The 61,597-nt window shown below is 35.8% G+C and overlaps 1 protein-coding gene across 1 annotated transcript; it reads left to right on the top strand.

Annotated features, from left to right (window-relative positions):
* The first annotated feature begins 16,634 nt into the window (after positions 1-16,634).
* Positions 16,635-24,081, top strand: LOC138696499 (transcription factor Sp5-like). The gene is made up of 4 exons (XM_069821545.1): positions 16,635-16,853; positions 20,063-20,302; positions 20,395-21,310; positions 22,209-24,081. Exons 1-4 carry the CDS (start codon positions 16,791-16,793, stop codon positions 22,508-22,510), a joined length of 1,521 nt encoding a protein of 506 aa, XP_069677646.1. The 5' UTR covers positions 16,635-16,790; the 3' UTR covers positions 22,511-24,081.
* The last annotated feature ends 37,516 nt before the right edge of the window (positions 24,082-61,597 follow it).

Below are 61,597 nucleotides of genomic sequence, written 5' to 3'. Positions count from 1 at the left end.
GCATGGACGAGAGAAAACGTAAAATAACAACACACAACAATGAATAGGTTCATACATTTTTGCAACTATTAATGTAAACATATTTTAAATAATTTCGCTCTACTCGTAAATATGCTGTATCGTCGTTGTTCCTGCAATAACTCCTACGTGACATATTTATCGATTTTCATATTTTTGCTCTATTAAATAACTTACAGTAAATAGAGATACAGCAAATAATGAAATCTCTTGTATGTAATTATATTTCTTTGTTTCGAAAATGTAAGAATTCACAATCTCCTATGTACGGCTGCCATAGAATAAATAAATGTGTTTTTTCTTCCTACTTAAAAATTTTATATTTTGCACATAGGAGTTATTGCAGGAACAACGACTATATACATTTTATTTCTTCATTTATATACGGAATTATTTTTATTTTTCTTTTAATTAAATCCAAGAAATTAATTTCAAATACATAGGCTGAATAGTTTGGCAACAGCGCATCGCCGGTTCACGTACGTATACATACACTATCTCAGATCTGAATAGCAGCATTTCGTCTTAGTCATTGCAGCAAGATTGCCATACTTCCTAATGGCAGGAAATAACGATACGTGTTGATCTTTTTATTTAATTTACAAGGTAACCGTCCATTTCATTTAAAAACTGCAAAGAGATAAACCATTTCTTACCAGTCTATCTAAGTTAGTGATAGTAAAAATCAGGAACGTACGGATAATGCTTATCGAGTAAAATAGTGTTAACATTTAGGGTGACATTATTGTTTTCTTTATGAGAAAAGTATTTATTTGGGAATAACATGGTATTAGAATTTTTCGTTGTACTCTACCCAAGAAATAAGCTGTTAAAATCTGTTGTCAGCACTCGCTCAAATGGGTAAAGGGTAACGAGTGCAACGTAATATCACAGTCTAGTATATAGTCACGAAGCTCAATACGTAGTACACCGGGGACAGAACAACTAGAGGCTTCAGTGACATCACTACAGAAGAGCCCACACACAGCAGAATTGTTCGTTTCAATACAAACTGAAAACGTTGACCACTTACTTTCACTGATCCAGCTGCGCTCTCACAATACAATAACTTCCGTTCAGAAAATGTTTTGCAGCTGAATGGTGCCGTACCTGCTAGTGTGGGAGGAGGGGGTGGTCGGACCGCTTAAAAGTAACGGTCTACAAGCTTCTAGATGTTCTGTCCCCAGTGTAAATATTCATCCATAGATAGTTGCTAACCACTAGGATCGCTACTATCGCCTCATTACAGACAATGCGAAATAGTACCGGCACAGTTTATTGTTCCTAGCACCCTCACAACTCAAGTGTCGTGACTGTATATACTGGACTGTGGTAATATGCTCCGCCGTGCAGAAGGGAGAGGTAGAAAACATACCCGCCAGCAGCCACGGATGCACGCCAGTGCAATATCGGCGGGTAAGAGACGCTAGCTCGAGGGTGCACTACTGCACTGTGCTGATGACAGCTGGTATAGTTCATACCGGTCAAAAGCTAATTCTAATGTTTGGGATTTCGGAGCAGACGGAGACGACATCTTGAATCGTCTCACTTCAGCAGATACATATTGTTCTATAACCCCACTAAAGTTGACCTCAAGGCAGTTAAAACTCAATGGATAGCATTTAGATTGTTAAGTTTTTCTTGACCTAAACTTATTCGCAAGTGATTATTGATCAATTTCATTTTATTGAACGCTACAGCAACAGACAGTGTGATGAAAAGTCTTAAATTTGTTGAAGATATAATTTACTATTTCAATCGAATGTGATTTAACAGAACTTTTATGTCATGTACAAAAAGTATTGTGACTATTTTGTCTCTTCCTCTCCCTAAAAAATAAAAATCGAGTGCTGTCCGACTCCTCCTATGGACGACCTTGCTCTGATAGTCATAAACTAATTCACTCCTAGACTACACGCCGTTGACAGACAATATTATAAACGCTACATTGTTCCTATCATGGAGCACAAAATTGATAACGTAGGCAGTAACTACGTAATGATCGAGTTCCGACAGTCCCAGACACAGTTGCTTGTGTGGAGCGGAGGACACGTTCCAATTCCCCTCGCGGTACAAGCTGATTGTGGCGTACCATACTCGGACACACCCACGTGCTTCGCGTATTCCCATTGGTTAATGAGTCGCCTTGTTAACAATTGCTCGTGTCCTGTAAAGATCATTCACGTGTCTTTCTAGTGTTCCGCTTGAAACATCGCCCTCCTGCAGCAGCAGCTGATTTCAGAGAAATTTCGAGTGGTTTCTAGTGACGGCCTGACGGCGCAGGTCAGAGGTGCGGCTCCTTGTTTGGCGAGGCGCGTCTCTCGTAGGCAAAGAGTTATCGGAGATTTTTCACGAAACTACCGATACTTGTCGTCAAGTGTTCTGTAACACAAAATCTCTTGTACTGCCACCAAAAGGGCTGTAATATAACTGCACATCTCGACACATCTGCATTAGGATTATTAGTAGGACAGTGACATCGGTATATTTGTATTAGTCTGAGGCAGTGGCGGCTGGTGCTTCAAAATTTTGTTCGTTTACTTTTTTACTACAAAATATTAGGCCTATCATGCTACAGTCGTAAAAATTTGCAAAACTCACCTATTTATTTCCACAATGTTTTCCCAGAAGAATCACTTCGTAGTGTCGTTAGAGCGTATCCGTTCATAAATGAAAGGAATATTCGCACTGCACTTTCAGTTATTTATGGCACTGACGAGTTCAGAAAGATTTCAGGTTGTGTGTCTCTAATGGAATTTTTCAGAGACAACAATTTATGTTCAACCTTCGGCGAGTGTACAGAATTACTAGAAATTTTACTAACAATCCCTATGAGACTTCAGAGGCTGAAAGGTGTTTTCCTACTCTCCTCCGAACAAAACACAAAGAAAACAGGACAAAGACTTTCTTATTTCACAGTCACATAACCACTGAAACTTCTCGTATGCGTCAGAATTGAATTTTCTATTAAACGACCTGGTTTTGGTTTTCACTCACTGCGAAATTTCAAGGTTCGGAGTCGACCTACCAAGTAATCTCATACTATTGTTGTATAATAATGGTTAATATCGGAAAGATCTAAAATGCTGGTGAGGTTGAGAATAATAAAATTGTTGGAAATCATAGTTAAATTGTCACAAATGTAGTAAATCATAAGTAGACAGCGGAAAAAAGTCAAATAAAAGTCAAATTTATAGTTTCAAGTACTGTACGCATAGACTATGGCATGAGATGTGCACACATCCCAAGTAGGTACAACACGGTACCGTCCGCAGAGAGCACCACGCGAACACCGAAAACAAGTCCCACTCTGCGTTCTCAGTCAGTCCTCGTCCGTACGTGAACAGAGAACATTGAGATACGTAAACATATTATTTATTTGTGTTCGGTGATCATAATGCCGAAGACAGATGTTAAAAAACATAGGGTGTATTCTTTAATACAAGAATATGGTGTTGACATTTTTAGTAGTGATACTGGTGAAACAATTAAATGTCGGTTATGTACTGTATGTGTGCATTAACAAAGATAACAAAACAATCGATGTAATACACAAACACATGAAAAATGTTGCTCTATGTTAGAAGAAAATAAGGGTTCAAGTTCAAATTCCGCCTCAAATATGAAATATGACTTTTGCCAGGATTTGTGTCGAATGACGATAAGTTGCAATATTTCATTCAAAACGTTCGACAATCCTCAATTTAAAGGGTTTATAGAAAAGTACACAAAATATCAGGCACCTTCTGAATCAACGATTCGAAAACAGTTCTTACATGCACGCGCCTATAGTATGCATACTGTGCTTACTTAAACAACAACCCTCTGACGAGAGAAACTACTCGCATTGTCGTTACCTTCACATCCGAATTACTTTTTTTTCCTCTGTCTAGTCATGTCTGAAAAGATGTTTTTGTTTTTGGTTTTTTGTTAGAGTTCTGCATTACAGTTTTAGAATGCCGAAATCGTATATATGGCGTACAATTTTGCTTTTTCTATATGTAACTGTTACATTAATTTATTTATCGCATCAATTTCGTACCTTACTTTTCTTGCATGTTGTTCGCTTAGTTTCGGTTGCTGCTGCAATAAACAACAACATTCATTTTCAAAGTTTCAAAGGAAAATGACCGCCGAGTGTCGGATAGTATAACTTTGAATGTGGAAAAACTGCGTTCTACATCGGCTGAAACCAAGGGCGCATATGGAAAACATTTCATTTTATCAATTTCATTTCTACATCACACAGTAATGCAAAAAACGGTGGTTTCAATTCATTATGCAAAATTGCAAAAATTTTATCAGATGATAAGTGCAATTGTTATAAACTTGATGTAGAAATGAAATTGATGATATGAAATACTTTAATACTGTATGCGTTCTTGGTTTCAGCCAATGTTGAACGTAGTTTTTCCTCATACAAGGTTATACTATCCGACACTCGGTGGTCATTTTCATTTGAAACTTTGAAAATGAATGTTGTTGTTTATTGCAGCAGCAACCGAAACTAAGCGAACAACATGCAAGAAAAGTAAGATACGGAATAGATGTGATAAATACATTAATGTAACAGTTAAATATAGGGAAAGCAAAATTGTACGCCATATACGTTTTCGGCATTCTAAAACTGTAATGCAAAACTCTAAATATTAAGAAAAAAAAACACCTTTTCAGACTCATGTTTTACCACATTTGTGACAATTTAAGTATGATTTCCAACATTTATTCTCAACCTCACCAGCATTTTAGACCTTTTCGATATTAACCATTATATACAATGATTGTATATGTATTGTCTTGATTATATAACACGCAATATTCGTATAGAAAACACGGAACATGCTTGCTTGGGCGTGTGTCAAATTCGCTTCCGCTGCCTGGACTTGAAACACCGACTACATTCTGACCGGCGTCTTATGTTCACCTCAGACTAATACAAATATATAAAATATATACCGATGTCACGGCCCTAATTATTAGGTGCTCTTTTGCGTACTATTTCTAACGTTCAATCGTAAGATAAACAACTATAAAATATTTTTTTCGAAAGAGTTATGTACATATAGTACATATTGGCACTGTAAACGTTTTTGACGTATTACATAGGCTAATGAGGTAATTGTACGGTAATACTGTACTGCTGTCAAAGTCCATGAATGATGTAATTCAATAAGAAAATGATAATAGATACTGTAGACATTACAAGTCAACGTTAGAATACCTTAATACACAATTCCTGTATTATACGGGGTTTATATGCGTTTCTTTGTTAGAGAGTCTTGTCGAGGTTGACAGTAATAATAATAATAATAATAATAATAATAATAATAATAATAATAATAATAATAATAATAATAATTATTATTATTATTATTATTATTATTGTTATCATTATTATTATTATTAATATAAACTTTTAGAAAAGCGTCCTGGTCCTGTTTTATTTACGACCACATTCCTGAGAGCAGTTTATTTTAACGACGCTTTCAACTAGCTGTAACTATGTACTTTGGTACATCGTAATAATATATAACTGTAGAAGCAATAAATTCAGTGTCGAAATTCGACGTAGCCGACAAATTTTGTCTGGCGCCCTTTGTCAGGGATAAGATTCTTTTGCATGCCATAGATATACGATATGGAACCGAGAGCTTTACTTTTCTTCTGGAACCATGCCAAGGAATTAATCGCACTTTACAATCCAACGCCCTCTCCCAGGTTTGAACTAGCAAACTTCTGATTTTACGGCTAACGTAAATAGTTTTTTGAATTAATATGAAACATAAAATATGAAGTTGTGTAAAACATAGAAAGGGGCTGTTATATAACCAATTACGTTTAATTTCACCGTGTGGTTTCCGCTCCACATGAAAACCAACTCTTTAGGAACAGAAAAGCCTCATGTCCACGCGTTGAATGACGTAGGCTTATTTATTTATGGCAAAAGCAATTCATTAGCCTTGGAAATACACGTCAGCTATCGCTAATCGTAATCGATCGTGCCAACCTTTAACGCTGAACGCAGGGGCAGCACTAGAATTTCTAAGAGGAGGAGAACACATACACCTGTAAACAACAGCGTTGGGCATTCAATACGTTGTTATTAAAGAAGCAACGAGCCAACGACATTTTCCTATTCCACTACCTGTTGATCATTATGAAGTGTAAGGATAGGATTTGAATTCTTGGAATAATTAATAACAGAGATTGCCACGAAACTCTTTTGAACATTCTCTAAAATTCCAGACAGGATACCATTTTTGTTTAAACCTATGAAGTCGTGGCTTCGAATGATCTCAATGTAAGCTTCAAAAAATCGAATTAAATGTAAATTCTCATTTACTTACTTAGTTATGACTTTTAAGGAACCCGCAGGTTCATTGTCGCCCTCACATAAGCCCGTCATCGGTCTCTATCCTGAGCAAGACTAATCCAGTCTCTACCATCATATCCCACCTCCCTCAAATCCATTTTAATATTATTCTCCCATCTACGTCTCGGCCTCCTCAAAAGTCTTTTTCCCTCCGGCCTCTCAACTAACAATCTAATATGCATTTCTGAATTCGCCCATACGTGCTACATGCCCTGCCCATCTAAAACGTCTGGATTTGTTTCTAATTATGTCAGGTGAAGAATAAAATGCGTGCAGTTATTATTGATTTAAATAGGAATTTAAAAGGAATAAACATTTATTCGAATTATCCAATGTCGAATTAACCAATTGGTACTGGATGTTTAGTGTACATAATATAATAGCCTATAATATAATAGCCTATAATATAATATAATATAATATAATATAATATAATATAATATAATATAATATAATATAAATAAGTTAGTGGTTAAGATGATGACGACAATGATATTAAGACAGTTTTAGCATTACAACGATTTTCTTCCATAGCAATCACAAGGTCTAGTATATACGGTCACGAAGCTAAATACATAATAAATATGCATCCATAGATAGTTGCTAACCACTAGGATCGCTACTATCGCCTCATTACAGACAATGCGAAATAGTACCTGCACAGTCTATTGTTCCTAGTACCCTCATAAACTCAAGCTTCGTGACTATATACTAGACTCTAGTTCGACCGTAAATACACGAGTTCACTCAGAAAGCAAGGGCAATTCGAATGTTATCGACGACCAAGAGTTTCGAATAAGTTCCCACATGCCCATTCTGATGAAGTGAACCAATGTGATTATTTGTCATGAAGAGACAGTGGATGCGGGATGACTTAAGGAAAAGTGAAGTTGTTTCGTATCGAAGTATATTGCACGTGCCGCGTCGTTCGTCTTTTATGTGCCTGGCGAGTACAGCAGCGTACATAACGAAGGAACCCCGGTCCACATTGCAACGCAATGTGTGCAGCTGTGTTATCCTGCTGAAGTATTTAGTACGAGTTGAATAGTGTAGTGCTGATCCATTCATAATGTCGAAGTCAAAACGTTAAATTCGCTTAGAGATACGAAATGTAATTAAGAAGTATGAGAGTGACATTTTATGTATTAACGAAGACAATATCGTGTGTAATGTATGTAAAATTGAAATAAAAACCAGAACAACTCAGGCTATAGAGAAACATTGCAACAGTACATCGCACAGGAAATGCGTTGAAATGAAATCTGAGGAATCATCATCATTATCATCATCGTCATCATCATCATCATTATTTAGTTGTGCGGGTCTAAACGACACGTGCAACATGATTCTCAGTGCAAATATTCCTCTAAAGAAATTGAGTGATCCCAATTTTAGAGTTTTCTTCAGAAATTCTCTCAATACAAAAACTGTTTAAGCGATAAGCGAAGACAATTCAGCTTCGACAACTTACGAGAATATAATATCGTCGTTTACTGCAACGCTGGTAATTGCATCAATAATGACGAGGACTGAACTTGCAAGGTATGTGCTACACTACTACAGTACGTTATTTTTCTTTTCCTTCTGACTGTACGGAGATACAGTAGCATGTTGACGTCATCTGTTTACGTTTAAAACCTGTTGAGCCAATGGTCTGAATGAAAAAAAATGTAACATAAAGTCAATGTGCACCTACATTCAACGATAAGTCATCCCGCATCCACTGTCTAGTCATGAAATAATAGCTGAAAATAAGTAGGCCTAATACAACAAGGAATATCCTTCAGCTGTGATTAAAGAGGCAAACAAAAATAACAGAAGTTGTCTACCAACATTCTGTATCGTCCTCTTGCACAACAGCACACGCTCTTACAACACACAACGTACTTTTGAGCTGCTTCGACGTTTCAAGTGGGATTTCTTCGAGCACCCAACGTAAAGTCTTGATCCTCATATCTTTTTACACCTCAGTTTCTGCGATCAAGCTCATAGCGTTTCGTGAAAGACAAGGATCATTTTCTGAAGTTAGTTTTAGTGGTAGAACATTTTTGTATCCTGGCAATGACACAGACTCTCTAGGTTTAATGTTCAGGATTTGAAAGACGTGATCGTTGTTTCATTCTTCGGAAATTGAACTCAACGTATTTGCGTACAATCCAAAGTTCTGTGGATGGAAGCTATTTAAATAAGAAGCTTAAAATCATCATGCTGTTTTGCTTTAGGTAAACGCTTAAAGTTCACCACGCTTTAAAATGACATTATCATCTTATGTTCTTTATTTACATGTTGGGAACATTGGTATATAAATTCATATTTACGATGTTTTTTGTTGCACCTTTCTGTGTCCAATATTATATATTATGTTTCTATTTTCGTTCATTCCAATCCTCCCAATCCCCTTTTGTACTTCCCTTGTATGTTCCTAGGTCTCCCTCTAGTTTTATTTCCTTTTGGTAACCATTCAAGAAATCTTCTTGGCAGTTTATCTTCTGTCATATTTTTTTCATTGTCATTATCAGGGAACGGATTTATATGGACTAAAAATATATGAAATATGTAAATATATATGTAGTTATTTTTACCAAAATATGGAATTAAATATGGATTTTTACCAAAATATGGAATTAAATATGGACTTAAAATTATAAAAAAATGACTATGTACGTTAAATATTGGTACATTTTAATCAAACTAAACAAAAAATATAATGGACGTACCTTATCTTCCAATGTAGTTTCAACAAAACACAATTTTTATTGTCTGTTACCATAACAATAGGTTACAAACATTTCTTTCAAGTGCTGAAAAGTGAATCTTCTTCTATTGTCTCTGAGGATAGATTTATACTGACTAAAAGAGCGTTCGACGTCACAAGAAGTAACTGGTACATAATTCAATTTCACAATGTCTGCTGGGGATAAGTCCAAGTTAATCTTCACTGTTGATTCACCACTCATCACAGCAACAACCTTTTGTAGTTCTTCATATCCAGGGTTTTTTGAAAGTACAGTGTCCACCTTAGCTCTTACTGCATCTGCAACTTTACCTCTACCACGATTCAGTTGTTCCACAGTACTATTTATAATTTCAAAACTTTCAGATAGTGAAAGGTGCCTATTTTGGAGACTTTTGAGCGTTTTTATGATGCATGAAAATGTATGCTGAATGTGAGCTAAGTCATTCTTCACACTTATGTCACAGGTAACTGTTTTCGCAGTATCAATTGAGACTGCATCTTCAGAGTCCAATGCAAGGAGAACATTGTTAATAGAGTCTATATGTTCGGCATAATATTCAACTGCTTCTAGCCATGTACCCCATCTAGTTAAAATTGGCTTTGGTGGCAATGGAATTTCAGGGTACATTTCTTTCAACACGTTAACTCTACTGGGAGCTTTGAGAAATACTTTTTTCACTGATGAAATCAACAAATCTACTTTAGGGAAATTGTCTCTGACCACTTCTGCCACACGATGAAATGCATGCGCCACACAAGTAAAATGAGTCAATTTAGGATATACAACAGATAATGCTTGTCCAGCTTTGACCATATAAGGGGCAGCATCGCTAATAAAGAATAACACATTATCGTACATAATACCCTTTGGCCACAGGATACCCATAGCTTCGTTGAACAGTTTAACTATAGTTTTGTTATTGCACTTTTCTAGAACATCACAATGTAAAAGAATTCGTTCAGAATATTGTTCACTTAACAAACCGATAACTACATTACCAACAAGTCTACCTTCTTTGTCGGGAGTCTCATCAATGGAAACCCAAATTGAACTATCTTTAATTTCATCTCTTATCTTCTGTATTGTCTCATCGTAGATGGATGGAGCATACGTCTTCCTAAGTGTTGACTCATCCGGGATTGTATGTTGAGTATATTTTTCAAGGAATTCCCTGAAGACCTTATTCTTTAGTTTGTAGAGAGGAATATCAGCAGAGATGAGAGAACGGCACAGGTCGATGTTAAACTCAGATCTTACATTCGATGTTGTTGGTTGTGTTAAAAACAATTGTCTCTGCTTGGAATTTAGTTGTTTGTTGGCCTGATGTTTACTAGTTGTAATGTGTTGTTGCACCAGGAACTTTTGTGTAGATGATACTGCACACTGACACAAATTACAAAATAATATTTTATTGTCAGTTGATAAACCATCTTCTTTAAATTCTGAAATGTAACTTGTTAGTTTTGATTTTAAATTGACTGAATGACGTACTTTTGGCATATTTACCGTCTTTATAGTATGATTTACAAAACTGAACCTATGTGTACTCTGACTGGCATTTAACTGTTGAGCTGCACAACTGAAGTCTGTTAAAAATTTTAAATTAAATTAATACAGTTTTGTAACTTACTTTCCCATTGTTGATAGGACTGCTAATTTTCAAATAACTCTGATGTTAAAGGGATTACTGAACATGTGTTTAAATCTCTATTGTTGAAATGTATTTTTAAAAGTTAATGGAATTTTGTTTTGTTTTATTGTTAAACCTAATATAATATGGACTGTTTTATATGAAATATGGAAAATATATGGAAATTAACGAAAATATGTACTAAACTCTAAAATATGGAAAAATATGGAAAATAAAAGTAGGATTTTTCAACCCTACACATTGTGAAACATAAAGATAATGCAAAATATAAATTATATTAGCTTTATAAGTAAATATGTATTTACATATAAATCCTTTCCCTGGTCATTATCATAGACAGGTCTACAAAACGTAATGCTATGAAATAAATAAATTCAACCGAACCTCTGGTTTATCAACAGTGATTTATTAGAGGTTTTGATTTATCTAGAGAAAATTAAACTCGAGTGGGATTTAATTGACTATTACACGATTTCATTTGACTATCTATGCGGTAAACAAATAACATCGCAAAGCATTTTTTATAGTACCGTAAAGAATTTTCAGTTTGAAATGTTGGCAAACAAAGAAACAAATGCTAGGGAAGTGATAAAAACAAACAAATGCTATGGAAGTGATAAAATTGTGTGATAAGCAGCCATGATTGGTTGAAAGACGTTCTTTCGTACCGTTTTATTGGTCAAAAGTAGTATGACGTAGTAAAAGTGTAATAGTCATTCATTAGTATGCCCTTAGCTGTAGAATATTACCGATTCTCGAACTTCGGCCAAGACATGGATGGTAATAGAACGTATCATGCGCGTAGGCAGATGGGGGTTAGGAGGCCAGGGCATCCGCTATTGAATACCTTCCCACCCCCTTAATTAAATTTCTTTACGCACATTGTTTTGTCTCAGGACCAAGGAATTCCTTTCTTTTTATTTTCTACTGTTGTGGAGCAATTCGAACATTAACGGTCTGGATAGCGCAGTTGGTATAGCGCTGGCCTTCTGTGCTCGAGGTTGCGGGTTCGATCCCGCCCCAGATCGATGGTATTTAAGTATGCTTAAATGCTACAGGCTCATGTCAGTAGATTTACTGGCATGTTAAAGAACTCCTGCGGGACAGAATTCCGGCGAACCGACGACACTGATATAAACTCGGCAGTTGCGAGCGTCGTTAAATAAACCATAATTTAAATTTTTAACATTAACTTCGTGGCACGACAGCCCATGTAGAGCTAAAGCCAGTCAGTACTCGGCGGACTGCTGACCAATCCTCCAACCAGTACGGAGGTAACACCACAGTCTAGTATACACAGTCACGAAGCTTGAGTTATGAGGGTGCTAGGAACAATTGGCTGTGCCGGTACTATTTCGCATTGTCTGTAATGAGGTGATATTAGCGATCCTAGTGGTTAGCAACTACCTATGGATGCATATTTACTACGTATTGAGCTTCGTGACTGTATATACTAGACTGTGATGACACGACGATCCTCCCCTATTTAGCTATTATACCTGGTGTACGAAATCAGCTCGCTGTAGCTCCCCAAAATTCTCACGATTCTGAATCCCAAACATTGGCTGAGATTCCATTAGAAAATTTCTCCCCTGAGGATACGAATCAGCGCTCATTCCTTACCGCCACGCGCCAGTCCAAGACATGACGCAGCTACCGTGCGGGACAACGTACGCAGTTTTATTTCTCACATTTTCTTCCTTCAGATTATGAATACGTGACAAACACGTTGATATCAGATATTACTAGATAACAATGCATATGTCGTAATAAAACTACGCAAAATTCATGGTTTAGATTTAGAATAACACAGTTTTAGATTACTCAATACAACTAGTCTATTATTGTCAGTACCGATAGGTAGATTAATTTCATGAAGCGCACGTACAAACGCATTCAACTTTATTACAATGTCTAATTTATTCCACTGCAATCTGCAATCGATTCCCTTCATTCCCAAAAGAAGCGGATCTGATTTAAGACTATGTAGGTACGTAAGACCTGAAAGTAGCAATAATAATAATAATAATAATAATAATAATAATAATAATAATAATAATAATAATAATAATAATAATAAATTCGTTTTAAGTGTAATTAAGGTCTAAGGTTTCGTAACATATCAGTCTTCTGTATTATGAATATTATAATCAATTAAATACACTACTGCTATTATTATTATTATTATTATTATTATTATTATTATTATTATTATTATTATTATTGTTGTTGTTGTTGTTGTTGTTTAATAAACTGTCAGAAGACAAGTTTGAACCTCGTGACACCAATAAGGCATCACTCATGAGGCAACTAAGCCAGGAGATAATGATGTAAGGTGGTCGGTTCCTTTCCCTTTTCATTGCGTATATCGCTGACTATTAACATATTACACTAATCAGATTCCGATGTATATTGTTTTTGTTTCGAGCGAAAACAACAAAAATCAACGTCTTGCCATTTGTGCTTCTTTGCTTGCTCGTCATAATTTAGCTCTTCAACAACATCTATCCTTTTTGTCCCGAGCTGTTAGTGGTGACGAAAAATTGTACATAATAATAATAATAATAATAATAATAATAATAATAATAATGATTTACATCAACATCAAGAAAAGAAAGGAATAGCTAAGTCCTAACAAAAAAGCAACTCTCCGTGCAAACGCTGGTAGCCATCCACGTAAGCCAATGTTATGCATCTGGTGGAACAAAAAAAAATGTTACCTACTATGAATAAAGCTTTAGAGGAATGTAGCCATCACTGCTGAAATTTACTGCAAAGAACTTGTTCGCCTTGAGACGGCAATTCAAGAAAAACGATAGGGAAGACTGAATTGAGTAATTTTGTAGGAAGATAATGCCCGTCCGCATACTGCTAACAATACAAAAGCGCTTATCCAAGACCTTGTTTGGGAGGTTATTCCATATCCATCGTATTCTCCTAATCTTGCTTCATTAGATTTTTCATCTTCTCCGCTATCTTCCGGAGAATCTCCTTTAAAAACGAAGCTGGTCTTGAAAACTGGCTTGACAATTTCTTTAATTCCAAACCACTGGGTTTTTTCAGAGGCAGAATCAAGAAACTGTCAGAACGTTGTAGGTCAGTCAAACAAAGCAGTAGATTATATTATTAATTAGTTTATGTATTTTGTTCATGTAAAGGAAATAATTTTGGAGTTAATAAAAAATGGTACATATTTATGCATCAACCTAATAGCTTAACATCGTTTTTAATATTATAATTAAAAAAAATAAAGAAATAAAGAAATTCTGGGAACTTGCTACAAGTAACACTCCGATGAAAAGCATTTGTTAGACAATGTGACCCTATGGTAATTAGTACGACGTCCAGACCAGAGATGATGAAAGTGCGTGATTTTACAGGAGTAAGTGACCTTGATTCCTCCACCCACTGCGAGCAGGTGTGGCTGTGGCTCCTCAGGGTCATCTTCAGACCAGGTTTGTTTTATTTATTCTGTCGCCAGCAGTGGCATCAGGGCTCGCCTTTTTCTATGAGGGGCTGGGCAAATTCCGTATGATGTATGACTGACCTGCTTATCTCGCATCGTAATGCGTTTCAATAGGTACTTTGTAATGTGTAACGTCCATTTTATACTCAAGAAATTTTAAAAAGACGATAAATTGATCATGCATTGTTAAAGGAGTAAGTGTGGAATGAATAGGGCCTATTTTAGGAGAAATCGAAGTATTCTAGGGAATTTTCCTGCGAACAAACGTTGATCCCCATATGAAACTAAAAATTACTATTTTTTTTTATTTAATATTTCATTCTCCAGCCGTTGCTAGTCTCTAAGAGACTACGTAATACTATTCAATAACATTGAAAAAATAGAATTAAACATTCTAATCTCTGTTACATCTAATTTGCATTAACTTATCTCCAACAATTTTATTTCTGTTTGCACTATGACTAATGTTTCAAATGATGACAAAAGTGGGTCGGAATGAGTCACCTCTTCCTGGAACATAATATATGATCTTTCCAGCTTCTAAAATTTGTTAAACTTCTCAGGACGATTTCTATAACTGAACTTATCTAAAAAGTTTCTTTGCTCTTCTGTCAGTGTAACGTCTGACAATTTCATTTTGTGTGGCGAGGTCGAGACGGACAACCTCGTTTAGAATCTTTAAGGATGATGGTGATATGATAATGACGATGGCCATTATTTACTTGTATGTAATAAAATATAGAAAAAAATCCACAAAAAGGAATTTTTACGTCAAATAACATCAAACTAAACTGTTGTTATTTGTGGTAAAAAAGAAGTAGATTTTATCATTATTCTTCTATTATTGAGCATACACAAGATATGTACCTCAGTAATATATTAGGAGCTACTTTTTCAGTATGTGGAATGTTAAAAACGTTGTCTCCAAGAAAATCTCTAAATTTTATTTTATTTAAATTTAGTTCTGCACAATCAAAATGAATCTTCTATATTCAATGAGAAATTTACAATTCTGCCAACCATAGACACCCAAAAATGTACCGCCCCTTTTCCCTAGTAATTTTTATCCTCTCAATTTAATCTTCGATAAATGATCGAATAGAAACATGAGTAACATGTCTTGTGAACTTCAGATTAATGATTCCGGACAAGTCCATTTTATAAAGAAAAAAAAAACTTAAAAATGTACCGCTCTAGGTTGTAGCATACTTTAGCCTATTGGTAAATCGGCCTTTGTGCTTTGTGCTATGAGAGAGCAAATTATCTTTCCTCGGCATTCTCTTTGTCCCCAGAAAAAAATTAATGAAATCTTTCCTTGTATGAAATACTTCATATTAACGATCTACACGTCTTGTGTATATTTTGTGGAATACAGCCAGTTTCTATTAGTCTAAAAATGTACACAAACTTGAAGGGACCGACATTTACTGGATCCGGGGAAAACAATGAGCCATGGGCACCGTGGTATATACCGGCGTACTTGACACTTTTAAATTCTGATTTTAATCAAGGATTCTTAAGCTAGCGTCGTTGAATACCTTGGGTTCACTGTGATAAGGTCATTTTGTCTCGTAGGTGTCCATAAAATCTATGTGTCGCCTAGCTGATTCCAATAGGAGTCCATAAAATCTGTGTCAGCTAGCTGATTACAATATTTTATATACTAGTACTTTACGTAGGCCTTTATTTCTCTTAACATTTACTGAACATTAATAAATAAAACACATTTCAATAGATCAGATGATAGACGACATTACGATACATACAGTGTATGGAGCATATTCATAGACAAAGAGGAAGGCAGAAAATAAGAAAAATTGGAGAAAGTTGGGTTTGCAGTGAAAGACTTGTCCTTGGGCAGAACACTATGAAAATGCATTAGCTTCTTTATCTGCTGAAAAATCTGATGTAAACTCTAATAATATAGGCTAATATTGGACGCGCGATCCTACTTTGTCCACACATTCAAGAATAGAAACGTTGCGGATTACGTAGCAAAACAAGTGGCACACGCAGCTTGTTTTTATACTTCTTTCAGCTCTAAATAATTCCGCGTCCCTGTGCGACAAAATAACTCGAGCACACTTTAACTTTTAATCACAGGAGGCCGTACAAACGCAATGATCTTGGGGTAGTGACAAAGGATGCGTAAAGGGAGAAGCGTGGTGTGTCCCAACAATCGATATGACGGCGAAGGTGACGTCAGGGCACGGCCCTCCTGACGTCACAATCACGGCCTCGGCTGGTCGCAGTCAGCTCTTGTACACGTGAACACCATGCGGTTGATCACGCGCTGAGCGCCTGATAAGTCTACGCTGATTGGCCGATTCTGCCGAGCCCCCTGCTGCCATTGGCTGCACTCTCCCGCCCCAATACGAGACCGCGTGAAAGAGTCGAGGCCCCCAAACACACCCCATGGTTTGTCCATAATAATACAGTTTGGTTTGCGAGAAATTTTCTCAGTTTGGTGCGTGAACTAAAAGTGAATTGAACTCAAGAGAGGAGCTAACAAAATAGAGGAAGACATAGCTGGGTCCAGTGAACATGGACAGACCAGTTACAATGGTGCTGTCACCACCAACAACACCACCGCCAGTACGGAATCTGGTAAGTACAACAATAGAATTTTATTTCATTGTCGGAAGTTGTTTTTTATTTTGCGAGTGGAGTGATTACTGGTGAGCGACTTGTTTTCAGTTATGGTGAAGGTGTTTATTTAATAATAATAATAATAATAATAATAATAATAATAATAATAATGGCTGAACTGCACTTGGGGAAAAACGGAAATGTGAAGGATTTTCACGTGTGATTAGTGCAGTAATAACAGTGTGGTAAATATAAATTTTATTATCAGAATTAGCTCAACGTTTATATCATAATGCAAATATCAAGTTTTCGAATTGATTATTATACAAGTATCAAGTTTTCAAATTGATTATTATTTTCAGAAATCGCAGTAGATTTCATTAGGTTCGAGTGGTATGGCTCTCAGTCCTATAGAATTGTGAACCAGCATTTATTATTATTATTATTATTATTATTATTATTATTATTATTATTATTATTATTATTATTACTACTACTACTACTACTACTACTACTACTATTACACCGTGTTTTATAAAATGAAGTTAAAATGCGAAAACAAGTGGAGCATTTGTGCGCAAAATCGATTTGTTACTAGGCTCGTGTGATGCGCTATCTGTGTTTAGGGCAGCAACAATTTTAGCTGCGCTATAGTTGCGTCAGTGGTCAGAGCTGGGTCACGATAGAAGCACGGCGTTGTCAGCTGGTGTTCACGTGAACAGCTGCCAAGGAGGGGGTAACCACCTACTTCAGTACCACGGGAATTCCTTCGCGTTGGCACAAAAAAAAAAAAGTAATGACCTAATGGTTCGCCGAGGTGAATAAACACAATGAAATAGAGAATAACAATAAAACTTTTTTTTTAATATTGAATTCCAATGGATGACTATAGTAAAGATACGAGAAACACAATGTCGCATATTTCATTGCCTTCCCATTGTAACTCTATACGAAATTAAAGTGTAAGTCATCACATACTTTTGCCAATTATATTGAAACATATTACTAATTCATAGAATGTATACTAAGAAAAGACTTACTGATAACAGATTTTATTGTTTCTTGGATTGCAAACATTTTACAGTTAAAAGTCCCAAAAATATTTCGACGCAGGTACCACATAGCTTCGAATCTTCCCCATTTTCCTCAGATAAGGAAATATTTAGTTTGATAATAATGATTTCAATAAATTATTTAAAAGTTATTTTATTAACGTTGTCTTACTTATATTAGCTGACAGCTGGTCATTAAAGGAATCACGTTCGATTTCCGTTGGATTCTGCTAGGTTTATGAAAGTTAAAGCATCTATTGGACATGGTTGTCCTGAATGTGCCTTGGAGTCCCTTGTTATTTTTTATTCTGTAATTACAACATTATCGCCATATTAATATCTGGCTGACTCTGAATAACCTCTGAAGTTTAAAACGGCCGTTAAATAAAGAAGGCACCAATTTTATTAATGATGAACGAGAGTTGGGAAATATAAGAGATAAACTTCGACCTCTTATAACCATGTTTCCAAAATAACTTTTCATTTTATTTTTACGTCAATATTAATAGGCTTCGTATACGAATTTACACCTATTTTCTTAAACGAAAATTTCTTAACTTCGATAAAGTGATAATTTATGAGCACTACCCATTTCAACAGTAGTTGAGGACTTGAAAGTAGCAATTTTTTTAAGAAATTAAGTCGGGTCAAATATTGTGAGGAAATTTATGTTTAACTAGGCTTATCCCAGATCGTCAGGGTATCAACGCAGAAGGAAAACAATTTGAAAAATAATGACTAGGCCTGGTGACTTTTGTTACTCTTGTTCCACTCTATATTGGTTAGCTATCAAAGATTTGACCTAAATTCTTGTAATGTTATAGTACCGGTATTTTTGTTGCGGAAATGATTAAAAAGTGTGAGTGGTGAAATAACGACTTCTGCCTGTGTTACAGATCTATAACTCTTATTGCATAGGCCTACTTTGCCTTATCAAACCCTTATGTGTCAGTTTAATAGAAGAACCTGACAATTTTCCTTTCGAAATGAAAATTAATACAGTGCAAAATTATGAGATCGGATGATTTTGGAAAGTATTTGGGAGGAAGGGGGAGAATCCTCTTAGCTGCTGAGATGTGTGCTTATGAGCACAGTTATACAAACTTCTCTTAAATTTTGATTATGAAAAAAAGTGAAAATGACTCAATATTGCCCCAACTTTTCCCATTTTCCGCTCTGATTGTGAAACGTAAAAGACCGGCGTCACTTCGTAGGACGTACAGGAAATTTTGTAACTAGTGTTATCACCAAATTTGATTCCTGGAAGTGTAAAAGGTATCTGCCGGTGAGGAAGTCGGGCTACCTTGGTATAATTTCAACAAAGAAATACCTCTATGCACAACAGGATGTTTCGTAATACAAAGATGCCGCTATCCACATTACTGAAATAACAGTACGTTAGTGTAAGCACAGAATTCCTGCAAAGACATTTCCTTTATATTTCTTTAAAATGTGAATGACACAACGACAGCATTGTAATTAGTAGCGTGATGACAGTAAAAGTTTAAATTATTATGAGACACTGGTTAAACTTAAGTTCACGTCATTTAGTAGCATGATGAGTTGATAACAGTAAAAAGGTTCAATTATTATGAGACACCGGCTAAAGTTGAAAATGAGTAATTTTCAACTCACCTTGAGAAAAATGTGAGAATAATTCAACATTACTTCCATTGAAATATATTCTTATCGCAATTCATTGACATATTGTGTTCTCATAATCAGTGTTATGTTTACACTACCTTTTAATATTAATATCGAATAAACAAACAAACCGTTTATCTTATCGCAGTTACGAGGGTAATCTAGGATTTACGGCAAGAAAAAGCAAAAGTGGTAGCCGACCAAAATAAAACTGTTCAAAAAAAGTTGTAGGTAGTACAAATGAAATCATTTTATCAGAATGGATAAGCCAGATTTCACTCCGAATCGTAAAACTGATGTACAAAATAATTAGCGGACATGATGTATATATATGTATATCGGTTAAGACATCTTCGGTGTAGCATGGAGGCCATGTTTTGGATTTCAATCCCATGAAACGTTAATTCTTATTGCATTTTTTATGTAAATACATGGATGTTGAGTTGTAAATTTTACTGATTTATAATTCATTTTGTACACAAATTGATGTGTGTATGACGTGTACTTAGCAGACATTTTGTCTCTTTGCAGGAATACCAACACAATGTAGTCGATTTAGAAGCTGTGAAGACTCTCCTGTCATTCAACAATGAGGCAGAGAGCAGAAAAAGAAAACTTAGCAGTATGTATAATCATGAGATGATTCTGCTGCCCCTTGGCTTGCCGACACCACAGCCTTCAGACTCGGAGAGCGAGGACAGCATCGCGGACCTGCCATTGAGGAAGAGGACGTGCAGACAGCTGAATGCAGGAGATTGCCAGTTGGCACGAGTGAGTGAATAATAAGTTGAAAATGAAGTTCGGTGACAATGGTGGACACTAGTAACAATGTTTATAATGCGTGCTTCTTTTGTTTGTTACAGCTGCTGCTTGCGAGTACACCGCCACGGACCCCGAGCCCTGAGGCGGCCGTCCCTGTGACATCAATGCCGGTTTCAGTCATCATGAAGGCTAACAAGGACGGAACATGCTCACCACAGCCATATGCAGGGAGAGTAGACGCAGAGGAGGAGGGCAACGTGGACTGTAACAAATGTGGAGAGGAGGAGAAGAGAAAGCAGAGCGGAGCTGTGATGCAAGTGGAGTGCGGGGCGTGTGTAGAGGAGAGGGCGGCGACTTCAGAGCCACAAGAAGAGAACATACTGAAGAGCCTAAAATACAAAATGAGTTCCAGGAAGGAGCTGATTTTCGTGAACAGCAAGGACACGAATCGAGAGAGCGGACATGCCCCTGCAAAGAGCGCACACTCTGTACCTGCTTCATCCCCATCTTCATCGCCTTCATCACCGCAAAGTGCTCAGGGTATCTCACGATCTCAGACGAATCTCTCTCACCATTCGTCGCCGCCTCCCAGTATTAGTCACAACAATTCAGCTGCTCCAGTGGCCATCGCTCCGAAGCAACCCCGCCCGGTCTTCCCACTGGTGTCCGTTCCCTGCGCCCCTGCCAGCAAGGGCGCGGAAAGTGGCGCCACCCAGGCTGTGATACTGACGGGCGGGACTCTCATTCCAGTGACGGCTGCAACCCCCCAGAAAGTGCCTGCGTCCCCCGTGACGCACATCGTCCTGACGCCTCCCACACAACAAGATGCTGCCAAGCTCTGCCCCGCCACCAGCTTCGTGCTGTTCGCCGCCCCCCAGCAGCAGAGCACCGGTGTCCACAAGGAGCCCCCGCCGGGCGTGGACACCAGGCGTCGGGTGTACGAGTGTGACCACCCAGGGTGCGGCAAGAACTACTTCAAGTCGTCGCACCTCAAGGCACACATGCGCACTCACACTGGTAAGCCGGCTGCCTGGGTCAATGAGATAACTGTGGTGACAGGCAAACCTACTCCCATTAATCTTTGAAAATCTGCCTTTGATTAGTCTTTGTTTAATCATTCAGATAGAGTACTGTTACGAACCTAACATCTTCATGACAGAATATGAACAGATGTCAGTGATTATCATGCCTGACTTGGTAGCTCAAAATAATTTCTGATCTCTGAGGTGGACCCACAGTACAACCTATCAGGCTAGTTTTGTCTTTCTATATTCACCGCTTCCCGATTCTTTGTGGGGGGGAGCTAATATAAATCTACGAGCATTATAAGTCACGTTTTATTGCGGTACTTCAAATTTTTACGTGGATGAGAAATTTTGCCTCACTCATTCAGGGACAGGGTCATTTTATGTGCTGTAAATCTGCGATAAAGGCTTCCCAGTTTTACTTCTCTTTTAAAGGAAACCATGCTAAGAATTTTTATAGCCCTTTGAAATCCATTGCTCTGAGTAGACCAACAGCTGAGCCTTGGGTCTAGTGGCAAATATGGTAATTGCTAGAGCACAAAGAAAAGTCTATTGTCATAATATTTTATTTCATTGATACTGAATACTCTCTGAAATATAATAATAATAATAATAATAATAATAATAATAATAATAATAATAATACTAATAATAACTAAGAAACTTAGTGTGAACCTGTAATATCAAGTAAAGAAGTTAAAATTAGAAAAAAAAAATTGTAAACGTATCATACTTGAACTATTGTAAATCGTGAGAGCAGAGAACTTCTAGTCAAGTACAAAAAAACAGTAAATAAATACATGCCGACTCTAGCTTCCTCTAATTAAAACTGTACAATCAAACCACTGTTGTTGACTGTTACTGATCTATGTTGTTTTCTGTTGTTGCAGGAGAAAAGCCATTTGCATGCACGTGGGACCGATGCGGGCGTCGGTTCTCGCGATCTGACGAACTATCTCGCCATAAACGCACTCACACCGGAGAGAAGAAGTTCGGCTGCAGTGTGTGCGCACGGCGCTTCATGCGGTCTGATCACCTGGCCAAGCATGTGAAGCGCCATGCCCGTGAGGCAGGCCCCAGGGCCCGAGCCCCCCTGTCCACGGCGCCACCACCACTGCATCTGAGCCTTGTACTGCCTCAGCCGACGGTCATACCCCTCCGCCCTCTGCCCCAAAACACTCAACCTGCCTAATATCAATGCTCTGTCTCGAAATTGGTTTCTTTTGCTTGTTTTCCCATGAGGTTGTGCTAACCTCGAGTTTGTGGCCATATCTTGTCGTAGAATCGGTAGTTTTACTTTGTAAATGACTTAAAAATTTATATAGCCTGGCTAAACTCGGGAGTAGTATTGGCGGAAAGAACTAGAACCAGAACAAGTCCGATCATATTAAGAGTTTGGGTTTCGCTTGAGAGAATAGTAACAGTACAGAGGAACAAACTTGTGTTCGGAGTTAAGTTGGATCTTAATGGGAGAGTAAAATGTCTGACACTGGGTCTCAGGTACCTAGTTTCCGTGTTAAGACGTCCTGTAGAGCAGTGTCGCTATATTAGCAACTTGCTCTACTGGGTGTCTTAACACAGAAACTAGGTGTCTGAGACCTAATGTCAGACATTTTACTCTCCCGTTAAGACCCAGTTTTAGTACTGTTGTACTTTGATTTTCCCCAGTCCTTAAAAAAAAAGGCATATGTAAGTCTATGATCGATGGGAAAGAGATTAAAAAATAATAATAATACTCGATTTTATTGATTACGAGAGATCTCAGTAAATGTCACTCATATCTTAAATAGGTCTGAAACACAAAAACACAGTTTTATTTTACAAAAATGTGAAATTTTAACCTCTTTCCCCTCTACCTTAGACAGTGAAATTGGCTTGTTTGTAAAAAGGAAGGCAGTGTGATCCAAAAAGCCGAGTATGAAAATATTTTGCAGGAAAATGTAGAGTAGAATAAATTAGTGACAAAGTTTACACGTACATGTTACTTAATTTTCGTTGAAATCATTAAGAAGCCAAAGACGGACTAAACTTACATGTACATACCAGAAGTTAATTGTTTACTTCAGATTGATACTGAGCAGCTAGCTGTCTAGTCTCTCTACACTTTTAGCACTCCGAGCTTAGCCAGATCTTGTGGTTTTCCCTTTCAATGAATGCATTGATGAGGTGTTTTTTTTTTTCGAAGCAATCAAAGCATTCTCTGTTAATCTTTTCAAAGTGAGACACATTCCAAAGTTTCAGTTTTCATCTCTCACTCAGTGTCGGGTTGGGTGTTGATAAAGGCAGCTGAGCATAGGTCAAATACTTTCAATATCAGCTGAGGGGGTAATTTTTATGTACTCATTTATGGCAAATAGGGAGTCAATTATCAGCTGGGGGACTTTATTTTTGCATGCAGATGTATTTTGCCAAGTGGAGCTGTATGTATATGTATTTACCAAGACTGACTGAGCACTAAGCAATTTTCAGGTTTTTTTTATTATTATTCGTCGTAATACAAATCTGTGATGTATATATAGTAACTTGTGCAGTTAAACTAGACATAATTTATTACCATTCAACTGAGCTTTATATTTGTATTAACCATGACCATGGAAATAAGAATTTTAATAAAAAAAAACAGCTTCATGAATCTTTTTTCCTAAAACCTGAAGGTTGTAATTTCTCATCATATCTTTTTATCTGTGCATTGCAATCATTTTAACAATTGTATATTATGATAATTATATTATTATAGTAAAAGAAAAATATTAAGTGTTGAAATGTGTCATTTTTTCAAATAATTTACCTTCCTGAAATCTTATTCCCAGTAGATTTTAATGTCATTCGGCCGAGAAGTCATACGTTATAACTCTGTACATTTATATTTCTGAGCTGAACAGGGTTAAACTTCGTAACTCTGTAGATATTACACTGAATTGAACCGAGTTAAACATTTTTATAACTAATTTTATAAGCTAAACGACAAGCATTTAAATCCTTATACATTGAACTTCTTTTTTTTTAATGAATATAAAATGAATGTAACCTTAGGAAAAAGAAATCATCATCCTTGCTCTCATCAAGAAGGTACAGGGACTTTATTTGTAAGTTGAAAAATTGACTACCGGTAATATTACAATTATAAAAACTGCCAAATGCCAGGCATTCAGTATCAACTGAAGTACCACATCGACCAGCTTGTAGTAGGAAACTTACACATCTAAATCACCCACAACTACACCTGGACGAAGAAAGTTCTTGAGTATTGGATTAGTAAAGTTTGCTTTTCCACTAATTCCGGTAGCAACAAGTTCTTAGGTGCTTTCTGCTGTTGGCACGTGATACACATGCGATGACCTCGGTCGTTTTATTTATATCGATTTCTGCGAAGACGGGCAAGGCGCGTGTGTATACAGAGATAGATTCGGCGCTGATAAAAACCGACAAACAAGTGACATAGCAACTTGGAGTCTGAAGATATGCCCAGAGACCTAGTCCATATAAGTGCGTAGTAATGCTTTACAAGTTAATTTCCGTGTAATTGGAATAAATTAAAAAATTGTGTTCCATAAAAAATTCTTGTTCACTTGTATTTTATTTTATTTTATTACTACTTACCAGTATATTTATAATGTGTCTCGTAGATTTATTTACGAATGAATCCTTGTTGACATTTTAAATATATACAGTGGCGCAACAACGCGATTTGTTTGGGGAGGGGGGCGGGTGAGGTAAGAAGTTTGTCCTGTGCAATTTTCATGACAAGTATTATTATTATTGTGATGGGGGTTTAATTATACTATACTACCAACTATTATATCAGAATAATTCCGTAAATCAAGCAGGATTTAAACAAGGTGACGCTCTCTCGCCAATCTTATTTAATATAGTATTAGAGAAGATAATACGACAGACTTAATACCAGCTGGAATAAACCTGGGCGGACAACATAACATTTTTGCATATGCTGATAATTTATTTTTAACAGCAGGAAGAAATGAGCTTGAAAAAAGACAACTATTTATTGAATTAATGGAAAAGGCACAAGACATTGAATTAAATATTAACGAGAGTAAACAAAATATATGAATCACTAAAATAAAAAGGATTCCCAATAACCTTAAAATAAAAAATTATACTTTTGAAACAGTCAATCAGTTCAAGTATCTTGGTGTTTTGACAGACAATTCTAATGACAAAAAAAAAAAAAAAAAAAAAAAAAAAAAACATGAAATACTTAACTAGATAATGCAAACAAAACTTTTTATGCTGTTCAGAAATTATTATCTTCCCATTTTTTAATCAGAAATGTAAAAATCATTTTGTACAAAATACTAATCCAACCTATACTATGATATGAATCAGAAACATGGAACTTCACTAAAAAGGAAAAACACAAATTTATTAACGGTTTTTGAAAACAAAGTGTTGAACATTTTTGGTCCAGTTTTTGACCCAGTTGAAAACAAGTTGAAATTCGACATAATAATGATATTCACAAACTTTATAATCCACCGTCAATTTTAGATGTAATACGGACCAGAAGATTAAATTGAGCAGGACATGTTATACGTATGGATGACTGTAGCAGCGCAAAACATATATATGAACACCTTTAACAACTGAAGGCCGATTAAATTGAGCAGGACATGTTATACGTATGGATGACTGCAGCAGCGCAAAACAAATATATATGAACACCTTTAACAACTGAAGGCCGATTAAATTGAGCAGGACATGTTATACGTATGGATGACTGCAGCAGCGCAAAACATATATGAACACCTTTAACAACTGAAGGCCGATTAAATTGAGCAGGACATGTTATACGTATGGATGACTGCAGCAGCGCAAAATAAATATATATGAACACGTTTAACAACTGAAGGCCGAGTAAATTGAGCAGGACATGTTATACGTATGGATGACTGCAGCAGCGCAAAATAAATATATATGAACACGTTTAACAACTGAAGGCCGAGTAAATTGAGCAGGACATGTTATACGTATGGATGACTGCAGCAGCGCAAAACAAATATATATATGGACACCTTTAACAACTGAAGGCCACTGGAAAGACCTCGAAGTAGATGGAAGATGAAATTCAGAAGGAATGCATGGAAATGCGAATTACCAACTAGGAGGAACTAGCAACAGACAGAACAGAGTGGAAGCGTTTTGTGAAATCGATATAGAATCGACATGCTCCATAATGTCCTTTGATTGATTGATATTATCAACTAGCTGAAGACTATAAATTTAGTGAACTAAAAGAAGGCAGCATGGGCAATATTATCAACATCAACAAATGTTGTTTACTGTTATTTTGAAGAATATTTATTGACATACAGTAGTACAAGTATTCATTCATTCATATTGTTCTGCCCAAGGGCAGGCCTTTCACTGCAAACCAAGCATCTGGAAATGTGATATTAATTTGTAATATGCTTAGACCTATGTTCTTGAAATTTTCCGAAAATTATAGCTTGATATTCGTTAGTCATAAACTTTTTCACTAAGCTTTCATGTTAAGTGCATCCAAGCGTTCTTTGCACGTGTGGAGATGAAGAACACATACTATTCAAACATGGTTCGATCTCTTCATGGATCCTGGAAGATCGCATAAATGCGTTTCGATTCCCTTTAACATTGAGAAACTACGCTCCGTTGCTGCTGATGTAGGAATTACCAAAAGGATTCTCAGTAGTTCTGTGATAAGTGCGAATTAACTTTGCGTTTCCTCATGCAGCCCTTTATTTTTTTCTAGAGCAGTAGATATGTTTGTAAATTCCACGGGTTTACAACACATGTTCTCAGCTTTCGAATACCGGTATTTTAGGAGGGTAAAAACTGAACTATTTACCGCTCAGAATTTTTAGAGGATAAATCTTACCCCCTTACCAATCTTGTGTTGTGCCACTGTATATTTACATGGACAGAAATAAATAAGCAGTCGAAGTAGCAGCAATTAAAGCTGTTGTGAAATCTAAGAGATATGCAGCATGTTAAGAGAAATGATTAGAGTCTATGAATTGCCGAACAGAAAGTGCGACATAAAAACTTTTGCATGCCGGAGTCATTCTAATTTTCTAACAACCGGTTCTCTCCGCTAATTACCTCAAATTAAAAATATTAAAATCAAGTATATTACATGCGATAATAATAGGCGTCTAAAATAAACGAAAACTACAATATAACATGCTATTGCGGGCTAAAGCAGGGAGATGCACTATCAGCTTTACTTTTTAACTTCGCTCTAGAATATGCCATTAGGAAAGTTCAAGATAACACAGAGGGTTTGGAATTGAACGGGTTACATCAGCTTCTTGTCTATGCGGATGACGTGAATATGTTAGGAGAAAATCCACAAACGATTAGGGAAAACGCGGAAATTCTAGTTGAAGCAAGTAAAGCGATAGGGTTGGAAGTAAATCCCGAATAGACTAAGTTTATGATTATGTCTCGTGACCAGAATATTGTACGAAATGGAACTATAAAAATTGGAGATTTGTCGTTCGAAGAGGTGGAAAAATTAAAATATCTTGGAGCAACAGTAACAAATATAAATGACACTCGGGAGGAAATTAAACGCAGAATAAATATGGGAAATGCCTGTTATTATTCGGTTGAGAAGCTTTTGTCATCTAGTCTTCTGTCTGTCAAAAAATCTGAAAGTTAGAATTTTATAAAACAGTTATATTACCGGTTGTTCTGTATGGTTGTGAAACTTGGACTCTCACTTTGAGAGAGGAACAGAGATGAAGGGTGTTTGAGAATAAGGTTCTTAGGAAAGTGTTTGGGGCTAAGAGGGATGAAGTTACGGGAGAATGGAGAGGGTTACACAACGCGGAGCTGCACGCATTGTATACTTCACCTGACATAATTAGGAACATTAAATCCAGACGTTTGAGATGGGCAGGACATGTAGCACGTATGGGCGAATCCAGAAATGCATTTAGAGTGTTAGTTGGGAGGCCGTAGGGAAAAAGACCTTTGGGGAGGCCGAGACGTAGATGGGAAAATAATATTAAAATGGATTTGAGGGAGGTAGAATATGATGGTAGAGACTGGATTAATCTTGCTCAGGATAGGGACCAATGGCGGGCTTATGTGAGGGCGGCAATGAACCTACGGGTTCCTTAAAAGCCAGTACGTAAGTAAGAAAGTAAGTAAGAATTGCACAGTTATGCCGACTCGCGTCACAAAGAAGAAGAGTACGCCTACTGAATGTTCAGAAACGTAAATAACTATAGGGGATCAACTTAGAAAACTCCGTTGGTCTGCGCATGCGTCAGTCTTAAAGAGTGACACAATATACAATTCACCTCCTCCTTCCTAATTGTCAACCAATAACGGGAGAAGTCTTGCTTACGTAGGCTTTCAATGAAGCAGAATATTTGCGCATTTTTTATACTTAATAATAACTCAAAAAGTAGTAATCAGATTCTAACAAGGAAAAAAGCACGTTGAAGAGTATTCTTTGCAGATTTCTTAGATGTTTGAGTCACCGTAATATAACAAATGTAAGACTTCTTAATTGAGGTTTGTTTTATACCACTGTAGTGTGGGAAAATATGTTTTTGAAGTAGAAATATCGATCTGCGATAAACATTTTTCTTGAAGAGATAAGTAGGTAGTTGCAGCGTATGAAATTGTCTAAATAGATTCTACTTTATGTTGAAAAAACCCCATGTTAATAGAATGAGTCAAAAAGATATCATCACTTGTTAAGTTCATGTCTGGCTGCTCGCCGTCCGTCAAGTAGCGCGTACATAAACATTATTTATCCTCAAAACTCACCATGCTTTAAAAATAAGCATTTATTGTTTTATTGGTTTCATTTACTTAAAGGGATACTAAAATGTCAGTTATCTCCAGTCTTTTCAATTGGTCCCCACCTAACGTAAACGATTGTGTCGCCGCCTTTTCGCAGAATATGGAAAAAACAAGTGGAAGAAATGTGTTAAAAATAACAAAGAACAATATTTTTCTAGTGCTAATGTAGTGACGACATATATTCAGTTCCTATCGGCTGTACTGCCCATTCACTGATGTTTCAGCTAGGGGGTGGGGAGCGCTTTTTCCAGCAGGTAGAGTTTTAGTAGTGGAATGAGTTAGTGTTTACTTAGTCTGAAGCAAGTCAAGGCACTGTCCTACAGTTATACAGCATATGCTGATACAGCTACTTTATCCGAACCTTACTTATTACTCGTATTATTCACCACTCTCCGAAACATCAATAGTATCGATTCTCAAAGTGGGGTTCGCGGACCCCCGTGGTCCCTGAAGCTCATTCTGGGGTCTGTGAATATTCTGGGTAGGGAAATCTTTTTCTTCCTTCAGAAAATTTTTTTATTTTTTTATGTGGCAATAATGTCTCAAGAGCATTGTGTCATGCTAATTAGCAAACCTCGTAACTCCACTTTCTTTCAATTATGACATGTACCAATTCCAGAGTAATATGTACGCGTAATATTAATAATTGGGTAATAAATACCCAAGAGAATTAATCCAAATTCTATTGTTATATAGTCCCCCAGTTTTCATGTGTTAGCAACATTAGTAAATAAACAGCAACGTTTTTTCTTCCTGTGTAAAATTTACCATTATGGAGTTCACTGTTAATTAACTTTTAAACTTGTTCAACTGATGTCGACAGCCTTGTTTGTTATTACACAGTGTAAGACTGCAAGAAGAATGTTTTGTGTGGCAATATATCAAGGGCATTGACCGTTGTTGGTACAACATAAATTCGTTCGATATTTTATTAGATTTGTCTGTCGTTGATCGTTGGTTTAATCGTCGTCATAATATGGATGGAGATGAACTCAGAGATTATTTTGAGATCCATAATTCTAACAATAACTGCATTAAAAATCACTTTATCAGTATTGAGACTCACAATCTCGCCGAAAAGAAGGAAAATCTGCTTGTAGAGTTATTGTGTGACACTCTTTAGAAAACTTTTTTTTTATTTTTGGTTGACAGTTCATAATTAATATAAAGAACTCCCAAAGTCTTAAAACATTTAATGCCGTTTCTCACGACTCACTTATGTCATCCGGCATTTTCTGCTGTTTCGTGTATCAAAACTCAAAGAAACCGAGTAAATGCGGCGACAGACTTGAAATTAAAGATAACTAACATTCATTCATATATACAGACATTTTATGCCCAAAGAAAACAGTTCCATCATTTTCACTGAAGTACTTACTTACTTACTGACTGCCATTTAAGGAACCCGGAGGTTCATTGCCGCCCTCACATAAGCCCGCCGTTGGTCCCTATCCTGTGCAAGATTAATCCAGTTTCTATCATCATATCCCACCTCCCTCAAATGCATTTTAATATTATCCTCCCATCTACGTCTCGGCATCCCCAAAGGTATTTTTCTCTCCGGCCTCCCAACTAACACTCTATAAGAATTTCTGGATTCGCCCATACGTGCCACATACCCTGCTCTTCTCAAACGTCTGGATTTAATGTTCCTAATTATGTCAGATGAATAATACAAAGCGTGCACACAAAGAAAGTACTGAAAGCAAAGTACTGTTTTGCTTTACTACCAAAACTGAATCAATATTGACTGCATATTTGGATTAAACGAAACGTAAATAATATAATAGTCCTGAAAAAAGTAGACCTTCATTGATATGTTACCGCAGAGTTGATATTAAAAATACTTTAGAAGAATAAATATAAATGAAGGGTTCACAGCCATAGTGGGTCAAACGCCATTTATTAAAAACGGAGAAAGCAAGGATTAAAGTTAAGTGAAACCATAGTTTAATAAAGATTGACATATCATTTAGTTTTAATGTTCATACTTTAATTTACTTGCTAGTATTCACTTAATTTTAACCCTTGTTTCCTACGTTTTTAATATATGGTGCTTGGCCCACCATGGCTCTGAACTCTTCAAATATCCTCTTATGTCAGATATTTATTCCTTATCAAGATATTACTTTTTTTTTCGCTCTCCTGTAAAGTAGAATATTTTGACATACAAAGTTGCTCTTCAACACCATCCTTATATTGTTTACAAGATTTGTATACCATTAGACTATTTTGTGGAACAAAAAAAAAAAAAACATAATTGCGTACTTTACAATAACGTTTATTTGTAACCTGTAAATTGTTAATCCATACTTTCGTGAAATAGTTCCAGCTCGCAATGTCTCTAACAAGTCCTAAGAGTGCAATGAGGGATGTCCTCACAATATGTGACAAAACTTCATATTAGTGGAATTGGGGCATAAAAGAATAGGCCTATATTCCTTCAGGAAAATCGTATATCGCGTGAGTTACATTGAGACCCACATTGTATTTCCAAGTGGAGTGCACAAAGATGGTGTTTTTCTTTTATAGCAGGCTTTTTGTGAGTATCTTTGCTTCCTTGCCAACATTTGACCAATCCACCATTCTGTCATTATCCCCATCCCATGAGAAAGAAACCAACTCTACTAACAACATAGTAATACATCCTTCAGCACATAATATTTCCGTCGCTGCTCTGTAATCGTGGAAGGAAACTTGCTTGTCACATGGAGTCCAAGCAAAAAGATGAGAATGTACCAACTACAGAATACTAGTCCATTTTAAAATAGGCTAATATATTGACAAGATCTGCCACACAAATCTTAATGCAAACTAAACTTAACGGTTAGTGATTTTAGATAGTGATATAATTCAAATTTCACCATGAGACGTATAGGGGAAATTGGGGCAGAACGGGATATATAAATTTTTATGTTAATAAAGTTTTACACATGGCCAAATACTTTGAGGAACAGTGACCTATAAAACCTTAGTTGCCAGTATAAATTGTGAGAGAATAAAGCTGTTTTAAAATAGCGCAAAATGTTCCACGCTACTATAATTTTAATAAAAATTTACTTGTTAGCAAAGTCACTCCTTATGCTACACAAATTTAGTAATAGTAATCCAGTACGACATTGAAGGTCATATGTAGGCTTATAATGTTCATAATCGGGCTACAGATCTAGCAGGTTGTGATTTATGTCAAGCACGTTTTCTAAAAATCTGAAAAAAAAAAAACTACTATTCAAATGCATATTTTAAGTTATTTTTGGAAACTGTGTTTGCAAGCACACGTACAGTCGAAATCTGCAGTTAATCTGTTAGTTTGGCAACTCGTCTTAAGACAATTGTCTAACTTACAATTATATTTAAAAGTTTGCAAGGTTTGATAGCCCTTGATTTCAAGTGGCGGAAATTTCCAGTGACCGGAAGTAGCAACAGTGAAGAATGAGAAAAACAGAGATGATGTGTGGAGTGGTATTTCTAGCGTGTTATCGAGTTGTGATCGAGTATTAATGTTATGATAGCGAGAGAGATTATGGAAACATACGAATAAAAAAGAGAGGGTTAAGTGTACATAATTTGGTGTAAGAAAGCGACTGCAAATTTCTCCTCTCATGTAACCTAAGCCATGGTAACTTCTCGAAAGAAGGGCATTCGTGAAAAACTCAAGTCAGGATAGTCGACTTCTGTGGTAGACCCCGGACCTTGCGAATGAAAGTTCGGAATGATAACTATTAAACCACCGAGTTCGGATAATAATAATAATAATAATAATAATAATAATAATAATAATAATAATAATAATAATAATAATAGTTATTACTATTACTGTGATTATTACTATTATTACTGTTATTATTAATAATAAATATCTATTATTATTATTATTATTATTATTATTATTATTATGATGTAGTAGTAGTAGTAGTAGTATTAGGGAGAATTAGAAAAATAGTGGTAATTTTGAGGGAATATCGCCAGTCCGGGATAATTTCACATTGTTTACCTGGTAGCCCTTGTATGATTCACTTCACCTGGGTTTGAGTGCTGGGAGATAGACTGTACGTAGTAGGATCCTACTGCTACTTGTGTTGAACACCAGCTTTAAAGAGAGAGAGCCATTCCGTACATCCGCTCTTGGTGGCGCAGCATGATTTTGATGGATCTGCAGGCGGCAGAGGTTTTAACCCAACCATGATTAAATGCTGTTTTGCAGTGAAGTAAGCTGACAGTTGTAGATTTTCGCGCGAGAGTTATTTTGTCAAACGAACACTACATCATTACGCAACGCAAATGAGATGTTACACACACATTATTTCCAAACAAACGATATCACAAGCTCTTCGTTAATGCATTCTTTTTCCTGTTTAGTCTAAACAGTCTCGTTTTGAAAATATATTTTATAGAGAAAAAATATTTTCTCATTAGCAAAAGAATTCTGACATGGAAAAAACAAATTGATTTCGAAGTTTTCATGGAAATAGGCCTGTACGTTTATGGACGATCATACTCTTGTCTCATACTTAAGCCTAACGATGCTGTTTAAATGCCCCGTAAGTTGACAATACCACACGTTTGTTGCCATACAAACAATAGTACGCTATATTGTGATACATGTGGTAAGTGCATCGTAACAGAATCAAGAAATAGTATATTGCGATACTAGGTTGGTAAGTGCTCTATAACATAGGCGAGGAAATTTTTGAAAAAAAAACGAGGCACTTGGACCGAGTTTTTTTTTAATTCCCGAGACTCTGTTATGTACTTAACGCTCGTGTATTCCATATTTTTTGCACAATCATAATTTATATCCTTATTTTAATTATTATGTATTTTAGTTATGCATTAATTTTAAATTGAACGTTTCTCATTTAGTTAACGGCATCGTGTAATTTTCTAAGGGTGATATTCATAGACATTTCGCAGCACGCGCTACGAGCGTACTAAGCTAGCCCCGGCTATCCACTGGTTACTAGTACCGTAGTTTCCCCTAACTATGGTCCACATTTGTCACATTTTTCTTTGTATATTCAATACTATTCATCCAGATTAAGTGAAATTTTGGCTTCGGACTCTTGTAAGTGTATATTAAATAAATATTGACATATGTGTTTGAAATTATTTAATTAAAAGTGTTGAAAAAATAATAAGCATTGGTACATAGTTGTATTCTGAGTTGCCCAACTATGGTCCACTCATATATTCATGCTTGAAAGCATGAATGGACTATAGCTGGATCTGTAATTATTCGTAAATCAATCAATTGAGTTTCTAATTTAAGGGTAGAAACATAATCTAGCACAGAAATATTAAAAATAAATGAAAAGTACATGGATTCTTTTTATTAGTACACATTGCATAAACACACAATAAACAAGTGAAATCTGAAAGTCATTTTCCTCCAATAATGAACAACTACACTCACCGGCAAAAATACCGGGCCACCTAAATCTTCTCAATTTTTTTATGAGGTGAGAATCAGAAAACCCATTATGAAATGAAGAAAACATTGCTTCTCAGAAAAAAAAAACTCTTTTTTTATTGTCACTTGCGCTATCATTTTCAACGCCAAACAATGGATATAATTAAAAGGTGTAAAAACTTACAAATTGTTTCAATTTTCTTCCAAATGTTCAACTGATTTTGTGGCCACCCAGATGTTACTTATAGCGGATATTGCCTCCCCTCAGTAATTGCCGCTTCTTACTATACATGAAACAACAACTCCATTGTTCTTCACTTCCAAAACTTTCCCTGGCCACAATTTCTCCTCATAAGTAACTACCATATAACTATGTGCCTTTAGCATTATTTTAACAGATTTCGTCTTCTTTTCCATATTTGACTCACTGTCTGTAAATATGGAGAGTACACGGAAACATCATAATCTGTATCCAATTCAATTTCATCGCTCTCATAGTCACTTACAGGGACGGTTGTGATCCTTCTACCCTGAAGTTTTCGTTTTACCGGGCCATTATTTGTGCTAGTACCATTGATGCTGGAACAGCCTGTTTCTTTATTTACTGGACTGTAATGTTAAATGGTGTTTTAGAATATACTGAGATACGTATCTGCAGAAGCAAATAATCAAATTGTTCATATTTCTTTAAAACAAATATTTCAAAATGAAATACAACTATGGTCAACGAAAAATTGTGGTACATAGTTGAGGACTGACTTCTAACCTTGAGGTTAAACATTTTTCAAGCAGAGTCCTTAACCTCTGCCAGTCTAATTATTACGTGAAAGTAAACACTATATAGCCAGGTTTAATTGTGCAACGAATCATATGTCTATAATTTGCCACTTCTACGGAGAAGAGCTTAATAAAACAGACAAACACAAACTGAATGATTTTGTGTCTTCACACATTCAATAGAACGATGCACACTGACCTTGTTAAGCATCCATATCATTGCCACGTGTAATGGTAGATAGAAGCATCTATGGGGAACATAATTCCATCACAGTGGCGCCTTAAATGGCAAAAACCGAACTCTTGGGGGACTAAGTAGTACATCATGCGTTTTGGACCATAGTTGGATTCCTGGACCATAGTTATGGGAAATTACGGTACAGAATTCAAATCATATCCTATCGCTAACACTGGTTGATGAATACGAAAAACGCTGATCATCCACCGGAAGCCCGCGCTAAAAATGTCTATGAATACGGCTCTAAATGACCATGTTTTTATGTACTTTTGTTTTACTTGTCTGTGTCTTTCATGTGTATCGATGTGTATGCATTGTTCAAATAAATAAAAAGCTATTGCAATATACGAAATTGAAGTGTCTGAATATTTTTCTATAAATAAAGCGAATGACAGTCTTTATCCCATAACATTTAATAACTGTCCAAATTTCACATTCAATTTTAATGTTAATAAGTAGAGTTACTTGTTCTGTCAGAGTTCTTTTCTTTTTTAATTTACAAGTGACTGTATGTCAAGTTTGTAGAGAATTTACTTAATGCGGTAAGTAAAATGATCACAAAGGGAACCTTTATTTAGAAAAATTAAACACGGTATTACAATAATTATTTTGCATCCCCTGGCACGTCAACTAATACTTCTGCCATCATCGAATTATCACAAAACTACTGTATCAAATTACAGTACATTACTCGACTTCGTCTCGTTTTTTCTAACTTTTCCTCGATTCTGAAACACCCATAACGCAATATACATTACTAATACAGCATCCCTGAATAATATATCGAATAGTACTTGTTTTGGGCATACCTCTATCTGACTATCCGTCTGCTGAGTACAGAGATTTATTCTAAACTATTGGGCCGATTTTTTTAAATGGTGCTCATTACATAATTATAATATTGTGGTAAAAAATTAATGTCTTGACTTGAAATTAAAACACAAAATGGTGATGAACTCGAAATCGGCTCAAACAGTATGTTTTTCTCTCATCAGAGAAAGTGATGTGATGTTACAAATAATCTATTTATATGCTAAATTGAAAAAAAGCACATTTTCAGCATCCCTGATGTCGAAGTAGTAGTTCTGGACATATCTGCTGTCTGCCTGTCCGTCCGTCCGTCCGTGTGCAGCAACTTCTCCTAAGCAAACTATTGGAAGAATTTTTTTTTTCAGTATCTATGAGTGAATCTGCCCGAGAATATTGCACATGAAACAATTTTTAGTAAAAATTAATAGGTCTTTACTTAAAATCAGAAACAAAAAATGTCTCGAACCAATTTTTTTAATTTTGTTTCCTATTTAAGATGAAGAGATAAACGAAATTATTTGTCCAGTTTGTGCCCAGACCTCTAATGCTACCGGCAAATATTAATTATTATATGCATAATTATTTCTACTTTTCGTTGCGAATTTTTTCAAACCCCCAAATGTTTCCAGACCTCACCACTAGCGTTCACTACTCTCATGCAGAGCGTTTTATACGGTTATTATTCGCAACGTGGTTGGGGAGCTACGATAGGCAGCGAAATCCAGTTACAAAAACTAGCCATAACGGCTGGGGAATCATCGTGCTAACCATACATCTCCATTCTGGTTAGATGATCGTCCACCTCTGCTTCGGCACGTGGACGTAAGACCAGAAGTCAGCTGGTCGGTCTGGGCTCTAGGGCTATAGCACCATGGATGAAACGGATTCGCTATATGACAAAAGAACTGAATCGTTTTTAAACGCGTAAAACTTGTAACAAGAAAGTATGCGTCAACTTCGTAACAATGATACGTTATTTGCAGGGAACGGATTTATATGGACTAAAAATATATGAAATATGTAAATATATATGTAGTTATTTTTACCAAAATATGGAATTAAATATGGATTTTTACCAAAATATGGAATTAAATATGGACTTAAAATTATAAAAAAATTACTATGTACGTTAAATATTGGTACATTTTAATCAAACTAAACAAAAAATATAATGGACGTACCTTATCTTCCAATGTAGTTTCAACAAAACACAATTTTTATTGTCTGTTACCATAACAATAGGTTACAAACATTTCTTTCAAGTGCTGAAAAGTGAATCTTCTTCTATTGTCTCTGAGGATAGATTTATACTGACTAAAAGAGCGTTCGACGTCACAAGAAGTAACTGGTACATAATTCAATTTCACAATGTCTGCTGGGGATAAGTCCAAGTTAATCTTCACTGTTGATTCACCACTCATCACAGCAACAACCTTTTGTAGTTCTTCATATCCAGGGTTTTTTGAAAGTACAGTGTCCACCTTAGCTCTTACTGCATCTGCAACTTTACCTCTACCACGATTCAGTTGTTCCACAGTACTATTTATAATTTCAAAACTTTCAGATAGTGAAAGGTGCCTATTTTGGAGACTTTTGAGCGTTTTTATGATGCATGAAAATGTATGCTGAATGTGAGCTAAGTCATTCTTCACACTTATGTCACAGGTAACTGTTTTCGCAGTATCAATTGAGACTGCATCTTCAGAGTCCAATGCAAGGAGAACATTGTTAATAGAGTCTATATGTTCGGCATAATATTCAACTGCTTCTAGCCATGTACCCCATCTAGTTAAAATTGGCTTTGGTGGCAATGGAATTTCAGGGTACATTTCTTTCAACACGTTAACTCTACTGGGAGCTTTGAGAAATACTTTTTTCACTGATGAAATCAACAAATCTACTTTAGGGAAATTGTCTCTGACCACTTCTGCCACACGATGAAATGCATGCGCCACACAAGTAAAATGAGTCAATTTAGGATATACAACAGATAATGCTTGTCCAGCTTTGACCATATAAGGGGCAGCATCGCTAATAAAGAATAACACATTATCGTACATAATACCCTTTGGCCACAGGATACCCATAGCTTCGTTGAACAGTTTAACTATAGTTTTGTTATTGCACTTTTCTAGAACATCACAATGTAAAAGAATTCGTTCAGAATATTGTTCACTTAACAAACCGATAACTACATTACCAACAAGTCTACCTTCTTTGTCGGGAGTCTCATCAATGGAAACCCAAATTGAACTATCTTTAATTTCATCTCTTATCTTCTGTATTGTCTCATCGTAGATGGATGGAGCATACGTCTTCCTAAGTGTTGACTCATCCGGGATTGTATGTTGAGTATATTTTTCAAGGAATTCCCTGAAGACCTTATTCTTTAGTTTGTAGAGAGGAATATCAGCAGAGATGAGAGAACGGCACAGGTCGATGTTAAACTCAGATCTTACATTCGATGTTGTTGGTTGTGTTAAAAACAATTGTCTCTGCTTGGAATTTAGTTGTTTGTTGGCCTGATGTTTACTAGTTGTAATGTGTTGTTGCACCAGGAACTTTTGTGTAGATGATACTGCACACTGACACAAATTACAAAATAATATTTTATTGTCAGTTGATAAACCATCTTCTTTAAATTCTGAAATGTAACTTGTTAGTTTTGATTTTAAATTGACTGAATGACGTACTTTTGGCATATTTACCGTCTTTATAGTATGATTTACAAAACTGAACCTATGTGTACTCTGACTGGCATTTAACTGTTGAGCTGCACAACTGAAGTCTGTTAAAAATTTTAAATTAAATTAATACAGTTTTGTAACTTACTTTCCCATTGTTGATAGGACTGCTAATTTTCAAATAACTCTGATGTTAAAGGGATTACTGAACATGTGTTTAAATCTCTATTGTTGAAATGTATTTTTAAAAGTTAATGGAATTTTGTTTTGTTTTATTGTTAAACCTAATATAATATGGACTGTTTTATATGAAATATGGAAAATATATGGAAATTAACGAAAATATGTACTAAACTCTAAAATATGGAAAAATATGGAAAATTAAAGTAGGATTTTTCAACCCTACACATTGTGAAACATAAAGATAATGCAAAATATAAATTATATTAGCTTTATAAGTAAATATGTATTTACATATAAATCCTTTCCCTGGTTATTTGTAATATCTCTTATTCCAATAACGAAGCTGTATTGTGATTTTGTAAAAAACATAGTTATTAATAAGATATTTTGACATATACACCGTAAATGTTATTAAGTAATGTTTATTATATCTCCGTCTACCTGTGAGCAACATTTTCAACTAAATACTTATATGAGTTTTATCTAACTCATTACTTGTCCAAGATGTATATGTAGTGTACATGACATATCTTGATTTCTTCTCGAAAACGAACGATATCTTATTTGACAATCGTCAAAAAATGATAAGTCTACAGCGATTTATTTGAAAGTTATTGCATAGTTTTCTATTTGGTCTGCTTACTTTCCCAAATACAATAACGTGGAATTATTTTTAATGGTTACGAGAAAATATAATTAAGATTGAAATTCGTATTTAGACAAAAATTTTAAGAAATCAAAATATTATATAAATTACTTGATAGAAATTATTATTATTATTATTATTATTATTATTATTATTATTATTATTTTATTATTATTAAATAAATTATTTAAAAGGGATATATTCAGTAGCTTGACTGTAGTATTCCTTTGGCACCATTTTAAAATTAAAATTTTCTACTTAGAAGTCCAAACTTTGGAAATACAATTCATTATACGATATGAAAAAGCTTCAATAATAATTAACGAAAATACTAATAAGTATGTAGCGCATATTTAATTTACGACAAAAAAAATCAATGAAGTCATTTAGAAAACATTGAGGTACAGTACAGTACTGACAAAATTCTTCTGAAGTTTGAATATCGAGCCACAAGAAACAGAAAGAAAGATCGAGCAATCAGTTTTAAGAAGAAGAAGAAGAAGAAGAAGAAGAAGAAGATGATGATGATGATGATGATGATGATGATGATGGTGGTGGTGGTGGTGGTGGTGGTGGTGGTGGTGGTGGTGGTATATACTGTAAAGACGTAATAAAAATCTTTCAATTGTAGACAAGGTAATTTGGCTTTCGGCTTCATTCTTGCAGGGAAAATAATATTTTCCAACTTGACTACATATAGGACAGAAATAGTATATTATGTACTGAGAACTGTAAGCGAGACTTATCTGGTCGAGAATGCAGTTTGGGGAACCGAGGTTTCCAAGCATTCGAGATCAAATAAGTTATTTACAGTTTGCGGTTAGTGAATAACTTTTTGCGATACTTGAAAAAATGTAAAATACGGTAATAATAAATCAAAATTCCATTTCTAAATTTTTCAATAGATTCATTAATTTAAGTAAGACATGACTTGGTTGCTATGTTACTGTCAAACTAGTACTGTAAGTATTTCAGACCTGTCAAACTAGTACTGTAAGTATTTCAGACCTGTCAAACTAGTACTGTAAGTATTTAAATCCTGTCAAACTAGTACTGTAAGTATTTCAGACCTGTCAAACTAGTACTGTAAGTATTTCAGACCTGTCAAACTAGTACTGTAAGTATTTCAGACCTGTCAAACTAGTACTGTAAGTATTTAAATCCTGTCAAACTAGTACTGTAAGTATTTCAGACCTGTTCAAGAGTTGTTACCATGGCAATTAAGAAATTAAATTGTAAATTTTACTTTCACAGCCAAATATATGTTGAACATAACTTACATATCAAGTATTGCAAAAATATTGTATCAGAATTATAAAGAAGAAAAAGTAATATAATATAGGGCTACGTTACTTCTGACCTGGCACAACATAGTTATAAATTAAAGTAGAAAGAAATATTTCTTATGCTATTGTACTTCTGTGTTCGTCTACGTAAATTTTATTATAGTAACTTTAACACGCAATACACGGACAATGACAGCATTGCTTATATTACTCGGACGAAGAATGAAAGTTATGTTTACGTGAAGTCGGTTTATTCAGATGTTATTCAATAACACTGCACAAACACTCTTTACGCAAGTAAATAATATAAACACGATGCAACTTCGATTAATAACAATGGATACGACGTCACACTTCCGTACTTACAGGCTGGATTAATATAGTCGGAACCTTCGCAGTGTTCATTTAGCAATCTTGGCACAAAATGTGCGAACTGAACGCACCTGGGAGGAAGAGTGCGCCAGACTCCCCTCTTTTGTTTCAATTGGAAAACAGTTGAGTGTGTAACTGCAAAGACTTTTTTTAATACATTGAGTACTAGGAATAACTCTGTAGGCAACAAGAATATAAATATATTTTAATAATATTTTCGTTTTCAAAAAGATGGGAAATGAAGTTAATAATAATTCAATATTGAAATTTAACATTATTTTCGTAAAGATAAGAAAACCAACGAAATTGTCGTAGTCAATTTTATTTTAATTGCACTTTGCAAAAATACAGTTAATTTTATCTGCAACATATTTATCTGCAATGTATTACAGTTATTCAAAAGTCATGAGAGATTTGAAAATCCTCGAGCTTTGTTAAGAAGTAAGTTTGTCGGTAATAATAATAATGCACTTTAGTTCATAAAATAATAGCGTTTGTTTTAGATATCGTCGCCACTTTCTCCTTTATCATTATTAGCAGGTTCTCTTCTAGGTAATGAATAGCATTTGGAGGAAAATTTTGAGGAATAACTTCAAAATTTTCACAAGCTTCTACACTGACGACAAATTACAGGTTCATAACAATCCTTAGAATTCTGAATCTTCTCAGTGCGCTGGAACAATTTCTATTATATTCATAAACACACTGAATATGGCCAGTTCACATTTATAGAGGTGATTCAAAATTGCTTTCAATTTCTGTCTATTTAATTTTTTGCAGCAACAACAATATTGCAACTAGTGTTTGTGAAAATAAAACAATAATTTTTCCAACTTTCGAATAACCCTATATTTAAATTCTAGTTTACAGCAGAGCTATCTACATTTTCCATGTTATATCAAGAGCAACTTTGCTACATTTAAACTAGATTATTTCTTAACAGTTCAGTTAAGTCAAGTTGCAATTTTTGCTGAATATTATTTACGCATTTACGATATTACTTTTCGTAAAGCCGTTTTTTTTTAACTATTTTGGCTCCCTAAATGAAATTTACTTCGGTGTTCCAGTAATCATTCTGGTAATTTTCCATTAAGTGTTTTTTTACCATGAGCGTAAGAACCATAAATGAAGTTTGGACATAAAAAAGGCTGTGTCAAAGAGAAAAACCCTAGACAACAGAGCTTTCTTGTGCAACTAGTAATGTAATATCACACGGTTTACACATCTGTGGGAGAAGCTAAAGTCTAAATAAAATTACAATGGGATTTATCCTCTTTTCTTGCTGGATTGAACCAGGAACATACACTCTATTTTTAAAAACTAATTTTCGTTACAACTTTTTTATATCCAGTCTTCAATCATTATTATTCTTCGGCTTGGAATAATGAGTAGTATTACGTTTAGTGGAACTGCTACGGTATTGTAAATGGTTTTCAATGTTCATATTTTCGTATTAAAAAGAACCAAAAGCATTGCTATCATCATCATCATCATCATCATCATCATCATCCATTCAAGTTTTGGACGTAGTGATCCGTTGTTGTCTGTATGGTTTCATGACATCTTTTTAAGGACAGTTTTCCAAATGGACGATAACCTAGGCTACTTTCAGCCATCTGCCTTTCGGCATTTTGTCTACAGTCTGCTCTATTCAAGTAGGAGAAATCATTCACGGGTTTAACTTCCAGCTCTTCCAAAATATGATTTTGTTTTTTGTCCCAAATGGTACAAAAAAAAAGTGGTTTATTTAACGACGCTCGCAACTGCCGAGGTTATATCAGGTCGCCGGTGTGCCGGAATTTTGACCCGCAGGAGTTCTTTTAAATGTCAGTAAATCTACTGAAATGAGCCTGTCGCATTCAAGCACACTTAAATGCCATCAACCTGAGCCGGGTTCGAACCCGCAAACTCGAGCACAGAAGACCAGCGCTATACTAACTACACTACCCAGACCGACTCCCAAATGATGTATCCTGCTGTTTTCCTTATGAATCTCATTTCACTAGCTGTTATTTTCTGGATATGTCGTCACTGTCCATGTTTCAGAACCATAGGCTAGAGTAGGTGCTATAAAGATGTTATACACTCTTAATCTTGTATGACACTGTACCAGAGTGGTCTTAAAACCTAAATTAATAATTCCTATTACTTTTACAAAATATGTGGTTTTGAAATTAATATTTTTTCTTGTTCATATGAGATATTATAGCGTATGTATTTAAATGATGTTCTAAAAGTTTAGCATCAATGCAAAATTTGCTTCGTACAAAATATTTGCCAAGAAATGCACTGCTACTATCGCATATAAAACTGTGGAATGAGTGGCTGCAACAATATAATAATCCCAAGTGCAGCTTGAACGATGAAACGAATAGTAAAAACAGAGAGGGTGACAGAGAATCAACGACCAAATGACGCGAAACGCAAAAATAAAAGATCCGCAAAAATACATGTCATATTAACCTGTCGATAACAATATTTTCTAAAAAATCAATAACTGCCCTTACAATAGAGGTGCTTAAAAGCGATTTCGAACATAGAATATGTTTATTTATTTATTTATTTATTTATTTATTTATTTATTTATTTATTTATTTATTTCGCGAGCTCAGAATGACAATGTTCTATCTGACATTTTTAGTAAAATTGAGATTTTTGTTGCATTGAATTCTGCTACTTTACAGCTATCTACCATATAAATTATATGTTGATATCTCAAATATTGTTCGTGATAAAGTTAGTTAGAAAAGGTTCTTATCTGTATTGATTTTATTAACAACCAAACTTTTAAAACGCTCTCCTGTAAAATTTACTAAACACTAGACAGAACCTTATCATTCTGAACCCTCGATTTGTTTATTTACGTATTTATTTGCCAGTCAATCGTAAGGCTGATTAAGGGTCTTCGTTATTACTCTTTCTCTTTGTTCTTTTTATTAATGATCGAATAGAGAATATTTATTTATTTGTTTATTTATATTATTATATTTAATTCTCTTCGACACCCATGCTTATTCAGTCGATCGTAATGCTCATTCAGGGTTTTCGTTATTGCTCTTATATTGCTCTTTCTCTTTGTTTTTTTTTTTTATTAATGAAGCGTTTCCTGACCTTAATGTGTTTATCGAATTTGCCAATTTCACGGTAAATAAAAATACTCCTGGCTGTATGTTGCAGCCTCGTGTCTTCGTCCTGTCTCCCAGCACTAGCACGCCTGGCCCCGTAGATCTTGTTTACAACTGCGTCTTGTTTTTAACGCACGTGTTTGTTATTGTAGCTGGTCCTACTTCTCCCAATAAATGTGTGTTAAAATAACAAGCTGATTCATAAGAACAAAATCTTAATACATACTACTTATCTTCTACAGAAGGCAGACGTTATTAACTTCATTATCTTACAAGTCAAAAGATAAAAACTAAATCAAAGGAAGGTAACTCATATTTCCTCATTACACATTTCACGTCTCTCTAAACTATTCTGTTCTTATACCATGCTGCGATTGATATTATAATTCATGGTTAATTTTCTAGAACTACTATTTAAGAAATATACCTAAGTGGAATAATTTAATATGCAATCAAATAAGAAAATGGATTTACGTCTCCTGGGTTGCACATAAAAGGCATCATTCATATTCTCTGGTAATGCCTATGTCTGGAAAGCCCGATTCAGTGGCAGTTATAAATGTATTAAGGGAGGGGGGGAAATCGTGCAAAATACGGAAAATCATTAAGATTTTTTATGAAATATGAAAAGTTTACGAATGTATTATATAGGGCATAATATGAATTTTTTTTGGCTTTAATTGCACTCTACAAATCGCGAATCGTGAAAAATACCTGTCCTCATACCGTTCGATCTCAGACTCATTTCGCTACCATAATTACACTTCCCCTCTTTAATAATAATCTCTGTTTCTTTCCCAGATCATTCCTGTTGGCTGTCATTAGTTGCTGCTACCGGCTTGGTATGTGATCATTAATTTCTGGTGGTAGTACTATGTACCATGGGCTCTGTTCTAGGCTCTGGTGCCTCGTAGGACCGGAGTTGTGGTGATGCCTACGTGGAAAGGTAAGAGGAATTCTCCAGATTGTATGGAAGTTCGCGGGCGGCCCGCAGGGGAATCTATATCGCGGAAGCAGGCAGGCAGGAAGGCAGACGGACAGACAGCTAGGTTGTTTACATAAAAATTCTGGAACTAACTTGATTGCTTAGCTCTCCAACAGGACCGATTTATGATTCTGCGGATCCAATGTTCGAAAGTCTGTTCCCTTGGTCAGATTTAAACTCGCAAACCTGGGACCTAATGACAAGCATGGTAGTCACTGGATCAGAGATGTCAAACCGCACGTATTACGTGCTTATACTACGGGGTGCCCCCCCCCCCAAAAGGTAACCGAAATGCTTGTACCACACAATATCACAACTAAGTGTTCTACATGTTTTCCGTCATTGACTATGACTTCTTCCATGCGCCCTATCATTCTGGTAAGCATAACATCACACCGTTCTCTTGTTATGTTGTGCATAACTCTTTCGATGTTTTCACGTAGAGCTTCTAGAGTACGTGGGACGAGTATGAAGCACTGTTCTTTCAATATTCCCCACAGAAACGCATCACATAAAGACAGATCAGGACTTCGTGCGGGATACGGAAAGTCTGATCCCCTACTAATCAGTAGACCAGGAAACAGCTCTTGGAGTAGGGTTAGATTTCCATGACCAGTATGGACGGTTGTCTCATCTTGTTGATACACTTGCTATCCCAAATCAAGATTATTTAACTCATAAAATGTTATCAAATCCCCTTGAAAGCGTTCAATAACTTGTTGTCTGTACACGCTTGAATTGACATTTATCCTGTTTCCATGTTCATCGTGAATGAAGTATGGACCAGTGATGCCGTGGCTGGACACAGCAGCCCACACAGTTACTTTTTCAGAATGTAATGGTCTCTGTTCATACTCTTGTGGTTTTTCCCAACCAAGGAAACGACAATTTTGTTATTAACGTGGCCACTTAACAAAACATAACATCGGAATATGTATATGACTTTCTCATGTTAAATTCTATCGTACCTGGTTTGCATGTTTCGACCTAGTATTGGTCTTCTTCAGAACTGGTCGTTGCTGGTCTTGGCGCCTCTTGTTTTGTTTCCTGTGGGGGTGTGTTTGTGTGGTGTAATGTGGAGTCAAAGTGTGTGTGTGTTCTGAAATTGAGTTGTGTGTTGAGAATTTCATTAGGGTGTGTTTCTGTGTGTCTGTATATTTCATATTGTCCGAGTGTGTTTAGTTTCTGGCTTTTTGGTTGGATGTGTAGAATTTCTATGTCTGTGTTGATGTCTCTGTAGGTGTGGTTAGCATTTGTGATGTGTTCTGCATATGTGGAAGTGTTTTGTAATTTTGTTATGGCTGTGATGTGTTCTTTGTAACGTGTTTGAAATGAGCTGCCTGTTTGTCCTATGTAGAAGTGGTTCTCAAGTTCTGAAGAAGACCAATACTAGGTCGAAACATGTAAACCAGGTACGATAGAATTTAACACGAGAAAGTCATATAATACATATTCCGAAATGATATAGTTTTAAAAGTTGTGTAATGAAGATGTATAAAACATCTCATTCGTCAGGTCACTACACATTGCGGATAGAGGCAGTTGTGATCGGTAACAGAACCTGTCATTCGAAACTTTTCCACCCAATGCAGAATTGTTTTTTTAGGTGGTGGTGGTTTATGAAACACACCTTGATTGAAATAATCTGTAACAGAAACAATAAAATGGTATGTTACAAACTACATATCATTATACGATATTATATCATTTCGGTTACCTTTTTTTTTTTTTTTTGGGCCCCCTGTACAAGCAATACAAATCCAACAAGGTTTACTTTTCAGCAAGATGTAGTGCAAACATCGCTCTTAAGGAAATGTTGTGCACGTTCTTGAGAGCACGCAGTGCAGACGCTTTGACATCCCTGCACTAGACCATAGAGGATGGGAACAACAACAACAATAATAATAATAATAATCATAATAATAATAATAATAATAATCCAGGCACAAATGCAAACTATGAAGAGGTTGTAACGATCGAGGATTGGAAACTGAAGCTCTAAGGGACAAATCCACCACGGCGTCACAAGAGTAGGTTCTTTTTCCAGTTAGATTTAGTGGGAGGTAGAGCATTCAATTGTAAACATCATGGGTGTTGACACGACGGATTTAAAGGCCCGCAGCGTACACACTGATCTATTTTAGCGTCTCGCATGAAGACGCCGCCTGAGCAGCGGTGCTATTCGCTGCGTGCTCGGTAAAAGTGCGCCACGCATGACCTCCTCGTTACCCGACACGCGCGGAAGTCACAAGGTCACGCGAGCCAAATCCCCGAGGTCACGGCCCACCGTTTTAGAACTACATCGAGAAGGTTTATTTTTATTGCATCTTGTATACACATTTCCGCCCTGTTCTACATTCCGCACTCTCACCAAAAATAACAACTGCGCACATTTCGCCGAGATGTGTGCCAGATGCCCCAAATTTTTGTGCAAAATCCCCAGCTAGAAAGCACCTCCCCCAGCTTATATGGGCAACACAAGTTCGCAATGAATGAGAGACTTACTAATCCCCTGCGCTGCTAACTGCGTCTTCCTGTAAGTTTCCGTGCGTATTCCAGTATCTACCGAATGTTTTGTTGAAGACTGGGTTGCGACCAGTCAGAGGTGAAAGTTGGTAATCGTATGATTAGGAAGGGGGCAAAAGGTAAAACGCGGCTACAATTGCCAACTTGTAATGTATATTTTTATATTTGAATACATTACTTATACAGAGTGTTAAAAAGTATCCAATATTTTAGGAGACGCTAGTATGCATCAAAACAAGAAAAAAAGTCTAATAAACATGGGTCCTACAACACATACTTTCTGAGATCTGAACACTTGTTCATAGGAGGTGCTCAAAGTGACATCCATCATGGCAGTGCATTCCTCTGCCCTTCGGCATAAGGAATCACGCACTCTTTGAAATTGACCTGGTTGTTCTTGATAACCAAACGTCTAGGGGATTTAGGTTTGGGGAACGAGCAGGTCAAGGTGTGGGTCCTGAAATATCAGCGACAGGTGTCCACGCTCATTGCGGAAAAAATGTGCTGGTGTGCCATCATGCATGAACCACATCTGTAGTCTTTGCTGACATGGCACATACTCCACCAAAGTAGGCAATACGTTAATAAGAAAGTCCTGATAAGGAGCCCCAGTTAATCTCTGTAGTAGCACGTATGGCCCTATTAATCTATCACCAAGAACGCCTGCCCATAAGTTGATTGAGAATCGGTGCTGATGCCTTGTTTCTTCAACTGCATTGGAATTTTCATCAGAACCACACATGCTGATTACGAAAATTCACAATACCATTTCTGCTGAACCCCGCTCATATCCGCAACGAAACTTTTGTTTTCAATATTCTTTGCGACGTATCAGTATTCCATGCCAGGGGTGTCAACTACGGTATGATTATCTGGTAGTCTGCTGTACTGCAGGGCAGAAGAATGCATTGCCATAAATGGACGTCACATTGAGCACCTCCTATGAACAAGTGTTCAGATCTCAGAATGTATGTGTTGTAGGGCCCATGTTTATTAGACTTTTTTTCTTGTTTTGATGCATACTATCACCTCCTAAAATATTGGATACTTTTTAATACCCTGTATTCTTTATTCACTATTTCGTACTCTATTTATTCCTCCTTTTCTTTACTTAAGCATATGCGAGTATTATGTTTACTATACTACATTCAGGGTGTTTATAGAGCGGAAATAAACAAAGGGAATTAGAAACTGTAAAGCGCTGTTCTCAATGTTCTATTTGAGTCATATTTCTTGTGGATAAAGGAATTAGAAAATATGCGACACATAGATTTATTAATACACAATTGTATGAACCACGGATTGCGAGCGCTCGATCGATCGCGACTGTTTTTTTTTTTTTTGGTAGATCGCGTACGATTTTTTAAGCAAGAACTTACTAAAATTAATCAAAATATTAACAGTTTATTCATACGCACACAATGTATAGTTCTAACTAGTTTTTAAGCTCTCATTATGTACAGACAAATATGTGCTTAAGTTGCTTGTATGCCTGTATGTAAGCAAAATCTAGCGACTCCTCAAGTAAAAGCATCAATACACTACATGAACATTGATGATACATTGATGAACATACTGCGGTATGTCATGAAAGATTTTGATTGAAATAGGTCATCAAAAGAAAAAAAGTTTGTCCACTGCTGTTGCCTAAGAATATATGATAAGCAAATCGTAGAGTTTATCAATATTGAAACATAGTTCATACATACATGTTTTAACAGGTGGTACAAGGTACATAGTTGTTCTCTTGAATATATTCATTAACGGAAGTGGGCTTCTGATGACATTTTTAATTATTTTGTCGGTGTCGTTGATAATAGTTGTTTTTATCCATGACTGGTATCTAAATCGATGTAGGCCTATATTTCACCATCCTTAGTAACCTAAACTATGGCTTTATTCACAGCAGTCAATTAAAAATTTACTTTTGAATTCAATTTTTTTAAATCATCTCTTTGACAGCCAACATATTAGCAACAATAAAATCCATACATACAGTAAATACACTCATTCATTCATTTATAACTTCTTTACAAACAACATAATTACAAAGAAAAGTCCTACAATTTAAAATTAAATTTAGATAACAGTAGTAATGGATAAAATATTGTATTTAAGCTTCCCAATAATTTATTTTCCTTTAAAATACTGTACACGCTGCTTATTCCTAATAGTGCTGAGAAACTCCGCTCACATAAATACGTTGACAGGAATGGCAGGAGGTGTGAAATGAGCTCCTCGAACTCTTTGCGAGCAGAAATCCAAAAGTCGCAGATTGACATGTTTTCGAATTTTATTTTCTGTGAACCGTCAATGAATCTTCTCAGCATGATTTCTTTCAATTTTGAGTTAAGGTCAGAAAAAATTATAGCGACGCACAGTGTGTAATTTGCACGATCTAGGTGAATAAAAATCAATTTTCGACTTTTTGATTTCGACACAAATGAGTGTTAATTTGTGATTTTTGATTATACAGAGAATATTAGGGTACATCCCTTTTACAACTGTGTCAGCTATTTGTTACTTGTAAGTTAGTATAAACATTGCCTTATCGCTACGACCCTCCACTGCCGAGTTCAGTCTTCGTGCAAAGCTCTCTTCGCAAGAACGTTTAACTGGTGGATATTGTGTAGTGAATTTGATTCCCTGTGATAGAATCTGTTCATTCAAATATATTCTTTATGATATATATATATTTTTTTTTTCATTTTTCCTTTAATTTTACTATGTACCACAAAAGGTTTTATAACGACTGCAAATATACATTTTAAAAATTATTTTCAAGTTTTAAAGAAGCCTAGAATATACAGAGTCACACGGACTCAAAATGAAACTTTAACCATTATATTCTATGTTATTTGCTGTAACGGTACCTGCTTTCCCTTTTTGCGGAAACGTGCGAAAATGTCGGAAATTAATTATTTTCTGTGCTGCTGAGTTCGGTCTTAATGATGCGCGCTCTCTGTAATAATGTATACAGTATGTGGGTGTTATTCCTTGGTAGCCTATATGGCTCAAAATGCACAATTAATTTAAACTAATTATTTTCAGTCGCGCGGTGCTCCGTGATCAGGCAACTGTTCGGCGTTTTGTATTGTATTGTATTGTATTGTATTTATTAACATTCCATGGTAATCATACATTGCTTCACAGCTAGAATATGGAACAAGTCAAAAAACTTAATACTATTATAAAGTCTTAGGGCCTATTCATAGACATTCTTAGCGTGGGCTTTCGGTGGATGATCAGCGAAGTAACGTTTTTCGTATTTATAAACCAGTATTAGCGATATGATATAATATGAATCCTGTACAAGTAACCAGTCGATAGCCGGGGTTAGTTTAGCACGCTCGTAGCGCGGGCTAGCGAAATGTCTCTTAATAGCACCCAAAATTTATAATCACAGTCTATATGAAATATATACAGACGAGGTTTACAATATAGTCTACTAGTACAACACAAAGTTTAGTATCAGTTTCATGAAGCGTTGTTGAATGTCATGAATTCACCTACAGAATAGAAGGCGTGAGAAATTAGGTACTTCTTTAATTTGGTCCTAAATAATCTTATGTTTTGAGTTTCATTTTTTATATCGATAGGGAGGCTATTAAAAATTTTTACTGCCATATAAGGCACTCCTTTTTCATAGCACGATAGACTTGCCGATGGAGTATGAAAGTCATTTTTGACGTGTATTTATGCTATGAACTGTTGCATTAGTTACAAAGTTTTCATGATTACATACGAAGAAGATTATTAATGAAAAAATATAATGACAAACCATGGGCATTATTTGTAGTTTTTTAAATATTCCTACACGGTTCCTCGATTTGGCATCTACTATTAATCTAATTACTCTTTTCTGTAATAGGAATATACTGTTACTATCTGTGGAATTTCCCCAGAATATTATTCCAAAACTCATTACCGAGTGAAAGTATGAGAAGTATATTGATTTTAAGGTGTTGATATTTACTATTTTTTGCATAGATCTAATAGCAAAACATGCTGAATTTAGTTTGGGGGTAATTTCTTTAATTTGATTTTTCCAATTTAACACATTATCGATTTTTAAGCCAAGAAATTTGGCTGTTGTTGTTTATATTAGGGACCTATTGTTAATTATTGCGCTTGAAATTTGCGAGGTTGAATTTGGACAGGATTTAAATTGAATTATGTTAGTTTTGTTACAATTTAATACCATTTTTTTTTACTGAGAACCAGTCACATATTATGAAGAGAATATCCTCTGTTGAAGACTGGAATGTGTTGGAGTTATTGGCTGCAATTACTAGGCCTATACTTGTGTCATCTGCAAATAATATGGAATGACCTACATCTTTTATTAGGGGGGCAAGATCATTTATGAACACTAGAAAAAGTAGGGGACCTAATATTGATCCTTGCGGAATTCCATTATTAATAGTTCCCCATGTCGAGGTAGATTTCATAGTTGGATGGATTTCGACTTTCTGTTTCCTATCTATGAGATACGAGTAAAACCATATCTCATTGTTGAGGAATGAGAGAGACGCAACGCTCAAGTATTTAATCATGCATTAATACTACCACAGATAGATACTCATCCGTGTGCATATCTGATTTACGGCGATTTTAAAATCCACTTTATGTAGCGTGAGATTGTATTATCTATGACTCAGGAAGCAGAATCTGTAACTTATTCCGAAACATTGAAAAGCTTTCACTCCACCCTACAATTATATCACTCAAACATGCATCGCAAATTCAATATAATTAAGAATAGTTTTCCACAGTTCCAACGAAATTTTCAAAAGTATTTTCTTTTTTATGACGTTATAAAATTCAAATATGACTTATTAGGAAGAAATATACTTTACTACCTCCAGTAAGATTACAAAATGGACGAAGAAGAGACGGAGTATAAACACATTATATATTAAAACACTGTTAATTTCTGGAAAGTACATTTTGCCTCACTGAAGATTATACGTCAACAGATAATATGTCAGATTATACGTCAACAGCTATTACCATTCTCAATTACGAAGCTATTAATAGGAGTTCACTTTATCATTTTTGACAGCAGATGCCTTCTGCTGAGGCGGCCCAGTCGTAGCTCACTCAGTTGATGATTAGGCCTACTTACTAACGAGATCGAATGTTGATCATGTGAATTTCCTAGCGGGTAAAGCGACTGTGGGGCGGATTTACTTCAGCTACTTTCGTTTCCTATGCCAACCTCATTATTCACCACTGCTTCAATACTCATCATCTCTATAGTTAATACACACAATTGCATTTACCTACTATCTACTTTAAAGTAGCCTACACCCTAGATAAACAGACAGAAAACTTAACGTTTCAGTAACTTCACACAAATTCACCTTTTTCAACAATTTTCGACTGTAATGTCTTTATTCGACCTACAATAATACGAAAAAATGAAACTATTTTGTGAAATGGAAATTAAACTTCGGTAGCCATGGAAATGCTTACGTCATATCCGAGAAACTCAACAATGTGAACGAGTCCATTTCTATACACAACGGGATTTACTTACGTACAAATACGGAATTAAAAACTAGGCCTAGTCTTGGTAGCAGTCCTCTATGTAGGCAACAAGCTTCGCAAGACTGTCCACAAGTAGCATACATTTAGGCGCTCTTGTTTACTACACTACTACACATGCGCAATGCGTTGTATCTGGAACTCTGAAATTAGGTGGCTCAAATTTTGTTTCTAGGTCTGTACATAGTCTACTTGCAACAGTTTGTTTTATTATAATGCACGGAGGGAGGTTGCAATATATTACAAAAAAATGTGATTCAGTTGTGTTTTAACATTGACGCGAAACAGATGCATGCAGAGTACATGCGTAACTTTAGAAAATTAGACTAATATAAAGCTTGGCATTACACACTTAAAGATGAATAAATGACAATAACAACTTTACAGGATATTCTCATGTGCTTAATAATACAATATACCAGTTAAATGTTATTTGCCTGTGGCTCAGAAACAGTTCTTTACTTGTCCTCTAGTACATTCTGTTTTAATGCGTTACTATTATTATTATTATTATTATTATTATTATTATTATTATTATTATTGTTGTTGTTTTTATTATTGTTATTATTATTACTGTTGTTATTATTAGGCCTATTGTTATTATCATTATTATTATTATTATTATTATTACTGTTGTTATTACTGTTATTGTTGTTACTGTTATTATTATTACTGTTATTATTATTATTATTATTATTATTATTATTATTATTATTATTATTACTGGAGGATTGACTGTTAGACCTACTCACAGCTTATTTCATTCCGTTTATTAGAGACATCTAAATCTCACAGCAACTTGTAGGGTCCATTTATTTATCCTAATTCCATTACCCTCACTTCGGTATAGACGTTATACGCGATCACAGGGATTTCTTTAAATACCCTGTCACTTTTTATGGTGCTGACATGTTAACCAATCGAAACTTTTTACAAAGAAAAGCTTCTCCCACTCTAAACAGTAAAAGATGATGATGATGATCTGGCTTGTCGCGTCCTCATGTCCTCAGGAACTGGTGAAGTATAGGCCTAGATGTCCAGGCTGATATTTCAAGCACTTCTTGGGAGTCCTATAGCCCATTTCCGGTTGATTTGTACATCTGACGTTTATACTCGTAAGGCAGTTGGTTCGAATTAACTATCTACAAATCGGTCTTCCAGTTATTTCTGTAGGTGTTAATTTTCTTAACATTTTCTTTCTTCAATTCCTGCCCGATATTCTCATTCTTCTTGTACAGTCATATCAATACAACGAAATTCTGGACAATGAAAGTATTTTCGTTACATTGAAATTTCGTTAAACTAAACAAATGTAACATAACGATAAATTCAAGTTACGTAATACAATAATGAATGTAAAAAATGTAGATGTACAGTAGTGGCAAAAAAACCGGACCGACCCTTGTAGCTGATTTCAGAGCCTTCTTCACTCCAGATCACGATAGACTGGTAACTAAAACTTTCGTGGTTCGAATCCTGCCTGGGAAGGAAACTTTTTTTGTTCCTTATTCAAATTTATTCCCAATACTTTTCGATTGCAGCGATATTTTACTACTTAATTAACTTATTATTCCCAGAACATGAATTTTACCAGCAATCGAAAAGTATTGGGAATAAATTTGAATAAGGAACAAAAAAAATTTCCTTCCCAGGTAGGATTCGAACCACGAAAATCTTAATTACCAGTCTATCGTGCTCTGGAGTGAACAAGGCTCTGAAATAGCTACAAGGGTCGGTCCGTTTTTTTTCCCCACTACTGTATTGTTGGAATAATCATTTGCTATAGACTTCTTCATATCGATGTCTGCTACTTCTAAAATTTGATTTTTTTTTCTTTAAAGAGAACCATTTACATTTTTTCTTCGTCGTTGAGTTGATTAACATGCTTTATCTAAGGATACTCTACGCACAAAAATTCCGGAAGTCTTAAATACCACTAAGAATTTCAGCTTTTCGAAATCTATGTAGTTGTGAATACAAAATATTTCATCACGTCTTCTCTCTTTGTCTCTCTCTCTCTCTCTCTCTCTCTCTCTCATACATACATACATACATACATACATACATACATACATACATACATACATTTTTTCTGTCTGCATACATTAGCACATTCAAATTTATTTTTAAAATTCAAATTCAAATTTATTTATTTAATACACAAGGTTGCAGCCCGAAAGAGCAGAAAAACAACACACACACACACACACACCTACGCACGCACACACACACACTGCATATTATTAAGAAGATAGCGAACAAGTGGCCAGAAGGGAACTCCGAAACCTCATTTTCGTTTAAATTCGATTGTTTTCATCAACAGATATTGTCAGTAAGGAGCAAGTACAAGAATAGAAAAATGTCCGATATTATTACAAACAATGTATTCGAGAAATACGTACGCCTACTTATGTAACGTAACAATATTAACAAACTTATTTATGTACTGAGAAAATAGGTACATATTTTCAAAGTAAAAATATATTTTTTTCACTGCATGAAAGTAACATCACATTATTTCTATTCAAAGAATATCAAAAGTGAGGCAATTATTTATTTTCCACAGTAACTGAAAAAGGTAAATACATTTCACTGTTACGTTTCGTGTGCATTTCAACGGGTAGGCCTGCTGTAACAAATACAGACAATACCATTCATCCTTAGAACGGCATGTCTGAATAAAACGTTACTGAGCTAAGAAAGGCTTACATTACTACCCTAACAAGAAGTAAGCGAGTCATGGCCTGCTGGAATCACTTTGTTTTCCCTAAACGATGGACATAGGAAAATCCCAGGCGACCTTCTATCTTTTAAGGCCATAGGTGACATTTCGACGCGTGGCTGTCTGATAGCGTAAGTGGAAGTGATGAAACTAATAACATATTTTGGAGAACTGCCACATCGTTAAGCCGTATCGCGACTCTTCAATAGGAAACATATGCGAAGGCTATGTCTATGTCTGGCTTCGTGCATGGGACTATGGTGAGTAAACTGTGGGCCGACGATGTTCGGCAGAAAGTCATGATTGATATAAACCTGGGATTTTAAGTCACTTAAAATATATGTTTAGGCGCCTAAAATAGGCTCTAAAATTATAAAAAATAGGGTCATATAGTAATAAAATAGGCACTTAAAATATAACAAGTTCTCACAATTTTGTTCTTCCTTCTGAAGAGTATGGTAGGCTTACTTTGAATTTAAATATTGATAAAAACAAACTATCGGATTAAATTATTGAATTGCCAAATAATAAGGGCACATTATCAATTGATCTGTAATAACAAATTATATTAAATGTTAAAAAAACAAGTTACAGAATAAAAAACAAACACTTTTGCTCTTAATTTACTTCGCAATGCATAATAATAATAATAATAATAATAATAATAATAATAATAATAATAATAATAATAATAATAATAATTTGGATCCTTCTGCCACTCTTGAAAACGAAAGAATTGTACAACATAAGTATAGCCATAGCCTACATATTTACAAATAGAGAATTCCATAGCTGGTAGGTGCACTGCGCATGATCACTACATGAGATAGCAGAGAATAAACAATTCCAAGGAGAAAGCCAGTCTGTGTGAGGGGAAATTCTTACCTGGATATCTGAACTACGCCTCTAGCTACAGCCTAGCCGCAGGAGCGAAGTAAGAGAAGATGCAAAATATTAAATGACAAATCACACATTAAATCATTAAACATTCAAATTTCATGCAGCAGAGTTGTCACAAAATTACACATTTCGACAAAGCACTTTAACTCTCATGCCAGTAAACAGAATACAGTCAACACGCCAATCCCTTCCCTCAGTTTTTAAAATGGCTTCTTCAAAACAAAGCTCGTGGACCCCACGTGATCTATTGGCCACAAAGAAAGAAATCTGTGACGTAAGATGATCAGAAAGGGAACCATTACACGATCAGTATTTTTTGTATTGAACTTAGGGCTTCTTCAAACTATTCTTCAAATCTTCATTAAATAGAGTAGTTCAGTTCAGTAACGTGGCAACCACCAATTCTTTTCGTATGAATCTATATAATATGAGAATGCTATTTCTGAAATATTTCAACGTCTGAACAATGCATCGCTAGCCAAACAGCTGAAATATTGGCTTTCCATGTTGGAGATCCGAGTTCGAAAGTCTAGGAGTCTTTAGTGAAATTTGTACTGGTTAACCGTATACTGGAGTAAATTAATTTTAAACGGCATGGCTGCAGAGTTAAATCTAACAAATATTCTGATGGGGGCAGATAAAAAATTATACTTGTTTCTTCCATCATGTTAATAATGTCAAAAAGTGCTTATACAAATTTTGGCCACTCGACTGCAATTACGAAACCGTCCAGAAAGTGATTTTCCCAGGGGCCGTTTATAGAAAAAAAAAGCACAATTGCATGAAAAGATTTATTGAAACAGATACAGCCATTGTTGCGCTATTTGTCAAAATAAACCCCACTGTAATTGAGACGTTTGTTATACCATGGGATCGATTTTTGTATCCTTGTGTCGTAGAAGTCAGCCGCCTGGGATCGGAACCAGAGTTTGACAGCCGTCTGTGCCTCTCTGTCGATCCCATGATAATATGACAAATGTCTCAATTCCAGTGGTAATATGTTGAAAAATAGCTCAACAATTGCTGTGTCTGTTCCAGCAAATTTTTCCAACGAAATTGTGTTTTCTTTCTGTTAACGGCCCCTGGCAAACTTATCTTTTTACTGCCCTCGTAATTGCGGTCGAATGGCCAAAATTTGTATAAGCACTTCTTTTGACATTATTAACATGATGAAAGAAAAAAAATAACATTTTTATCTGCCCCCATCAGAATGTTTGTTTGTACGCAGGGAAAGACCACGGAATAAAAACTAGGCGCGTTCCCAAATATGTGTGAAACAATCCTGTACATAAACAATAAACAAATGCCAACCAATTAGCCGGTCATCGTCTCAGTAGTCTAGTGGTTAGCATGACAGCGATTCAATCCTAGGACTAAGGGTTCAAACCGACCGATAAGATAATTTCTGTGACAAGAAAGTGTAGCTATGGGTCTCGTGTGTAGATTAACTGTACAATGAAGAACCATTCCCCAGACAAAAGTGTATTGCTCATTTCTCGGCCACATTGAATTTCGACACTAAATAACTTATTTGAATGTTAAACAAAGTCCTGTTACTACTGCTGCTGCACAGCACTATCTGCAAGTCCTATAACCAGGGCAGACCGAAGAGAAGGTGCGGTAGTCTGTGAAGTCAGAACAGACATTATTGCCTTCCGCACGAAGTGGCGAAGAGCCAAACGCCGGTTTGGGCTATATAGTACATTTTTACTGTTATTCGGAAGAAATTCAGCCTTTTGTATTTTTTCCAACCTAGGATAAAACGTCCATTATTCCATTCGTTGTACTAATTAAACTAATCGAACTTCACAACACCTCGTTAACGGGTACCTGCATTCGATTTCGGGATGATGCTATGAGATATATTACATGGCAGATAAAACTGCTACGGAACAGGCTATCTCCGAGTTCTTTGGTCTCAAGAATTATTCTCATTTTACATTTATGCTATTATTGTCACTCCATCTAAAAGTTTCTTGGTAGCTTCCTGTATTTAAAAAAAATCGACATGTGCATAGCTTTACTGTTGTGCATAGCATATTTTTACATAGAATAACAGTTTACGAACAGCAACTGGGACAAGGAGAAAAAAGGTAATACCAGGAGAAAAGAGGAAGACAGGGAGAAAAGGGGAAAGACGAGAAGAAAAGGTGGAGAAAAGGAGAACGTGGGGAATACAAGGACAACATGAAGAATACAAGGAGAAAATGGAGATTACAAGGAGAGAAGGTGAAATACGAGGAGAAAATGGAGAATGCAAGAGGAAAATGGAGAATACAAGGAGAAAAGGTGGAATACAAGGAGAAAATGGAGAATACAAGGACAACATGGAGAATACAAGGAGAAAATGGAGAATAGAAGGAGAAAATGGAGAATAGAAGGAGAAAATGGAGAATATAAGGAGAAATGGAGAATATAAGGAGAAATGGAGAATACAAGGAGAAAATGGAGAATACAAGGAGAAAATGGAGAATACAAAGAGAAAATGGAGAATATAAGAATAAATGGAGAATACAAGGAGAATATTGAGAATACAAGTACAACATGGAGAATACAAGGAGAAAAGGTGGAATACAAGAAGAAAATGGAGAGTACAAGGAGAAAATGGAGAATACAAGGAGAAAAAGGGCAAGACAAGGAGAAAATGTGAAGACAAGACGAAATAGGGAAGAGAAATTGAAAAGAGGATGGCAAGGTGAAAAAAGGGAAGACAAGGTGAAAAAGGGGTAGACAAGGTGAAAAATGGGAAGACAATGTGAAAAAGATGACGGCAAGGTAAAAAGAGGGAAGACAAGGTGAAAAAGGGATAGACAAGGTGAAAAAGGGGAAGACAAAAATAAAACCGGGAAGTCAAGGAAAAAATGGAGACGACAAGGAGAAAAGGGGGAAGACAAGGAGAAAAGGGGGAAAACAAAAGGAACAAGGAAGAAGAAAGGAAAGGCAAGAAGAACAAGATTAAAACAAGAAGAATAAGGGGAATAGATGGAGAAAAAGGGGAAGGCAAGAAGAACAAGGGAGGTTGCATTTTCATGTGACAGTCATATTCCTATCTTACCTTCCCATATCTACTGAGGCGGACGTAGTTCTACGTCAAGAAAACGTTAAATAAAGCTCTACCTATTAGTCATCGGTTAAAGAAAGGAGAAACATTTCAGCCTCCGCTGTACCTATAAAGTGAGTTTGATCGTGTAAGTGTCGTGGGTTCGACGTCGTGTACACACAGCTTTGTTTACTCTCCCTCATCCCTGGAGACGTGTCCTCGAACCCCGAGCGTCTGGCACGTGCGGCCGTCTGGACCCCATCCAACCTGCAAGTGCGCAGTTAGGGCAGTGCTGGATCAACTCCCAGGGCCACATCTCTTGAATGGGTTCCTACTTACCCACTATCAAGCAATACACACCAGGGTGCAGTCAATGTGTTTTTGATTCGTTGTGTCAAGACTACGCCTTAAACCACGTGTCTGTAGCGGTAGGAATAAAAATACACTCCTTGTTACATCCGTGTCGAGACAGATGCAAACCGGTGCAAACCTGCCTTAATCTAGGGGATCCGCGGAACTGGTGGGATCCGCCTCGTCGGACAGGCAGCGCCAAAGCGATGCAATGTTCTATCATTTCAAATTTCAAACTTACAAAATGAATTTCGCGGTTTCTGAATTTCGAATAGTACTAGGTCGTCTTTTTCTATAAAATGTTCCAAGTTACTCATTTGTCTTTAAGGGGTTAGGTACAGCTTACAGCAGTAAAATTTTCGAAATATGAACATTTTTTCCTCCATTAATGTATCTTGTACAATAATAAAAATTAGTATGTGTAAAACACTGTCCTTTTGCTATATGTAAAAAATATTTTTACGATTTAAAAAACATATAGACTATACATTTTTTTCAAAATTCAGTTCACTGTGCAGTGATGAAGCATTTCCCACATAACTCAAAAACTATCTAACATCTGTGACGAAATTTTTTGTGTGTATTTATGCATGTCATATCTACAATATGATGCAAGATCACTAGTCTACTTCCGATAGCTTGTTTGATAAAAAATAAATTCATTTAAAAATAGTCAAATGAGCCGTTGAGAGCAGAAGTGGTGTGAGTCAAAAATGGGTAATGAAGGTTAAAGTAATCATTCTGTAAAATACAGCGCAAAGTAGCAACTAATATTCAGTTTATTTAAACTATTAGCAGTCAGTGGATAGCACGAAGAACATATTAATTGCTACTTTGCGCTGTATTTTACAGAACT

Source organism: Periplaneta americana, chromosome 3 (assembly GCF_040183065.1).
Source record: "Periplaneta americana isolate PAMFEO1 chromosome 3, P.americana_PAMFEO1_priV1, whole genome shotgun sequence".
Classification (NCBI taxonomy): Eukaryota; Metazoa; Arthropoda; class Insecta; order Blattodea; family Blattidae; genus Periplaneta; species Periplaneta americana.
This window is presented reverse-complemented; position numbering and strand designations above follow the sequence as displayed.

Excerpts from the sequence above, each read along its gene's own strand:
- LOC138696499 (XM_069821545.1), top strand. The coding sequence starts at position 16,791 with ATGGACAGACCAGTTACAATGGTGCTGTCACCACCAACAACACCACCG. Across the intron at positions 16,854-20,062 it reads CACCGCCAGTACGGAATCTG|GAATACCAACACAATGTAGT; the intron begins GTAAGTACAACA and ends GTCTCTTTGCAG. Across the intron at positions 21,311-22,208 it reads ACACATGCGCACTCACACTG|GAGAAAAGCCATTTGCATGC; the intron begins GTAAGCCGGCTG and ends CTGTTGTTGCAG.